Raw genomic sequence first — 72,089 nt, 5'->3', positions numbered from 1 at the left:
TTCTGTCAATTGTCTCTCTTGTTTCCTGTGAGAAAGTACAGATATAATTAGCATCACCTGAATCTATTATCCAGGTTTTATCATTTTCCACTAAACATGTTTCAATAACAAGTAAATCATATTTATCTTGTTGTTTGAATTTTGCATTCTGATCTATATCGTTCAAAACTTTAGATGAATTGGGAGATAGAGGACAATCCTCTGTTAAAACTCCTTTAGAACCATCAACTGCTAGTAATTTGTACGTTGATTCGATTTTACTGTTAATTAATTTAGAAACGAGTATTCTAGAAGAATTCGACATGCTGAAAAATTTAAACAAATTCTAATTTAGTAAACTTGCATCTAAATCTAAAATCAAGTTTTAGTGAAACAAGTAATACTGTATCCATAACCATTATTTATTTGCAACGATACTATAATGAGTCAGAATAAGTGCAATCGAGGGGTAGCAAATATTTCTTCACTAAAGCAAAACAATTTTGACCAAACACTATCTCTAGAATAACTCTTATTCCTATAGTCGTTTAGTTACTGTTTTTGGTCATAAATTACTAACACTTTAATAATTCTGTAAGTGTAACCCTCCATTTTTAGACCTCAGAGGTCGACCCTAAGGATGCTACTGAAATGGAGAGTCAAGGTTAGGAATGGACCTAAGAAATCCTATCCATTTTTGGAGTTTGAGTTGTTCCAAATCCCATGTTACAACCCTCTAAGGGGATAGCCGTCGTTAAACGACTAGCAAGGGACGCCTAAAACAAACCAGCAGGCGCAACATAGGAATCTCACGGTCCAAACTAATGGAACAGACTATAGGACACGTTGACTCATATCCTCCCCCCATTCACCTTGCTCTTGACTTATACAAACACTTTCCGAATGGAGGTCACTCCCAGGGTGACACAAAGCGTCATATGAATCTCATGGTATGAACTATGTGGGGACATGAAAGTTGAAATCTATGTATCATATATTTGATTTTTGTTTAAACGACTTCTCTTTATTCACCAGAATCTCAATTTATGAAAATACTTTTTGAATGGAGGTCACTCCCAGGGTGACACGAAGTACCGCTTAAATCTCCATTGTGAATTTTTAAGGACATGAGAGCTAAAAATAATGTATCGTATATGTTATTAATCTTCCACTAAAGTGTTCTAATAACTTTATCATATAAGTTATTAAACTCTCACTGAAATGTTCTACTATTAATTTGGGTATATTTATACTTAAGTTCATTTCGGCTAATTAAACAACCCTAAGTCTATATGGTTTATCCAAGTATAACGCTTATAAATGGATTTTAACCTACGATGTCTAGGTGATAAACCTTTTTATTACCTCACACCGCTCACGTATTGCTCATAAAACTGGTTAACAATGCTCAATTATTCAGCCATAATCCTCATATAAGAGGTATTCCGTAGACCGTCAACTTAAGTACCTCCAGCCTTAGATAGGATTATATACCGGTTAAGTTTTTCACCACGTTTTACAAGATATCAACCTATTTTAACTTATTAAAACAGGTGGTTAACCTACATGAGCATGCAGCTTATCTTTGTTATGGATTTTAATGTCTAATTCAATTTTATAACTACTTATAAAAAATAGGCATGCTTTTACATCCATAACACACATAAAAGGCATTCAAATTTAATATAACAGTTATATTAAATAACAGAAACCCTAAACATGCATTCTATACATTATAAAAATTTATAACATATATCATGAATGTAACATCCTTCCTATGGTAAGATTTTAAATCGGCATACTATATGCACAAACATGTTTATATTTAAATATGACATACATCACATGCATAATTATTTAAATAATACTGATATGGTTCAACTTTGGCCTCCTAAGCAAGTAGAAATAACTAGTTTATTACAAAACAGGTCTAAAAACAGCTTCAAGTTGGTGTAAAACCGTCCAAACTAGACTCGAATCGCTCGAACCAGACCTCCAAAGCATCAAAATGGGTTGAACTGGTCCAAGAATTGTTGAACTGGACTGGATAGGGGCTGAACCAGTCGAACCAGAACTCTTCCGTGCGAATTGGCTCGAACAGTGCATTGCTCAGCTGGGATGAGCAGCATTGCAACGCTCATCCTAACGTTGCAACGCTGCGGGTAATGTCAAGCATAGTGTTGCAACGCCCAAGGGTAGTGTTGCAATGCTGCCTAGGCAGAAGGTTGTCCTCCAGAAGTAGCTCCATGATCTTGTTTGCTTCAATCTCCAAATTACACCATAATTAGACTCTAATGGCTCCAAATAAATTACAAACTCTTGAACACACATATAAGCTCATCAATCAAGAGCCAATTATAAATTTAACTTGGAAATCAAAGACAAATCTAATGCCAAAGTTGAAAAACATCCATATCAGTCCATAAACATGCAATCTCATAAATTCACCCACCAAAACTCAAATTAACGTCAATTGAGTGTTTAAATCATGCTCTGATACCAATTGATAGGATATACAAGCATGCAACATAAGCAAACAGAATCAATAAGCACTCTAATTACATTTAATTTAAGTTCTAAAGCATGCTTTTACAAAAAAAATGAAGAAGGTTTCAATTTCAATATACCTTTGATGAATTTTCCCAAATTCAAGCTGCTCTTCACGTTAATTTAGTTCCTAATTGACAGTGAACCACCAAGAGATCTTCTCTACTAATCTCAACCTTAAATTTGAGTGGTGAAACTCGAATTTGAGTGAATTTGTGAAGTTAGAAATGTGGGTTTTGTGAGGAAGAAGATGAGTTGTAGAAAATCATATTTTCAGCTTCAGCCCCTCACAATCATAGTCAATTGAAAAGGTTTTTATCCTTCTTCAATATGCAAGCAGTTCAGATCAACCACCATGCCAGAACCTACTTAAAGTTTTAATGGGATTTGTGTGTTCACCAAGGAGGAACACCTCCTACTAAGTTCAATTATGGGAAAAACCCACTTAGAATTTTTTTTTTAATTTTCAAATTAATTTCTTTTAATTAATTCTATAATGAATCAAAATTTGATTTAATTAATTCTCAATTAATCAAATCTAAAATTAAGAAATCCAATTTTTTAATTTGAATTTAAAATTGGAAATTAATTTGATTTTTAATTAATTAAACATATTTAATTAATTAATTAATTTAATATCAAATATTAAATTAACCATATACCTAATTTTAAAACATGAATCTAATTCATGTAATTAATATTTAAATCAATATTTAAATATTATAAACTCTCTAATTTTGTTTAATTTCAACAAATTAAACGTTTAATTATATCGAATATAATTATACAAACTCTAATTTGAATTAGAACTTATTCAAATTCAAACCCTAATTCCAATTTGAACAATTCAAATTGATATCATTCCAAATTCACTCAATTTATTAATTCAAGGTGTTCATGTTTTACGAGCTAGTAGAGAGACCTTATGGACCTACAAATCATGAGCTCCAACGATTTAAGATTAATTTGCTAAAACTCTTTAGACCAAATTAATCAGTATTCGTTAACTATCAAGTCACACCACTATAGCTCGATAGTTGCACTCTTCTCACTGTAGATATATTTATGTCCAATGATTTAACCATAACTAGTAAGTCGACCCTTCACAGGTTGTTCGTAATAACGGCTAGGTCAATATGTTGTTTTACCCCCGATATTACGTCTTGCTTCTTAAGTTCCTACTGATCCTCTAATGAACAATTTGTTTATGATCCAATCACTAAACTGGATCCCTCTCGAGCCAAAGAGAGGGTGGGGCCCCTTGTTCAAGACCTGGATTCAATACTTAAGAGAACAACCTTTCTCCTATCCCTAAATCGGGTAGGCGTGAATTCTATCTTGCATTCTATGTCCCCAGCTATCTTCCCGGTCTTACTGCTGAAATGTGAGGCTTATTGAGTTGACGTTGTTGAGCCAACCCTCACCCATGCAAATATAAGGATAATCCTGAATAAACATGAGTTTATAGTTAGCTCAGGATCAAGATCGAGTTACATTGGTCATCTAAGCGAAATAGTCTAGTAAACAACGTTAAAAAATAATAACTTATTTCATGGTTCGATCTTATGCAAACTCATTGCCTAGGATGTCCCTACTTCTCATGTCAATACATGAACGAATCAGGATCACTTCATTTGTAGCACCTTTACAACAACTTGTAACCGCTACAGAGTAGGCCGCATCCAATAGTGTTACCAGAATAAGGCACCCAACCTTATTCGTATACTATAGACCATTTTGGCTATATACTCGAAATTGATCTATATTTATGTCTCTATATAAAGTTCAAGTATTCATGTAATAGGCATGGATCTTAGTTTACAGATCGACACTAGAGCTAAGCCTTGTACAGGTGATGAGGATGTGATGGCAGGAATGTGACGTCGGAGCTGAATGACTGGATCTGGGGCTTGTAGGGATGGGACGATAAAGACTTAACCCTAAATTTGAGAATTTGGGCTTTGATACCAAATTAACCTTTTTTGTATTTATATATTTCTTAATTAATGAGAAAATACGAGTGTATAAATACACATGAGAATACCTTAAAATAGATACTAAATTCTAACAAAATTTAGCCTAAAATAACCCAAATACATCAAATTACATAATTACTCTAACATTACCATTTCAATAAAATGTTAGTTAGGTGTTCGAATCTTCCAATCCTACTTATCGTTGGCATTGTTCAACTTAAAAGTCTTCCTCTCAACTCAAGACACAACATTATACTTTTTCTTCTAATTATTATGAGAATTCTCAAATGAAAGTCTTCTTTTGTAATATCCATATAGAAGTGTGTTTTTCTATTGTATCTAGCTAATTTGCACTCCATTAGTGGCCCCCTACTTGATCCACTATAGTTGCTTTTAAAAAGTACTATATAAGTGCAAGTTAAAAGACGTTGGCATGTGAGTCATATAACTTTTTCTTATAAAAAATATTTGTTAAAATAATTACTATTTATCATATGACAATTTATTTTTGTTAACTATTATTCACTTTTGTTTGTTGTGGGATTAGAATGAGTTGCACAATAAATATATAACATACGTCTAAGTAGTGTTGTTTCTTCAATTTCTCTCTTTTTTTTCTTTTTCTATAATTTGCATAACACTTGTACACTCAAATTTTCATTTTTATTTATTTTTCCAATTTTTCAGTTTCAACTTTTTGTTGTATTAATTTCCATCGGCAGCAAAACAATTTTTGAAATTTAAACTAAAATCGAATTGAAATAATCCTAGTAATAAGTATTAAAATTATATTTTAATTACATATGAAAAGGATTTCCTAGTACAACTTAATTTAGTAATAATTAGCACTTCTTTTCTTGGAATTCCTTTCAATGTATGCAATTATTTTTTAATTTCGAAAAGAAGGAAGAAATATAGGTCTTTTGGCGTAGAATTTAGAAACGAAGTTGAGAGAATAGCATGCCCATATGACTTTTTTAATTAATTTTTTTTTGACTAATAATTATGTGGCTGAAGAGATTTCAAAATACAGCATCATTGGTCTTCTGTGCTTTAATGATGCTGGTGGTCTCTATTGCTTATAAATTAAAAATTCCCTAAATTGAAGGCGTAGGATATATTAATATATAAAGAAAAATCCATTGGAATTGTCAATATCTTTTTTTTTTTTTTTCCTATGAGAGTTATTCTTTAAAACTTCATTAAATCAAATAAATGGAAAAACTAGAAGAAAAAAAAAAGGAAATCAAACCCTAATTAAGCAAAATTATAATTCGTGATTAGAAGATAAGATGTGGGTTGGGGAAAAAATCTCTCACTTCTATAATAGGAATAAGCAGAAAAATATAACAGAGAAATTTAAAGAAAATAATAAAATTAGAAACACAATAATGGGAGTAAAACTACAACTCACTTTATGTGAAATCACAACAATTCTCTCTCGACCTCAATTACAAGAACACTATCTCAAAGTTTTTATACTACATACACCTCTTTTCACACTCAAGTTTAAATTGTTTTTAACTAAGACGACTTAAAATTAGAGGCACAGGCTCCTTTTATAGGTTTGGAATCCATCCTATTTTTTAATTTAATAAATGTGGGACAAACTGCACTTATAATATTTTATCAAAATCTAATAAATAGACATTGGAGTCGAGAAAATAGATTGTATAACCCACAAAAAGAATGCATGCATAACCCAGTTATTTATAAAAGAAAGAAATTATAATAACGCCATGAGGCAACATAAAAACAAGGTAAAATGAAAATCTTTATAGTGGTAGGATGGCAATGGCTTAAAATGTTCTAATTTTGAATAAAATATACCACATCAAAAAGTCAATAGATACTCCAACTAGTACAATACTTGCATAGGAAGTATATATAATTTTAAGGTGTGTATACTAAGAGTAATTAAGAGATTGTATATTTTCTCAAAAAAAAAAAAAAAAGTAAGATATTGTATATGAAGTCCAAGTTCTCTTTAATTACTAAAGAAAAATAATAGTAATTTGGTTGACGAGAGAAAGAAGAAGACAAAAAAAAAAAAGAAAAAAAGAAAAAAAGAAAAAGAAAAAAAAAAGAAAAAGAAAAGAAAAGATGGGATTTGCAAAACTTGACCAAAGATCAATCAACCAAAGAGTTAAAACACTTGGGTTTTTTAAGTATAAAATTAGATACTTTAGTTCATATTTGGAGAAAACTAATAGTGATTTTTGGGTTAGTTTTATTGAAAAAATAAGTCAAAACAGAACCAAATTGAGGGTATATATATATAAAAATTTATCTCTAATCCTAAATTCCTTTCAGTATTTTAATTATTATGATGCATATATATTTGTTGTTTAGGAAAATGACCAATTATTATAGTACATATATGTTTGTCATTTAAGGGTCGTTTGGTTGGAAGGTTTTCTGCATGAGAATTGACATAAATATCCAATTCCAATATTTATTTCACAGTTTTCAATACTTTGCCTTATTTCGAGACACCCTCATTTCCCACATATAAGAGTTTTCTACTCTCTTTCAAAAAGGTGAGTTTTCTCTTTTCCCTTCTTTATCTGTTTTCCATTTTACATATAATTTTACTTTGAATGGTTAGTTAATTAATTAATTAATATTAATTTAAGAGAAATAATATAAATATTTATTTTAATAAATTGATAATGTTCCATTAAAATATTCACTTAACTTATTTTTATAATAAAAATTTATTAAATGAATGGATTTTTTTTTTTACATAAACTATTAATTGATTAGTAACACTTGCTTAAATATATTTAATTAGTAAACCAAGATTAGTTAAATTTAGTTACTATTAAACTTCATTTTTCAATAATAATAATTTTTTATTTTTTTATTTTTTTAATAATCAAGTAATTATTTATTGAGATTAATTTTAATTTAATCATTCATTATGTATATATAATCATCACTGATTATTTATAAGAAATTAATTATTTATTGTGATTAATTTTTTAATACTTCATTCATTATTAACATATCATATTTATCAAATACTTTTTAGTATTCTTTATTAATATATCATATTTTTATCTCATTTTTTTCCTTTTTTATATAATATATTGTCCATTAAAATATATTTTCTTATATTATTTAATTAAAATTAAAATTACTAATGTTGAACTTAATTAATAATAAAAATATTTAAGTATTAGATTATAATTAATATGACGTTCATTAAATATATTAATTGGTTAATTTTAATTATAAATTACTTAGTCTTCAAATATTTATAATTAAAATTATTATTAATTCGTAATTAACTTTTTATTGATATATTTAATATTGTTTATTCTTTAAATTATTAATCTACAAATACAATTTTTGTTTATAAATATAATCATTTTTTATTTCCAGATATCTTATTCCAGCATAAAACTTTAAATCAAACGGTCCCTTAGAAAAAGACCAAGAGAAAAATGTTAAATTTCAATCTATATATAAAAAAAATACCTAATTTTAATTTGAAAATAACAAAAAGACCTAAGGAAAATTGGAAGGAAAAAAAAAGTAAAGAATTAATAACTGAATCAACAATAAACTGAATCAAATAAAAACTAATCCCGCTGTTTTATTCTCTAATGAAAACATTAGTTTATTTCCGACAAAATCCTCTCACTTCATTAAGAATTGATTTCATATATATATGTGTGGATATTGTGAGGGATTTGTGATGGTAAAAGAGAGAAGGTTGAAAGGAAAGGAACAATATTGAATAATAATGAGAGTAAGCGAAAGATCATATCCTTTTGTAGAAGAAAGGTTTGGGGTTGAGGATGATTACAGCAAAGACGGAAGCGTGGATTTGAAAGGCAATCCCGTCCGTCGATCCCACAGAGGTCGTTGGTCAGCCTGTTTCTTCATCGTCGTCTACGAAGTGTTCGAGCGGACGGCGTACTACGGCGTCTCCTCCAATCTTATTACTTATTTGACGGATAAGCTTCATCAAGGAACTGTCACTGCCTCTAACAACGTCACCAACTGGACTGCAACTGTTTGGATCACTCCCATCTTTGGCGCCTACATCGCCGATGCCCATCTCGGTCGTTACCGCACCTTCATCGTTGCCTCCTTCATCTGCCTTGTTGTATGTATTCAACTACGTTACCTTATGAGCATCTCATTCAATCATTTTTTTTTTCAATATATTTATAAAAGGTTAATAATTATTTTACCATTTTTTGAAAAAATAGGAATATTTTTTAAATAAATGACAAAATTTAGACATAACATCCATATTCCAATTTGATCAAAAGAAAAAGAAAAAAAAAATCATTACCAAAATTCAACTAATCTCCCAACAAAATGTTTTTCTTTTATTAACATATATATTTTTGACTTGTCAAAAATTTTTGGTTAACTAAAAAGCTAATTTTCTCACAAATTCGAATTAGTATTATTGGGTTACTATTAATAGCGTTTTTAAATACTCTTAAGATTTTAAAAAATAATAATGAAAAAATTATATAAACTAGAACTAAATCTATGGTAAAGACCACAAGCTTTTAATTCTTATAGTTTTTAGTTTTTAAAAATTGAGTTATAAATAGTAATTGCTTTTGTTATCACTCAATCTTTTCTAAAAAATCGTTTTTAGAATTTGATTAAAAATTATAATTTTTTTTTTCAAGAAAAACAGCATAGTATGAAATTTAGGAGATAATAAATATAGATTTTAAAAATAAAAAATTTAAAACAAAATTGTTATCAATCCCTTGCATTTGTATAATTATAAACAGGATCATAGGTAATTCAATTATGACTTTTGTCTATTAGGCTTCGTGTGTGACATGTGCATGAAGAATTAGCCAATGTGAAATTAAGAAGTTTCTCACGTTGAAGATAAAGAGAGAGAAAAAATTGAAATATAAGTGAGAGAGGAAGGTAGAGAAGAGACATAAGTGTCCAAAAGAAAATGGTGAGAAAAATGAAAGAAGTTTCATGGCATTGAGGAAGGAAAAGAATGTGATGATGTATGTTTCATTAGAAGATTTGAACTAGTATTTATTTTTCCAAGGTTAGTATTTTCTGATCAGAAATGATAACTAATACAGAGAAATAATTAAATTCACAGCACTATAAATTTAAAATTTAAAATTAGTGGGTGATTTAACCTGATATCAGAATAGATATTGTGTTTAAACTTCCGTAATATCATTTTCTTTGAAATTAATATTGATTTCTACTCGTTAGATCTCCTATACCGTTGCTAACATACACTTTTTAGGTAATGGCAAAAACAGAGTTGATGAGCAATTTGCCCAAAAATCATTCGCCAATTTTTTCTTCAAAAACTAATCACAGTTTCATTTGATAACAAAACTGCTCTGAACTCTAATAGGAGAAAACACATCATTCATTTCACAGGGAATGTCTCTTCTAACACTGGCAGTGTCCATGCCAAGCCTAAAGCCCCATCCATGTTTGGATGCAAACGCAGAACATTGCAAGCAGACCTCCAGGCTACAACTCGCTGTCTTCTTCACTGCACTCTACATATTGGCTCTTGGCACGGGTGGAACCAAACCAAACATCTCGACAATCGGAGCCGACCAGTTCGACGACTTCCATCCCGAAGAGAAGGCCCAGAAGTTATCCTTCTTCAATTGGTGGATGTTCAGCATTTTCTTTGGCACTCTCTTTGCCACCACCACTCTTGTTTACATACAAGAGAATGTAGGATGGAGCTTGGGATATGGCATTCCCACTGTAGGCCTTGCAATAGCCATTCTCATATTTGCTGCAGGCACACCTTTTTACAGGCACAAGCTCCCCACTGGAAGCCCTTTCATCAGGATGGCTAAGGTCATTGTAGCTACTGCTTGGAATTGGAGGCAGCCTCTTCCTTATGACCCTAGGCAACTCCATGAGCTTCAGCTTGAGGAGTACACTAAGCAAGGAACTTTCAGGATTGATTCCACTCCATCCTTGAGGTTACTATCTCTAAAATTAGAATCACTTGCATTAGCTGCTAAATTATTGTTGTTACATACCTGTTAACATCACCGTGTTCGTTTGTGTTCAGATCCAAACATAGTCACACAATGATCAAAAGTAGGAAAGATACATTGACACGAGCTATTTTAGGTGAAATCAAAAGAAAAGTACAGAGATTTATATGCAAAGTGAATAAAAAGCCCAATTTGTATAAATCAGAGTAGTTTTATTTAGTTAGAACTTGGTTCTGAAGTGTTTATGGATGTAGAACATCTTGGGATTACTGAATTGGCATAGGTGCAATATGGGGGGTTCAATGAGATTGTATTTCTTCACTGCATATGCAGGTTCCTCAACAAGGCTGCCATAAGAACAGGCTCAACTCATCCATGGAAGCTATGTTCAGTGACTCAAGTGGAGGAGACAAAACAGATGTTGAGAATGATCCCAATTCTGATATGCACATTCATTCCAAGCACAATGTTGTCACAGGCACAGACCCTTTTCATCAAGCAAGGCAGGACCCTCGACCGAAGCGTCGGTAGCCACTTTCAAATCCCTCCTGCAAGTTTAACTGCTTTTGTTACCATCTCCATGCTAGTCAGTGTCATCATCTACGACAGGTTTGCTAAAAAAATTATTGCCAATGCTACAAGTCATACGACTTCTTGTGTTACCATTAACCTGGTGTCTTCTTTCTTGAAGGTTCTTCGTCAAGATAATGCAGAGATTAACTAACAATCCAAGAGGAATCACAATGTTACAAAGATTGGGAATTGGGATGATTCTCCATATCTTGATAATGACAATTGCATCTTTGGTTGAAAGGCATAGACTCCATGTTGCTAGAAAAAATGGGTTGGAAAAAAATGAAGAACAACTCCCCCTGACCATTTTCACTCTCCTTCCTCAGTTCATGCTTGTGGGAGTTGCTGATGCATTTTCAGAAGTAGCAAAGATTGAATTCTTTTATGATCAAGCACCAGAAAGCATGAAGAGTTTAGGCACTTCGTATTCGATGACTTCGCTTGGAATTGGAAACTTCCTAAGTAGTTTTCTTCTTTCAACAGTTTCTCATCTTACAAAGAAACATGGCAATGGATGGATCAACAACAACTTGAATGCTTCTCATCTTGACTACTACTATGGGTTTTTGGCAGTGCTTAGTACCATCAACTTCTTCCTCTTCTTGCTCATGTCCAAAATGTACGTGTACAAAGCAGAAGTATCTGATTCAATAAAGGTGCTGACTGATAAACTCAAGGCATCCAACCTAAACGAAAAATCAGCTATGACGAGGGGCAGAGCCGATGAAGGAAGGGGGCCCTTGCCACCCTTCAATTTGTTTTAGATTACAAATTTTAGCTGGAAACATTGAGATTAAGGTATATCCACAGCTTGGCCCTTTCAAATTTGGGAATGCATAGAATTTTTGACAATGTAAAGGTTTGATGTTTAATTACTACTTTTGTCCATTTTATTATGGATTTTGGTTCATTTTGGTCCCTATACTTTTAATTTAGTTTATTTTGGTTCATGTATTTTTTTTTATTTTTTTTATAATATGCATGAGTGTTTGGGCCAACTTATATGCACCTCCACTAATTTTATTGAACAACCCTCTTGACCCTACAACATTTGGGTGCTGAAAAAATTCATAGGATATTAAATCTTAGGTAGATGACCACCATATATTGAACTCATACTCTCTAAGTCATTTATTAAATCTATGACACTTATCGACCACTAAGCCAACCTGTGACGATATATTGGTTCTTTGTACTTTTAAAAATTGATCATTTCAATCTCTAAAACTAGAAGAAAAATGAAACTGGAGGATCATTATTGTTTATTAAATGTACAGAAACTATGGATATTTTGAAAGTATAAGGACAACGAAAACAAAAGCATACAGTGATGATAAGCCTTTTCAATCTATCAAAATTCTTCTCAAATCGTCTAATGGAAAACCCTAGAGCATTCTCCGACAAGAAGAACCATTAAACAAGCCGCAAAAGAGGCTTTCATCAGTTGTTTCATCGTCGTGCCTTGAGCTCTTGACTATGATAATTGTACTCAACAAGGTAAGTAAGAAATTCAAATTTGAACAAGATCCTAAGAATTCAACCTTTCAATTACTTGAGAAAGGAAACTCAAATCAATCGTCAAAGTTCTTGAAATGATTATTACTCGCATGCTTCAAAATACTAGCTAGGTTTCCTCCAAACTAGAACCAATTTGTAATGAGAAAATTGGAGAAAATGGCCCATTGAAAGTTTGTCATTGTATTTTTTACCCCTCTTTGAAAAACAAGTTTTTTTTTAACCACTTGATGATGTAAATGATGTAAGCATGATAAATATTGGTTGTACAATTAGTCTTAATTTCAATCACCAAACTACCAAATTAATTCACATTCTCCACCTTAATTTATTTACAAAAAATTAATTTATCCAAAAATTATTCACACAAAAAATTCCAATTACTCTTATCCCTTATTAAATTCTCACTTCCAATTTCAACAACCAACCTACCAAATTAATTCACCAAAAATTATCCACCTAAATTTATTTACAAAAAATTTAATTTATCAAAAAACCACTAATAAAAAAATATTCACACAAAAATATCTTCACCACCAAATTTGATTTGTTTATAACTCCACAAAAAGTTCTCTTCACCAAATTATTCCAGAACGAAATCGTCAAATCTAAAACTTATATTTCATGAAGTTGTAATTTTGTACACTCCGTACGAATGTATGTATTTCAATAGTTTGATTTATTCATTTCGTATGTATTCAATAGTTCGATAATTTCTGAAAAAATTGACAAAAATAAACGACCTTTTTGGAGTGTGATTTATTCTTGCTTTGTTGATTGTTTCTTTTCCTTTTATAATGCATATTTAAAATTTAAAAAAAAAACACAAAAAAATAGCAAAATTTTTTTTAAATAGATGTTCATACTCTTACCCGAAAGTCAGATATCTATTCATAGTTGGATTTTTTGTTTCTGTATTCTAGATTTATCCACTAGGTCAGTCTGATTGGTTCTTTGCGCCTAGTTGGTCGGGCTTCACCAGGTAGGAAGCAAATGAGTTGAAATTACCGGCCGGACTTCACCAGGTACAAAATAATTGTTGGAATAAGTTTGATTCCGAGTCAGGCTTCACCGAGACGTCACCGGGTAGAAAGCAAATGAGTTGAAATTACCCAACTGGGCTTCATCGGGTACAAAACAATTGTTGGAATAAGTTTGATTCCTGGCCGGGCTTCACCGGGTATGAAATTAATTGTTTGACCTGGTCTTCCTGGGTATGGGATAGGAATCGAGTTGGGACTGGTCCGAGGCCCGATAGAGTTAAATCTGGCCCGACCGGGCATACAAAAAACCAAGCATTTTGTTTTTTTTGGCTCGATGTTGTACTCGACATGGTGGACCACCGGGCCAATTTTTTTTTAATTTTACTTTTTTCTTTAACTACATTACATTAATACATTTTTATTATAAATTGTAGGAAAATGCCTCATGTTTGGATTTGTTTCGGTGGCATTTGGAATGAAAGGGAAAAGGATTACGATGGAGGAGAGTTGCAGGGGTGTGACATTGAGGTTGGCACGACCTATAATGAATTCCTGGCCAAAGTTTATAGGATAAGTGGTACAATGTCAGATGAGTATAATCTTATTATAAGATGTATATTTCAATTGAGATCCAAAGCTCCTGCATTTGTAATTCGAAATGATGAAGATCTACACACATTCCTCACATAGGAAAAGGTCTCAGTAATACCTCTTTACATATCCACGCTTCCAAAGTGTTCAAGTAACCAAGGATTTCATCCAAAAAATTTACATATTCGACGAACTGAAGAAATCCCTTCAACATCTAGGTCAGCACATTGCAAGATGGAGTCAAATAGTCCATTTCCCCTCATATATTTTAATCCATCACTTACTTCGTCGCCTAGTAATTTGGTGACTCATAACTTAGGGGATGATGTAGATCAAGGTCAATATTTCAATGGTTGGTCTTGGAGGGAGAAGGATGATGGAGAGGAACCTAAGATTAATACCCACCATACAATGCATGGAGAAGACGAACGATTAAAGACTATGGAGGCTCGTCACATGCAACGGGTCGTAACTTGTCACATCCATCTAGTAACACAATCGTCATGCTAGGTCAGTCTTATTCTTCTAAAGATGTGCAAGTTGATGACATATTTCTATCTAAGAAGGATTTAAAGATGTGGTTATCTATATTAGTAATTAGAGGCTTTCAGTTTAGGGTGAAAAAGTCGAACACAACATTATACAAAGTTGTATGCTTAGTTGAAGAATGCAAATGGAAACTTCATCCGTTAAATTGAAAAAATTTGAAATATTTAAGATTTCTAAGTATGACAATCTCGACACATGTAGAAATGAAATATTGACTAACGATCATAGACAATCTTCTAGTTGGATTTTCGGACATTTAATTTCGTCAAGGTTTGAAGACGTTAGTCATTCATACCGAAGGACATTGTGAAGGATATAAAACAAGAGTTTGGTGTGAGTTTAAGTTATGACAAGGCATAGAAGGTAAAGGAAGAAGCGTTAGTGCTTACTTGGGGGTCACCAAAAGAATCCTACAAGAAGTTACCTAAATTTGGTGAAGCCTTACAAATTGAAAATCCTGGTTCAACATTTAAATATGAAGTGCAAGAAGATAAATATTTCAAGCATGTCTTCATGGCTCTTAGTGTTTCCATTAGAGGGTTTCTGAACTACATTTGCCCTGTTTTAGGGTAAGTACAGTGGTAAACTCCTGCTTGCGACTAAGGTCGATGGAAATAATCAAATATACCCAGTCGTTTTGGTATATCTGGTGGAGAAACTAATGAATCTTGGGTGTGGTTTTTTCAGCAACTAAGATGTGTAATCACGGTCTTCCCAGAGGCATTTCATGGTATCTGCATCCATCACTTGAAAGCTAATTTATAGCTAATTTTAAGAATAAAGGTATTTTGGATATTTTCGACAAAGCAGCCAAGCCAAGTCATGAGTCAGTATTCAACTACCATCGGAGTCAATTTGCAAGGTATCCAGGTCCACTCAAATACCTAGAAGATATTGATCTTGAACGGTGGGCTAGGATGTACCAATGTAACAGAAGGTACAATCAAATGACGAAAAACCTCGCAGAGTGCATAAACAGAGTGTTAAAAGATGAACGACAGCTATCAATCATGTCATTTCTAGACCATATTAGAGGTTGGTTACAGGACTTGTATCACAAACGTCGAACGGATGCATCAAACAGTACGTTAAGACTGTCGAACTATGCAATGGCAATAATTCATGATGCGGCAGACAAAACAAGCAAACATGAAGTTAGGCCAATTGACCAACATGAGTTCGAGGTGATAATGGAGGTTTAGGAGGCCATGTAAATATTCACGCAAGAACATGCACTTGTCGCAAGTTTGATGATTATGAAATCCTTTGTTCGTACGCGATTGCTGCATGGGGGTCAAAAAAACATTGTTTTTAAAACTGGGCATGTTTTCCAAAATAAAACCCCCAATGGGCTATTTTCCAATAAAATTTACAAGCTTTAGAGAAAGTTAACGACGAACAATTAAGTGGTGACACACTCATAAATTGCGAGTTTTTGGTTCAAACAAAGAATTCCACAGCATTTCATCGGCAACCTAGGGAGAAAATAGTATGGTTTACCCATTTTGGAGGCCCAATATAAAAAATGCACCACTTTTTTAGAAAATATTTTTTTTTAACCTCTTGCTTACATCATCTTCAACCAATTTTACAAAATTACATCAATTTTCTCTCTCTCTTCCGCCCTCATCGTTCTACATTTTTTTTTCTTTCTTCTTCTTCTCCTCTAGAGTGCGAGATCCTTCTTCGACGAGTGAGATAGTGCTAGATCCGGTGAAAGAGCGAGATCGTGAGGAGAGAATGATTATGAGAAAAAGGGAGAGAGGAGTTAGGAGACGATTTGTGTGAGAGCGAAAGTGCGAAGGGCGAGATTGGGTCGTTCGGCGTGCACAAGTATTTCATTTTGGTAATTTCACCCGGTATTGACATCAATAAAGAGTAAAAGACCCTCATTTTCAAAAAGTGAGACAAATCTCATTTTTCCTCTCAATTTAATTCATCTATACACCGCCCTCCCTTCAAGCTCGGATAAGGAAATAATGAAAGAGTTAAAATGTTGATGGAAGCATCGGAGGTATTAATTTTGTGGAAATGTTGATCAAAATATTGATAAGATATGAACGTGGATAAATTTCTATAAATATTATAAAAAAAATTAAGAAAAAATTTAAATTTATAAATAAATATATTATGATTTTTAAGCGAGTTAACGTCTTTATTGTTTATATTATACTTCAAGTAGTAATATCTTGTTGTTTACTTTATAATTAGATGATTTTTTTAGGATATAATGAAAATGTCAATTCCTCATGTGGATGTCTACGTGGAAATGAAATTTAATATCATTGTTGTAACAAAACAATATTTATGGCTTCCATAACAATATTGTTTTTCTTTTTTTTTTATTTTTGTTTTTTAAATTTTACGTTTCTTTCATCTCAATTTTTAAATTATGGTTTTCCAATTTTACGTAAGTTTGTTTCTTCTCAATTTGTTAAAAGAATAATTAAGGGTTGTTTAAGGCACTAAGTAGAGATATGATATTTGGAGTTCATATTATTGGGGTTGATGCCCTAAATATCATGGATCTTGTAGTTGTAGTTGTAATGTACAAACAGTTTATTTATCTAATAAAATAAAGGGTATAGCATTTTTAAGAATAATAACCAAGTGTATAACATCATTTAAAAAAAATTGCAAATATAGACAAGTCTATCAGCGATAGACTTCCATCATTGATAGACTCTTACTAGTGATATGGTCTATCACTGATAAACTTCTACCAATAGTATGGTCTATCATTGATAGACTATTTAAATTTGGCCATATTTATAATTTTTTTTTACATTATATTATATTTGTTAATACTTTGGGTCTAATGTCTATATTTGCAACTGTCCCTAAAATAAAAAGCTATTTTATTTATCATTTAGTTGCATTTATCTACAAAATCAATAAACTAAGATCCAGGATTATCTTCTGAAATTTAAATATGTATATAGAGACATACAGACGGATCATGTTTAAGTGATAACCTAAACGATTTGTAGTAGATGGATAACGTTGGGTACCTTTGTTGGGTTTTATGCCTTAAAACTCGTAGATAGTAAATGTTATTAATTGATTGTCATCAATAAAGAGTTATGAATGTTAATTCAATAAATGTTATTGTTTGTGTTGTTTGTCTATTTTGTCTTAATATCCCTAAATCCAAAGCTGCCTTATGAGTCTTGAACTGTATGTGCAAACATATAAGAATTAATGTTCAAGATGCAACCTGAAGGGTTTATAGTATAGAGATAAGGTTGGGTACCTTATCTTGGTAACATTATGGATACGGCTTACTTTGTATTTGATACAAACGCAATGATCCAAAGCATTCATGTAGTTGACATACAAGTGGAGGTTTCCTATGCAATGAGTTTGCATAAAACTGGACAACGAAATAGTAACCACTAGATGTAACACCACTAACTAGTTAGGTTCCTATTTTAATAGGATGACCTAGGCAACTTAGTCTTAATCCTGAGTATATTATGAACTCTTGTTCACGAAGGATTATCCTTTGATTTGTATGGGTGAGGGTGGTCAGTTTGTCAACCAAATATACCTACCATTTTGGGGACAGGACTGAGTGGGAAGCTGGGAACATAATAATACAAGATGGAATTCACTCTTCCTGCCTTAAGGGTAAATAGATGAGTGTCCCCTTAAGTGGTGTGTTCGAGACTTGAACAAAGGACCCTACTCTCTCATTGGCCCGAAAGAGGTTTCTGTTTATTGGTTGGACCACAAATAGATTGTTCATTCTTAAGGAATCAGAGGTAACCCAAGGGTAAAACGATAATTTGACTCAATTGGAGTTACGGATACTCATGAAGAACTAATTTGCTATTATTGGTTTATATCCGTGGACACAGAAATATACATGTAGTGAGAAGAGTGTAGTTGTGGGTCTTTAGTGGAGTGTACCCACAGTTAACGAATATTGATTAACTTGGTTAATGAGTTTAGCTAATTAATATCATATTGTTGGAGCTTCTGATCTACGATCTACCAGGTCCCCTGTTAGCTCATTAGCGGATATTTAAGAGGGATGATTTGAATTGTTCAAATTAATTTAAAGAAACCATAAATTAATGTAATTAATATATAATTAATTGTGGATATGATCTATAATTTAAATTGAATTAGAAAGTAATATTTGAATAAGTTTCAATTAATTAATTCAAGTGAATTAGATTCACAAAGAATTAATTAATAGAGATATATTGCACATATAATGTTTATGATAATTAAATATATATACATTAAATTAGATTTAACAGTTATTTAATTAATGTGAAAATTAAAGTAAATAAGTATTATTTAATTGTATTAATCAATTAAATAAGTGTTATTGAATTAATTGAGCTAAATTAATTAAATAAGTATTATTTAACTAATTAATCGTGAAAAATGGAAATAGGAAAAAGATTAGGAAAAATGTTTGACTCATCTCTATATAAAGACCTCTCTATGGCCCTTTTAGGAGACACTGACACAGTCACTGACAATACATAACACACAAGTGTTATTGTGCAAAATTTTGCCTAAGCCACAAAAAGAATCATCTCTACTCTCCAAAATTCTTTTCTCCCCCCTCCCTCCCAATAGTTAGATACCACTTATCCCTCTATTAGAATCCTAGAGAATAACGAGGTTACTTTCCTAGTAGTGTTCGAGATTGTTCAAGAAATCGTTCGTGATCAAGATCGTTGGAGGAGCCATTTGTTGGAACTTAAAGAGAATTGTTCGTGAAGCTTAGGAATCTACAAAGGTAAGAGTTTTTCTAATCTTTTTCCCTAAAGCATGCTATATTACATGTTTATATTCTATTTTAGTATACTAAATTTGTTTATGTAAAAATTAAATTGCGGGATGCAAGACTTTCACAATGCTTCCGCTACGGGATTCAATCCTTTCAATCTTATCCTGTTGACGCTATGAATACGACCTGCTTTGTAGTTGTTACAATTGTTGTAAAGTACTATAAATGATCGGATCCTGATAATTCATGTGTAGACATATGAGTAGAGGTGTTCTATGCAAAGGTTTTGTATAAGACTGGACTACGAAATGTATAGTCACTACAAGAATTTTAGGCTTTAATGTTGGTTGAAAAAAGTGAAATCGGATGTATAATGTCGTTTTTTTAAAAAAGTGAATCTTTAATGTCGGTTTTAAACCGACATTGTAGGGGTACCTTTAATGTCAGTTTTAAACCGACATTAAAGACCCGCTTAATTTTTCCCTCTTCACTCTCCCCTTATTTTCTATTTTACCCCCATTTTTTTTTTCCATTTTTCCCTCTTCACTCTCCCCATATTTTCTTTTTCCTCTCATTCTCACACTTCACTCTTTAGACCCTTTTCTTTCTCACTTTTCTCTTCCAAACCTTAGCATTCGTCCGTCGATCGTGGGTAAAGAGTCTGTCGTGGTGTAGATCTGGCTTCCATGCAGGTCTGTTCATCGTGCAACTCGCACCGTCGCACCCAGTCGTCGTGCAACCCGCACTCGTTCGTCGCTTGATCTGAAGTTCAGATCTGAAGATTTGAAGTTAGCCGTTCGTTGTTCGTCCAGATCAATATGCTCTTCTTCTCTTTCCTCTCTTAAACTCATAGCAATTTTTGTTCTTATGTTACGACTTTCAACTGTTTATGTAAATGTCTCAATGAAAGCCAGTTGGGGTTTCACTTCAATATGTCTCTCTACTCCTAGATTTGGGCCTTTTTATGTGTCTATGGCCTTTGAAATTCGATTTGATTAATGGTTTTGTTGTATATGATACATTTGTTGAAGTATTGGCAAGAGGCATTGCAGAGTTGCTCCTGCGTTGGATATGCGTGAGCAAGAGTAGTGAAAGCGAAATGTTGAGCGTAAGGCGTTGGGTAGATGAACATGTAGCAAATGGGTAGCACTATACGATGAAGTAGACGATCGTGTAGGCGGGCGCTGGACGATCGTGTAGCAATGCAGGGAGCTAAACAATAAGGTACGTGATCATGTAGACGGGTGTTGGACAATCGTGTAGTAATGTGGGGAGCTAAACGATGAGGTAGACGATCGTATAGTAAATGTGTGGAGCTAAGCGATGCGCTAGACGATCGTGTAGATATGCGCGGGCGCTGGACGATCGTGTAGACGAGCGTTGGACGATCGTCGATTGTGTAGGCGAGCGCTAGACGATCATATAGCATATACGCGAGCGCTAAGCGATAGACTACACGATGGCGCTACGGGATGGGCATGAGCCCTAGACGATGAGTAGATGCGCTACACGATAGGTGGAATGCTAAGCGATAGGTGATGACGTTAAGCGATAGGCGAATGCGTTAGATGATAAGGCATCAGCGCTAAACGATGGAGGTAAATGATGGGCGCGGTAGCTAAACGATAGCCTATGCGCAAGGTCGTTTACTAAACGATTGAGCTACATGATGGGCCGCTGGAACTAAGCGATAGAAGCAGGAACTAAACGATTGATTGGCTTGAGAACATATGCATTATGCTAATTAAATACACTAAAAGAATGTTTGACTGACCGTTTTAATAAGTTTTAGTTGATGACTCACAGTTTTAAAAAGAAGATTCTCTCATTTATTCAACTATTGAGTTTTCTTGTTTTGCAGGTGCAACAAAGAAGTAAAGATTTGGTATCGCAACCTTTTTATGCTTTTTCTTGGAGAACTCTAGTAAAGAATTTTTCCTTGAATGTACCATTTATACACATTCCCAATAAACACGGTTAGTTGAATATGAATTCTGATCACATTTTCACTTTCAATACTTTATCTTAAACCTTTTTTGTTTGTGATCCTTTGAACAACAGTGGTCAGACAAAGATGCCTATAACCAGACACTGCTGAAGCTAGGGGGGTTTGTTCAAGAATTATTAAGGATCCATACTTACCAAGTGGAGAGGGACAGTAAACTCATAATGTTTGTATTACTTGTAATTTGTGTTTTCAAGGGCTGAATTATTGTACGACCTTTTAAATTATAATTTTATAGCAGAATTTGTGGATTAAATGTAATAGATTTTCAATCCATACATAAATAATATGTCATAGCCATAGTGTTCGATGATGATGTGTCATGTTATACTTTTTAACCAAAAAATAGATTCGACAATGGAATTTAAAAAAATAAACAATAATTGATAAAACGGACAGATTCTGGGCTTTAATATTGGTTGAAACCGACATTAAATGGATTTAATGTCAGTTACAAATTTCACTAAAGGGCTTTAATGTCGGTTGCAACCGACATTAAATATAGTGTTATTAAAGCCCTTTAATGTCGGTTTAAAACCGACATTAAAGACAACTGACATTAAAGGGATTTAATAACACTATCTTTAATTTCGGTTGTCAACCAACATTAAAGCCCGAAATTCTTCTAGTGAGTCTCTCTATATAATACTGTTGATACATGAGACTTGCATTTCATCAGGATGACCATAGGTGACTTGACCTGAATCCTGAATGAGTTGTGAAATTCTGCCTATCAAGGTGGCCCTTTGATTTGTATAGGTGAGAGTGGTTAGTTTCACCGACTCAATATGTCTACATTTTGGGGATTCATCTAATTAGGGAGCTGGGAACACAACTACGCAAGAAGAAAATAACTTATTCTTTATAGTTAGAGACTGTAGATAAATTATTCCCTTAAGAGCTAATTCCGAGGCTTGAACAATGTGGCACCACATCCTCCCTGGCCTGAGAGGGGTTTAGTCATAGTTGGACTATGACTTATTATTCATTAGAGGGATCAGTGGTACTTAAGGAGTTAGATGTAATGATAGGGGCAGAATGGTAATTTTGGTCCAACTATACTTACGAGCAATTTGTGAAGGGTTAACGTACCGTTGATTGGTTGTATCTGATGGACATAGAAATATATATGTAGTGCAAAGAGTGCAGCTGTCGGTCTTTAGTAGAGTGACTAACAATTAATGAAAGTTGATTAATTTAATCAAAGAGTTTGATTAATTAATCGAGTACCATTGGAGCTTCAAACTATAGGTCTATAAGGTCCCCTGAATAGTTGAATTGGGATAAAATGAGAATTGAATTAATTTAGATTAATTTGAATTGTTCAAATTAATAAAGGAAATTATTTATATAAAATTATATGAAATATTGTTTGAGAGAAAATATCAAACTTAATATGAATTTGATTCATATTAGATAATTGTGAGATTTTTTTTTATAATATCAAATTAAAGTATATATATAAAGTATAAAAATTAGTTTTATTTAATTACATGTATGTTTTTTAATTACATAAAATAGGTTGTTAATTAAAGTACATATCAATTAAATGAAAATTAGTTTTATATAATTATATGTATTTTTTAATTACATAAACGTTTCATTTTCTTCATATAACTTATAAACCTTTCATTTTCTTCAATCAATTCTCTTATTATTATTTGGAAGATGAAAAGAAAGGTTCTTTCATCTTCCACGTGCACTATTATAAATACTCAAAAATGTGTTAGAGTTGTAAGGTGTTGAAAATATTGAAGTTGTTGAAGGTTTTAGAAAAGTATTTTTTTCTCTAAAAAGAAAACCATTCCCTCTCCAAATTATTCAAAGAAGCTCATAAACTCTCTATGGCTCTCTACCTCGAGAATACCGATGTCTCCACATGGTGGTGTCTGTTGTTTTTGAACACTTGTTGTTGTGTTTTTTATTGTTCATGTTTGATGTTTTTGGAGAGAAAATCGTGTTTTTGAACACTAGTCTTCAAACGTACATTTTTCGAATCTTTTCTTCTTCTTAATTTCTATATATATTTGTATGCTTAATTGATCATGTGTATTCTGTTTCCGTCACATATATTCTTTGCCTATTATGTAAAATTAAAATTAGAATACAATCTTTTCCCCAATGGGTACTCGCATATCCTTTCTGTTGAAATGCCTTGAATCTGTTTGTCGGTGCTTTGAACAACCAAGTACGGGAGTCTCGCATATTTATTCAGATTTCATATTCATCATATTTATTTATTTGTAGTTATTTACGATTTTGACCCTAGGGTTTAGAATAGTGCACTATATAAACTCTCTAACCCTAGAGGCACCGTTTTTTTTTAATGTAATTTTTGAAAAGATTCTCTCAAATAATATTGTTCTCCCTCTGCCCGTGGACGTAGTTAACACACTATTAGTGAACCATGTATATCTGTGTGTTGATCTTCTCTATCTCTACGTTCCTTTTTTGTGTTCTTTAATTGTCGATTTCACAACAAACTGGTATCAGAGCCTTGTTAAGGTTTTTTCGAAATTCCGCATTTGTTCGAAAATTGAAGATGTCTAGCGTGAACGTAAAAATCGACAAATTTACCGGGAGGAACAGTTTTGGTTTATGGTAGATCAAGATGCGATCCTTGCTAAAGCAGAAGGGGCTATAGGCGCCGCTGATGGGTAATTCAAAGAAGGTTGTCGTGGATGACGAAGAGTGGTAGGCTTTTGAGGAGAAGGCTCATTCGACAATCATGCTATGTTTGGCTAATGACGTCATCATCGAGGTCGCACATGAAAAAACTGCCGCTGGTCTTTGGTTGAAGTTGAAAAGTCTTTACATGACGAAATCTTTAACCAAGAAGTTGTTTCTGAAGAAATGTTTGTATCATCTACGTATGCAAGAAGGTACGTCTCTACAAGACCATCTTGATCAATTAAATAAAATTTTATTAGATCTGCGTAATGTAGAGGTTAAGGTTGATGATGAAGATGTTGCCCTAATTCTGTTGACATCTTTGTCGCTGTCTTATGAGACTTTCATTGACTCGTATATTGAAGGAAAAGAAACTCTGACCTTAGAAGATACAAAGTCCACGTTGCATATGAGAGAGGACCATCAGAATGCAGGAAGTTCAGTTACAGAAAGTCAGGCATCTGGGTTAGCTGCTACAGAAAGCAAAAGACGTAAGAATTTTGGTAAGTAGAATTCGAACCAGAATAAAAGGTCTTCGAAGTCAAAGGGTTCTAGATCAGATGATATTTGTAACTACTGTAAAGAAAATGGGCATTAAAAAACCAAATGTCCAAAGATAAAAAGGAATCAAGAAAAGAAGGAAAAAAGTGACAAAAGGGAAGCATCCGCCTCTGTTGCACAAGTTGAGATTGATTCTAAAGAAGTCGAGATCGATTCTGAAGGAGATTTAGCTTTAGTTGTGAATGAACAGTCACATTCTAATGATGTGTGGGTTCTTGATTCTGGGGCATCTTATCATATGTGCTCAAATAAAGAGTGGTTCTCAACCTATCAACAAATAGATGGAAGGAATGTTAGCATGGCTAATGGTGTTGTGTGCAAGATAGTTGGAATCAGCTCAGTCAAGATACGGATACATAATGGTGCCTTCTACACTTTAAAAGAGGTTAGGCATGTTCCACTAATGAAGAAGAGTTTGATATCCTTTAGTGTACTCGATAGCAAGGGTTACAGTTTTGAAGGTAAAGGTGGAGCAATGTATCAATAAGGCTTCTAAGGTAGTTCTGAAAGGCATCAACTCTCCATGTAAGAAAGTTTTCTTCACATCTAGTTGTTCAAGTTCCAAATTCTGATGTGCTACTATAGCTAATAACACCCTGATAGAAGTATGTCTGACTATTGGTGAGAAGATCTCATTATAATCAACTCCTTCCCTTTATGTGAACCTTCTAGCAACAATTCGAGCTTTATATTAATGCCCTCTGACAGTGATATTCCCTCCTTTTTCTTGAAGAGCCATTTACAAGTGATAATTTTTCTCTCCTTAAGTCGTTTAACTAATTCCCAAGTTTGATTTTTGTCAGGAGATTCCATCCCATCCCCCATAGCAGCAAGTCATTTAGCAGACTCACCACATGACACAGCTTGTCTATAGGGGATGGCTTATGAGGATCCACCTCTTCAGTAACCTGCAACATAAAAGTAATCTTATCTTTAAAACCATACCTCACAAGAGGTCCAACACCAACTCTTCTAGCTCTATCACGTGCTATGCTCGGTTGATCTACTCGTGATCTAGAGTTCTCAGGCAAAGCAACTTCTGACGTTCTAGGCACATTAATTTTTGGTTGCACATCAGTTTCTATAGTAACGTGTCGATCTTCTCCATCTTAATGTTGTAATTCATTCATAGCTGAAGTGAATTGCATCTCCATTTGTTTATCAACACTACTACTTTCTCCCACATCAGTAGACGTCACAAAAGGCTTTACAGTTGAGTTAAACATGGAATTTTCATCAAATATCATAGTCCTACTAAGTATGACTCTATTCTCAGAAGGTGACCAGACTTTATATCTCCCTTAACTCCATCCCCACAACCCACAAATATACCCTTTTTAGCTCTTGGTTCTAATTTATCCTCATTAACATGATTGTAGACAGTACAACCAAAAACTTTTAATAAAGAATAATCTGCAGGCTTATCAGACCACACCTCGTAAGGTGTTTTATAATCAATAGCTGTGTGAGATTCACGATTGATCAGATAACATGATGTATTTATTGCTTCTGCCCAAAACCTTTCTAGTCAGCCCTGCATTAAAGAGTATGCATCTTGCTCTCTCCAACAACATCTGATTCATACATTCTGCAACCCCATTTTGCTGTGGAGTATTCCTAACAGTGTGATGGTGAACAATTCTCTCAGCTTTACAGAACTCATTAAATTCAGATCCACAGAATTCTAGACCATTATCAGTTCGCAGCCTTTTGATCTTCTTCCCAGTTTGATTTTCAATCAATATCTTCCACTGCTTGAAATTCTTGAAGGCTTCACTTTTATATTTCATCATAAAAACCCAAGTCATTCTTGAGTAATCATCAATTATAGACAAAAATACCTACTGCCTCCAATAGATTCAACTTTGGAAGGTCCCCAACAGTCTGAATGAATATAATCAAGTGTCCCTTTTGTACGATGAACACCTCTTGGAAACTTGCTGCGATGAAGCTTCCCAAATAACAATATTCATAAAATTTAAAATCCTGCACCATGTGCCCACAAAGATCTCTTTTTAATAGAACTTGCATCCTTTTTTTCACTCATATGACCAAGTCTCATATGTCATAACTTAGTCATATCATCTTTGTGAACGACCGACGATGCAACAACAGCACCACGGGAAGATCTGAATTCTTTTACTGATGAAGATTGCATACAGTTTTATTATTTTACAGAAAACTAAAGAAAATGATAATAACTCTCTGTTGAATTTAAAATCAGAGGTATTTATAGAGTATACCAGCTAACCAGTTACAAAGTTAGTTATAAACAATAAAAAAAACTAAGGTATTTGAGTCAAAGATTCTTCAGCAACCTTTGGAACAAAACTCATAGGACCATCTGTTATTTAAAATTTAAATAGTCAAATCTTTAGATATTCGAAAATATTAATATTACAAGAAAAGGAAATCTTCTGACGCCCAAAACAATCATTGAGATGAATAGTTGGGAGATAGGATCTCTCTCGATTCTGTAAAGTGAGCATCGAGAGTATTCACTGACTCCCGACGTCGTATAGTTCTTGTCGGGAGTTATGTACAACTCCCGATGGATAGCAAATAGGTGTGGGAGATGAGACCAAACTCCCGATGCATTAATTAGATCGTCGGGAGTTTGACATAACTCCCGAGGGGTCTCGATGGCCCGTCGGGAGATGGGTTTAAAAAACCCCTTAATCTCATATCTGCAATTAGTTTTGCAGATTTGAGAACCTAGGGCAACAACCGTGTGCCACTCCCTGCCTCTTTTTCAATCTCGTCTCTGTTCTTTCTGTCTCCGGTCGTCACGTCTCCCTATCCTTCTTCGCCTCTTCGTTTCAGCCAAATCGTCGTCTAAAGGTAAGTTTCTTTTCATTTGAATTTTTCGTATGATTTAGGTTAAGTTCATATGATTTCGTATAGGGTTTTCTATTTTTCGTATGTTCAAGTTTGTTGAGCTGTGATTCTTGGATTTAGAAAGTGATAAATCTACCTTGATTTAGTAATTGAAAATCTAAGAGTGGTTCATGGAAGTTGCTTTCAAAAAGTTGATACTTGCAAATGAATCTTATCTAATTATTTCAAAAAGTTACTTAAAATTGTTCTCCAAAAGCACTTTTGGCTTTTCTAATTGTCTTATCATGCAGTGATTGAAGAAAAAAATGCAAGTCCTTGATTACAGGAATAGACAAATTGTATGCTCAAATGAACTTTTTTAACCATGTATTTAGAGAAAAACTTATTAAAGGGCTAAAATAGAAATACTTTGAAGAGTTTAGTTTAAAATTGTTTCACTTATATAAATTTGAGGTGCAATTTGATGAAATTTAATTACAATTTAGCGTTAAAATTGATTAAACTTGACAAATTTATGGTCATTAAAATTTAATAAAATTTCTTACATATATATAGATCAATAAGCAAACTAGGGGTCCAAATATATTTAGAAATTACACAAACTAAATCATTACATGCATAAAAATTGCATACTTAAATTTTTCAAAATAGGGATTAATGAAGGAAGTATAAAGACTAATTGCTATCGATTAAAGTTCAGAGTTTGTTTTGTTTGGAGAGAAATGGAAGGATGAATTCATGGTATATTTTTATAACTTTTTATGTTAATTGGCATTTTTACTATTATGGAATGTCTCTATAAATATCTTTTTAAATATAAAAAATTTTGGGGACCAATAAAAAGAATCAAGAGGCTTTACCATTTGATCATGTAGGTGGGTCGAAGACGTTCTTATGCATTCAATCTAAGTTGCAAAAAAAACAAGGCCGACTTGTGGAACCTATTGACCTGTTCAAAGAAACACACTCTAAAAGTAGGGAGTTTGTAAATCAAGTTGCTGAGGATGCACATATATTCAACTTTATTTTTTCATTTAAAAAAATAGTTTAGTCAATTGTATTTACACAATTTAATTATATGTGCAGCATTAAATGTTAGAATTACAAGCAAACCTCATTCCAGAAGGGACCCAACCACTAATAATAGACGAAATTTATGAGACAGATTTGGGTAGACGACCCAGTCATGTAAAAGGTCTTGGTTGGAGCCCCAAACCTAAGTCAAAGAGAGGTAGCAGCTCATCAAGTTCATCTACCGTAGGAATGCATGATATGGAAGAAGTGAGGGAACTAAGTGCTAATTTCAAACAATCCCAATCAAAGAATAAGGAGATTGAAGAGTCTAAAAACAAATGAAAGAGGATCATGCGAGACAGATGGAAGAAATGAAAAAAAAATGATCGAACAAATGGTATAATAAAAAAAGAAGGATCATTGAATTAGGTATGATTAATTAATATTCTAATTATAGTGAACATTGTGATATTTGGTCATCATCAAATTAAGTATGATTAGTTGATAATGAATTGTTGGATATCCTGTAGTTATGGTAGTTTGGTTATTAGAATTATTTTGTAGCACACATTAAAGTGGTATGCAATTCATGAGGGTTAGATTAGCCAAGTTTTCTTCCTAAGCTTGTGGTTCTTGTGTTTATGTTGGAGAGGAAATGGAAGGGGGAGGGGTTTGAAATCATTATGGATTATAAATCAAATTTAAAACGATTGGATTGACAAAGTGTGTAGGGTGTAGGCACCTCTAATCTAACTATGTCACTGACTTCTCCCTAATTCAACATTGTTTAAAAATGATTGTAAGTTTAAGTTATATCTTCATATTTTTTTAGTAATTTTTTTGGTATTATTTTTTTAAGTTTTAATGTTGGATTGAGATTTATTCATACATTTAATCTTAATAATAATGTGCACTAAATATTTTAATTTAATTAAATTGTAGGTCAATTTGATGTTTTGGAGGAGTATTTTTTAGAGCCACGAGCTCACAACGTGGTCATCACACTTTCTCCTATATGTTTCTCAAGATATATTATTGTGGACTACTATATCTATATGTAAACATTATTATCTAGTACACTTCTCTCTCTTTTATGTAACAAATAATACTATGGACAACTTTGTTTAATTTCAATGTATGTGAAAACTTTAGATTTCCTTGATGAATTGTTGATTTTGGTTTAATTTTAGGTTATGCAAATCAAGATTAAAAAACAAATAAATAAAAGCAATGATAGGAATATTAAAAAGAAAAAAGGCCCAGTCTCTCAACGACAACGTCGGGAGTGGGATATCTATCGATGGGGTACAAAATCATTGGGAGATTGAACGAGGACATCCATTTGGTCATTCAAACTCCCCACGATGTTGAAACTATCAGGAGGGACGGGAGAACTACCGACGTATCATTGACCCTATAGGGAGATATATATTCCCGACAGCGCATATACCTCATCTGGAGTTTACACAAACTCTCAAAAAGTAGGCGTTTCGCATCAAAAAGTATGACTCTCGATGTCTCTTTCCGAATATTCTCTCGACGAGATCATGGACGTCGGGAGATCAACCTACGTTATTTAAATAACCATTTTCGTTATTATTATTTGTCTTTTAATATCCACTCACCTATTATATATATCTTAACGCATTTATGTGGCTTTTTTTACATGCTAACGTCAACATGCTAATAATAAGGATAAACAAAATAATTACTTTATTAATATTCAACAATTAACATTACATGGTGAGAGTTCAAAAGAAAAATAAAACAATGTTTAAACTCTAATATAAAGTCATTTCTAAACTTCATAGATTATAATGAAATTTAAATTCACAAGAAAAATAGTTTACCATTTGAGGTGTTTTCTTCCATTGATTTGGATCTTAGTGTCAATAAAGATGCGAGCAAAATCCTACATTTGGTTAGATTAAAAAGAAGAAGATCATTATTATGTAAATAAGGATCAGACAACACCATCTTTACTGGTAATATTTGGGATAAAATCAAAAGAATAATCCTAAAGCCTTATACTTAAAGTAGACTATATTGTACGGTATCCAGAGGGTTTGCCACCCCTAGCTAATCAATCTAATTGTTTTTCATTGATCTCTCAAAAACTAAAATTTCATTTGATAACCATTTTCGTTTTTGGTTGTTGGTTTTTGAAAATTAAGTCTATTTCTTCCACATTTCCTATAATGATTTGTGTTTTTCTTAAGTAAATGGGATTTTAAAAAAAAAAAAAAAATAATGCTTTTTAATATATAATGACAAAAATAGGGTTGGAGGGAAAGTATTCCCAAAAATAGGTTTTTAAATCGTGTACTGGGTACACGATTATACCTTAATCATGTATCGGTTACATGATTAACTCTAAATCATGTACCCGGTACACGAATCCCTATCCATCTAGCACGCGCAGTCTGTCATGGCAGTCATGTAGGGTTGACTGAGGTAATCGGTACACGATTACCTCAAGTCGTATACCCGATATATGACTTCCTCTCCATTAAATCCGCCGCGCCCGCCCCTTCTTCTTCCTCATCCAACTTTCTGCCTTATTCCAAAACCTTTCTCCGTCCATCCATTTTGCCTTCTTTTGTTGCATTTCTCCATCCAAAATTTCGAAATCTTCCTCATTTTACTTCTATCTTGTGCATCCAAACGCCTCCATTTGCTCGTCCGTCCAAAATTGTTCGAAATCGTTCGTCCGTCCAAAATCAACCGAACGCTTCTGTGGTAAAATTCTTTCTCTAGTTGTTTTTCAATATATAATCTTTCTATATATATCATTTTGTTTGCATTTGGGCTGAACTTAATGTGTAGTTTATAGATCCATGATTTATTTGTTGGGTTGAATCTAGAAATATATGTATATATTTATCTATTTGTTGGATTGATTTTGTCTAATGTAGTTTATGAACTTAGAAATTAGATTTTGTTGGGCTATTTTTCTAGATGATTATGTTTGTTTATTTGTTTGACTATTTTTTTTTATGATTAATTCATTGGATGATTATGTATTTGTTGGGTTGAATGTAGAAATATATGTATATGTTTATAAAAATGAAGATTGGTCCATATATATATATTATTATGTATTTATATTTTTCATGTAATTGTATATTTTATGTACTTGTATTCTTTATGTACTTATATTTTTCATGTAATTGTATATTTATGTATTTGTATTCTTTATGTATTTATATTTTTCATGTAATTGTATATTTTATGTACTTATATTTTTCATGTAATTGTATATTTTATGTACTTGTATTCTTTATGTACTTATAATGAATTTATGTAATGAAATTATGTAATGAATTTATTTGATGTAATTGTATCTTTTTATGTACTTTTTATGTATCTTTTATGTCATAGATTTTATTATGTAATGTAATTTGAACTTCTTAAGTAATGGAGTCTGGTCCTTCTAATCCTGTACAATTATACCAACAAAATACGCATCGTTCACAAATAGTATGGGATAGTTCTTCTACTGTAGTGTTGAGTTGTCGGAGAAGGGAGGCGACTGCACATCATACTATCCCATTTGATCACCACAATATTCTATATGTTCAGCAGGCAGTTTTCTTGGGGTTGCACAAATTGATTTTATCCAGCTTGATTGGCACCTTAATACTGCTCTAGTTAAGCGTTTGAGACCAGAAACCCACACATTTCACCTGCCTTGTGGGGAATGTACGATTACGCTGCAGGATGTTGCCATACAATTTGGGTTACGAGTGGAGGGGCAATCATTGACAGGTTCACTACAGTATGACTGGAAGAACGTTTGTGAAGAGCTCTTAGGCGTTCTACCAGAGGATCTGAAGGGATCAAGATTGAGTATCCCCTGGTTGGGGTCCTAGTTTCCAGAATTACCTCCTGATGCCGACGACATCAGTGTACGTAGGTATGCACGAGCATACATCCTACATCTTATTGGAGGATTTTTGTTTGCTGACAAGTCAAATACTCTAGTGCATCTCATGTTCCTCCCATTATTCTCTGATTTCAAGCACGATGGTACGTACTCGTGGGGAGGTGCATGTCTTGCATGGTTGTATAGAGAACTTTGTCGGGCTTTCAATGCACAAGCGTTGGAAATAGCAGGGTCACTGATACTATTACAAGTATGGGTTTATGATCAATTTCCAATTATAGCACCACAAGTCCAGCTACAGGCCCCAGATCATCGTCCACTTAGTGTCAGGTATTATTTCACTTATATATTTATTTCGTTACCATTTTATATAAGAATATAAATTAATTGTATTTTTTATAATTTTAGATGGAGTGGTGTATTAGCTGCCTCTGAACAGTCAGCAAATATGTTGCTCATGAATAGAAAAATATTCGACATGCTGATGCACAATCAGGTAGCAAATGTATATATAAATGAATATTTAAAACATTTTATATGTATACTTATTATTATTATTATTATTTTTGCTAGATTATTTGGACGTCATACACACAACAGATTTGGTCATCCTTACCTGATTATTGTCGTGATGGTGAAGACATCTGGTTGACTGTTAGCCCTCTTATATGCTTCCATATATTAGAGTGGCATCATCCAGATCGTGTGTTGAGACAGTTCGGTCTACGACAAACGATACATTCGTTGTCCTATACACTCCCAGCACTACACCAGATCAATTTGAGAGGTAAGCACGACCAAGATTGGCATCGAATCCATGCAGAATATTTATCCTACTAGCATGGACGACATGATCGTTGTGCACAAGGAGAATTAACAAATGGGCCAGCTATATCAGACGACTACTTTTCTTGGTACATCTGATCACGAGGCGATTTATTATACCTGATGACGCTTACTATTACTGCATGGTAAGAGATTTAAAATCAGACATTTTCTATATATATGATATGAATATTGTTTAATATTTATTTTTTTTATTATACAGAATAATTTTATCGGCGATATTCAACAATATTCAGTGTAGAACAACTTACAAGAATTAGGTTCAATGTGTCAGCAAATATTGATCAACGTAGAAGGTATTATTGAACAAATAAGACAATGTTGCTGACACCAATCGAAGACGTATTCGTCGTAGACGACAGCGACAACAGGGTGAACCTAATTTAGAGAGACACGAAGACAACCCCGAGGGCCAGGGGGTCGTTTTTAAATTTCATGTAAACTTTCATTTTCAAATTGTAAATTAAAGAATTAATTGTAAATATTCTTTAATATCATGACTTTTTTTTTAATACGAGTGCAAGATGTTTTCATTGTAGATTAAATATATAATTAAGTTTAATAATGAAGGAATTTGTGGACCAATTCCTAAAGTTTTAATATTGTTGTACATCTACAATTAAAAAAAGAATAATCAACACACTTTTAAAAAAAGGAAAAAAAAAATAAGCAAATCGTGGACCGGGTCCACGAATTTGCGTTTGACCGGTCAACCAGTCAACGACGTGGTGCTAATTGAATTAAACGGAACTGTACACGAGTTTGCCACATGGTAATTGTGTACCCAGTACACGATTTCACTACCCCAATTTTGTCAATAGTTTTCCAAAACACCTATTCTTAGAAAAAGTTTCCCTCCAACCCTATTTTTTGTCATTATATTTTAAAAAATATTATTTTTAAAAAAAATCATATAATGGTTGAATTCTTAGCCAAATTTCAAATTCCAAAAATAAGTTTTTAAAAGTGACATTTTTTTTTTTAGTTTTCAAATTTTGGCTTGTTTTTTAAAACCATTGATAAAAAGAAGATAACAAATGAAGAAATTTGGAGGTATAGTAGAAGTACTGTTTATAGGTTTAATTTTCAAAAACTAAAAACTAAAAACTAAATTAGTTATCAGACACGATCTAAAACTATGGTTTTAATAACCATCCAATTGCCAACATAGGTTTTTAAAAACGTTTCCAAACATTTTGTTAAACAAACTCGAAAAGCGACAACGGTTTCAGTAATGATTATTATACAATGATTAAAGATATGTTTGCTTTAACTTTTTAAATGTTTAATTTTGAAAATAAGACATTTTAGAAAAAATTAAAGTGTATGACAACCCTTTAAAATAGCTTTTGAAACACTTTCAAAATATATTTTAAACAATTTTTTATCAAAAGAGTTTAAATAAAAATGACTTTTAGTCGATCTAAACATATCCTAAATATAAATGAATTTTGCTTAATTAAATCGTGTTTGTGATACTACCTAAGTTCCTATATTAGCTAGATTAAAAAAAAAAAAAAAAACCTTTTAACACTTATAGCCTTAATAAATAAGCCTAATTACATAATTCTCTAAACTTATCTATTTTTTACATACATAATAGACTATTATTTTACACAAAAAATTAGTTTAATTTACCTTTTTTTAACCCTCTTTACCATTCAATATTTCTTTTTATATAAAAATATATAATAATATCAAATATCAAAAGATGCATATAACGAGTATGAGTATATAAGCCGTGAGAGACAATATATTTACTGATATAATACCTTTTAGACAAAATCAAAGCAAATTCATACAATATTCTCAAGTTTTTGTCAACATCGTCCCATTAGTTATACTAGCTCCCTCTCGTTTTTCTTCTCAACCATTAAATTTTTTTTATTAAGCATTTAAATCTCCTCAAAAAAAAAAAAAAAAATCTAAAAAGTTGGTCAACATGGAACTTTAATATATTTAACAATTAGCAAAAGCCAAAAATTCATTATCAATCTCACTCTCTCTTGTTGGCATTGTAGAAATTATTGGTCAAAATATAAGAAAATTTCATTTTCTTTATAATATATGAAGATAAATTTCTACATATAAGACGTGACATGGAAGGACAAATATTCAATGGGTTTTTTCTTTTTGTTCAAATTCTATGAAAGATGAATTTTTTTTTTTTAAAACAACAATTTAGGTTGGGTTAAACTTTTTGTCGGTATTTTATGCAAATTGAGCTTGTTACAATCAAATAATCTTTATTAATCATGTTTTTCACTTTGTTCTGAAAAGCCAAAATAAGAATAGTTAAACTGATATAATAATTGTATCAACTTTGAAGTCAGTGTTTTAATTATTCTTCAACTCTACCTATTCTAAAATAAAAAAAAAATATATGTTTCAAAAAAATATTGTTAAATAAATAAATTTAATTTTCATTAATCTAAAGTCCAACTCAACTGGTTAATCATGACACATGTCTTTGAGTCTCGATTAAGATGTCAATATTTAAAATCCTTTCACTCATATGATATCGTTGAAATATGAATGGAGAAAAAAAAACTTTCGATTCATTTAATAATCATTTACTTTTCTATTTTGAAAAATTGTGTTTATTTTATATAGTTTTCATTTTTCTTAACAAAATCTTTAATCTTTAGTGAAATTTTAAAAATAAAATTACTTTTTTTAATTAAAACATGCATAAAAAATAGATTAACAAAACAAATAAACAAACGTTTATGAATTTAATTTTCAAAAATCAAATAATTAATTAGAAAAACCCGAAAATGTTAAAAAAAATGCTCTATCAAATCTATGAAAATAAAATTTTAAAAAAAAACATAATATATATCATGTAATTATGTAAATGTATTATATAAAAGTTGTCCATAGTACAATTATAACCCTCACGAAGCTACCTCGAAAATATATATTTTCAAGCTTCAAAACTACGATAAATAACAGTCTAACTTAGCTTAGGGAGACTTTCTTTTAGTCCTTTTTTTCATAGCTTTGAGACTTGTCCAGCACTTTTTTAGTCAACCCAGCTAAAAATGCCAAAAGAAAAAGGAAAATAAGAATATGGAAATCAATTTTTTGTATGAATTATTAAAGCATATGGTTTTCTCTTCACATAAAGTAAACTATAGTTTAAGATATTTTGCCATTATTCAAGGCTGCAAATTGCATAGATTTGATAGGTGTATAATTCTTACGTTTATGTAATGACTTTTATACTAACTTAGGGGTACAAAAAGTCTAAATCTTTTTAGAGCTTTAGCCAATTGGATCATAGAGTCTCAATTCCTAATGATTTTAAATATCAAATAGCCTATCACATGACTTAGACGGGATATCATATAACGTGTACATCTTCCTTAACTGTCGATATCTTTGAATTTTAAAATATGATAACTGTTAAATCATTTTAATGAACCAAAAGCTTAAGCTACTGAGTTACAATAAATTCAATTATCTCAATATTTCAATACTTCTCTCAACTTGTGGACCTGAAAAGCGTTGGAAAAGGTTTTAAAAAATGGTGATAAATGTTAATTTTTTATGCAATAAATTTACCATAGAGTTTCATTGGTAGAAAACCCTAATTTCTGTACTGCATGTGTTACCAAACGTAGGTTTTGTCAATGCACTCCATGTAAGGACCAACCATACCTGCTTTTGCCGACATTAACACAAATGTTAACAATGTTGTTTCTTCCAACGACTTTTTTAGTGTCCGGAGAAAAACGTTTAAAATAGATCTTAACGTAGTAGAAAGCCCAAAAATATATGGTTTGACATCATAACAAAGTAGGAATCAACTTGAAAACTTAAACAGATGAGTTAGAATTAGGGTTTCGTGTTTTCTCAGACTAGCTATAGTCTAAGGCTAGAAAGCACAGATACTTCTAATTGTGCAAAGAATCAATATCAGATACGGATAAGTTCAGATACGTGGCAGATACGTATCTGATACATGGGTCAATTTTATGTTTCAAATTTAAGCCCAACCATTTGAAAACCCAACCTACAACCCATTTTATTTTAGTGCATGTTTAGGAGTGATTTTAAAATCATTAAAAATCACTTTTTTCATTTTTAAAATCACTCAAAAACACAATTTTAATTACTCAAAATTAATTTAATTTTCAATTTTACACTTTTAAATGCAATTTTCATATCATCAAAATTAGTTTGAAATAATTAAATATGTTTCACGGTGATTTTGAAAATGACAAAAGTGATTTCAACCATTTTAAATTTACTTCCAAACATAAAAATCTACTTAAATTGAGAAATCCAAACAAAATAAATTAAAAATGAAAACATAATTTTTTTAAAAAAAGCCTGAAACGTAATTAAATCTTCGTTCTTCCCTTCTCTCTCACTATTTAAATCATGATTCACACCTCCTTCATCCTCAACTTCATTATTCAATCTTCATCTTCTACTTCTTTCCTACCGTCCACTCTAGTCACCAACAATCACTTGACGTTATTGGATATTTTTTTAAGTTTTCACTCTCTTCTTGAATTTATTCTAATCTAACTTAAAATATGTATTATAGCAATTAATTAATTAATTAATTTTATTTATATATATATATATATATTCAACGTATCCATATCTTAATTTTTTAGAAATTAATGTATCATCGTATCGTATCGTATTTATATCATATATTCATATCTCTATCTATGTTTCTTAGGTCTAAGGACTCCGTTCATCACAATAAGAATTTATCGATCACTTTTAGGCGCATGATATTTTGCCTTTTGTGTAAAAATTCTTAGCTCGTTTCTCAATGAGGTCTCTAATGTCAAAGGAAGAAAAATTTGTCTTATATAAAATTTGGAAGAATTTTCTTGGATGTATGGAAAAAAGTAAGTCATTTTTTTTTTTTACGACTGTTAAAGAACTTGACCGTTGTTCTCGTGTATGAGAAAGATATAAAATTTTGGTTAAATTAAATGTAGTTTAAAGTTTATTCAATTTTTGTTTTTATATTTTTAATTGTTTAATTTTAATCTATATATTTTTAATAAATCTTAAATTTAATTTCTCAAAATTAATTTTTATAGAAATTAGTTAAATAATAATAATTTTTAGACAATGAAATATATGAATATGTTTTTAAATTTTATAATAAAAATATTTATGGATAATAAAATGTTTTTTAAAAGAATCGACAATAAATTAGCCACCACTAGAACTAATTTTAAGATTAATGAAAATATATGTATTAATATTGGACAATTGAAAATACTTAGATTAAAATTCAACAAAATTCAACGTATAGAAACAAAAATTGAATTTCAACCAAATTTTTCTATAAGGTGCTAGATGTCGTGGTGACTGCAATTTGCAAAAATAGGGTTATTTTTCAATTTCGTAGTTTTTTTTTCAAAAAAAATAATAAAATCTGTTTTGGGAATTTTGGATAAACATAAAATTTAATGGAAGTTATATTAGAATCATTTAAATCAAGAATAATTTCAAAGTTAAAAAGGATGAAAGTAAAAATTAAATGAATTTTAGAAAAATCAAAAATTAAAAAACTAAAAATCAAATTTTCTAAAATTTTAATCATTAAAATAAATGATTTAGACATTTTTAAAAATCATTTGGTTTTTCAAAATCAAACTTATGAATAATACTTCTATCCTATAAATTTGTTAATTTGTTATTTTGATATTTACAAAAATATTTTGAAAATTAAAAAAAAAACAAAAATATTTTGAAAATTTTAAAAAAAAAAAAAAGTTTTTTTTTAATTTTTTTTTAAAGAACTCAGCTGAAAATTTAAATGTTTTCAAGAGAGGTAAAAGCTATTATTAAATTGTCAAATGGACGTTAATATCTATGATTTATGCTTAATTTTAGTTTAGATTTTTTTTTTTTTTTTTTGACAACATGTGGGTTGGGGCGAGATACGGGAATTAGATCCTCTAACTTCAAATCTATGGTAAAAACATTATGTCAATTGAATTAGGCTCATTTTAATTGTCATATTATAATTTTAAAAGTTTTAATTGAGTCATTATGGTTTATTAATTTAAGTGTTGCAATTCATTATTTATTTTGTTCGTCAATCACTCATGTTGTAAATTATATTTACATTTTTTTTATCAATTACCCATGCTGTAAATTATGATCATCCATGTTTTAATTGAGTAAAAAACAGAGAGGGAGTATGAGGGTAATTTTAAAACTAACATTTTCCCTTTGGTAATGTAAATTTGGATCAAACAACTATAAATGGAGTTCCTCACGTTTTATCAAAATTAATCCAGGTAAGTTCTAAAAGGCCTCTCTATTTTTATTAAGATTAATATCTTAACTAATTGAGTTATATTTATATTGACTAATTATTACTTCATTCTAGTTATAACCTCTCCTTTCAATATTGTACGTATATAAAGCCCTTCTATTTTAATTTTATTAATTTGACACTCATATTATCAAACACTTTCAGCTATTTAAGACCAGCGTATTATGTAATATTTAAAAATAAATAGTTAAGAACATAAATAGTTATTTTTTTCATTGTTTATTTCAAGTTATTGGATTGCAATATTTAAAAATACGGGTTGGACGATCTGCAGAAAATATTCATGGGCTAAATTGATAATTTAACCTTAAAATAGGAGTGTGAGCCAACAATAGCACGTGTTATTGTGAATAATTATAGGTATTGGAAGATAGCAATATCAAGCAATCAATAATTCGACTTGTCGTTCTACCTACTCGTAGACTGTTTGAAATTAGTTGTGGGGTTACCATTCCGACACAGACGGAAAACAGATAAGGTGGCCACCACATAAATGTCTACGAGTAGGTGAAAAAATTAATAATTTATGGTTCTAAACTTTAGAAATTCTTACCAATAATTATTATATCTATTAAAACCTTAAATTTAAATTAATTTAAGTGTCTTCATTAATATGGATACTTTTTCATTTTTTCAAGAAGAATTACTATGATTTTATGAAAGAATAATTGTATTTAAGTAATTTGAGTTGGAATATTTTAAATGCGATAAAAGTGAAATAGATAAATCATCCACGGAGATTCTAAATTGATTCAAATATGTAAGTTTGAGCTCCATTTAATATTTTAGTTTTTTATTTATAAAATTTATGTTTGTTTCCTCCCTATTTCTACACTATAATTTTCACACGCCTTAAAAACATCTTGTATTTTTAATCAAATGCTAGAAACAAAATCAAGTTTTTGAAAGGCATTTTTTTTTTTAAATTTTTGGAACTTACCTTGGTTTTTTTAAATATTGGATAGAAAATGTATAACAAAATAAAGAAACATATAGATAGAAAGTGAAAAAAATCGAATAATTATCAAATGAGGTTTTAATATTTCCATCGATATAATTACCGACTTGAAGATTTAACTACTACAAATAAAAAAAAAATGGAGGATGAATAAATTAAAAATAATGTTAAAGTGAACTTAATATAATGATAAATTACGATGTGTACTTCCTCGAGGACGAAAGTTTAATCCCCATTTGCATTAAAGTACTAAAAAAAGACTATAAAGAGTAATAAATTCAATGGGGGGTGTGAAATGGAAATTGGGTAGAATTCTAGATGGAGGACTATTAGTATATGACTTATGAGTAATAATTAGGCAGGTTTGGACCTTCAAAAAAGCAGCAGAAAATTGCCAATAGGTCTTATTCATTGACCAGTCTTACAATGCTTTTAATAGTCAACGTTCTTATCTAAGTGACAAACGAATCTTCTTCTCCTTTTACTACTCAAATTTCTATTATCATTGTTGAAAAAAAATACAAATTAATGAAAATTATGTCTAAAATGAATAATATCATATCAAAATATGTTAAAATTTTCGTTGTCCATAATAATTATGGATATATATTCTTTAAGATTGTAGAGTGTTTTTATTATTAATATTAAAGAAACACGTCTTTTCCATTAATAACACCCATGCCTTTCCTTTTTCTTCTTAATATTAAATATTTTTGTTGTCTTAACAAAAAAATATGATTTCTTAAAAAAAAAAAAAAAAAAAAAACCATTACAATGTATGAGAAATAAATGATAAAATATTTCCTTTGTGGATTACACATTTAAATTGCAGTGAGAGTATATATACTTTGGAATAAATATCCATTTTGATAATAGATTAACAATATATATTTTTTAATTATTCATTTTAAAATTATTCTTATAAAGGTTGTCCAATATTATTTAGTTGGGAAGTTTTTTATCCTTCGAAACTAAGAAAAATACTTACGTGCATTTCGAGCATCACCTATCTTTGTGCATCCTATTAAATTATCCAATCATAACTTTTCATGTAGCAAATTTTGCTTTTTCCTTTTTTTTGAAATATTTTAATTTTTTTTAGATGTGAGTAGTGAAAAGTGATATACAAAGATAGGTGATGCCTCAAATGTACTCAAATATTTCGTTGAAACTAATTAAGTCTATGAATAATATGAGAAACCATTTAAATTTGTGCTTGATTGGATATGGATTTAGAAAATTATTATGGATTAATAATACATAATAAATTTATTGATGGTATATCATGTAATTAATATTTTTTTTAAAAAAATAAAGAACATTAAGAATTTGTTAACACAATGAGCAATATTTTCTTTTATTAATTTTTTTTTTTTATGGATACAGTGGTGTACCAATAAGTGAAATAAAAATATTCCCTAAAAAATGTGAATAAAAATATATTAACTTCAGAGTAGCTCAACCAACCCAAACCTTATAGATTTAATGACTTTAACATGGTATATGAAATTAGGAGATCCAAACTTTAATTCTTGCCAAATTATTTTGACCTATTTATAAGTCAAAACTAAAATTGAAATCCATATAAAAATTAAAGAGTATGGGTTTGAACATTCTCACTCTTACGTTGGAAACTATAAAAAATTAAAAATTAAAGGTTTCATTCTCACTTTTATGATGAAAACTAAAAAGAAAAAAAGATAAATTAAACAATATTTTTTTTTATCAATGTAGAACATATTTGTAGAATATATCGAGTGGTTGAAAAGTTATTTAATAAAGTGGTTGTAATGTGGTAGACATGATTGTTCGTTTTTCACCGTTGGATATAAAGAAAGAAGTACCTCATATTTATATTGAACAGTAACATTATGTAGATTATTAAAATCACTATGAGAACCATCTCATTAATTATTAAATAATATTTGACTATACTCACTTTTATTTATATCTCCAATAACAAAGAAAAATGATATATATTTAAAAAAAAAAAAAGTTTACCAAGTAGATAATTATGATTTGGCATTTAAGTAGCCTAAAAAGAAAAAATTGAGCATAACTCGAGACTTTGTCAATAAGAGTTTAGTTCAACTGGCACTTGTATGTATTGAGAACTAAGAGATTCATGTGGTTCAAATTCTCCCACTCTAAATTTTATATCAAAAAATTTAAGCATAGCCGGAGATGCACCAAATTTTTTCTCTCTCTCTAAAATATTAACTTTTCCATATTTGAATTGCAATTCTTCTTAGAAAGTTTTGGGTTGACTAACAAGAGAAGGAGGATGTGTGTAGTATATAAAAGGGTGAAGTGGGGAGTTGGGTCTTTAGTCATAGAGTTTGAGTCGTAAAGATGAACTAAAGCTAAGCCTTGAAATTATTCAACGTTCCTAAACCCAAAGAAGTAGTAGATGGCTGCTTCTGCTGCCGAAGAAACTGGCCTTGACGACTACACCAAAGATGGAACCGTTGATCTCAAAGGCAACCCCATCCTCCGCTCCCGACGAGGTCGTTGGAAAGCCTGCTCCTTCATCGTCGGTAAGTGTCACACTCTGCTCAAGATTACTTTCCTGAACTTAGGGCGAACAGGTAACTCAACTATTGTCGTCACAGTTCGTCCCAAGTTCAGTAGGTTAAATCTAAGGTATGGTGTGACAGTAAGTATATAGTTTGGAAAATTATTCTTCTATGTAAAGGAATGAATATGAATTATTTACAGTGTACGAAATGTTTGAACGGATGGCGTATTATGGGATATCGACAAATCTAATAATATACTTAACGAAGAAGCTGAATCAAGGCACTGTCACATCCGCCAACAATGTCACCAACTGGTCTGGGACCGTTTGGATTATGCCAATCTTGGGGGCATACGTCGCCGATGCTCATCTCGGTCGCTACTGGACGTTTCTCGTCGCCTCTGCCATCTGCCTTACGGTATGTTTCCGGACCAACTTATCACTTTCACGCACCCCCAAAGTATTGAGTCTCATAAATAATAAATTCATGGGCTTTATCCCTTTCAATTCTTTATTAGCTATCTACTTGATTCATTGTTTCTCTTCTTTAATGGAACAACAAGGACAGCAAAATTAATTTCTTACCCAACTTGCATGTTCACACTTCAAAGATGCTTATGAATTAATTATTGAATTCGATTTATAAAAATTTGATTCTTTCATCTTTTAATCGAGAGTATATATATGTTTTAATCAATTGAATTATATTGTAATAAACCGTTCAATTAAATATTTGGTTTGATTTGTCATTCTATCACGTATAGCATAACAATGACAAATAAATTTATATCGATAGATTTAATTGCACATAAAATTATTAGATATACTCAAATGAAGGTTTATGGAAATGATAAAAGGTTTTAAAAGAATATAAATTATATAAACACATATTTGAAATTTCTATTTTTATTTTAAGTACAAAACCAACGAGATAAACATAATCTACACAATAGAAATATAAGAATATGTAGTATTATAAAAGTTTAAATTAATATAGGAACCAAATAAATACAATTTTGAAACCATTGAGATTGGTGAGCAAAAAATTAATAAACATGACATTAAACCAACGTAATTAAATAAATACAAATTTGAAAATTTAGAAATATTTTTTAAAAAATTTAAAAATCTACGAACACAATAGATACGCCTTTGAAAAATCTAATGATTGATTTCTAACATTATAAAGTATAAGAAGCCTTAAAAACTACTACTTTAAAATGTCTATCTCAAATCCAAACAAACTTGAATTAACCCTAATATTAAGATCTTATTTCTTGTCTTTTTCTTTCACGATATCGTGTTTCCTGGAGAGGGACACAGTTATCTAAAAATATTATATTATCTACTCTTTTTTTTTTTTAATATAACGAAACGTAAAACTTGATGTGTGTATTTATAGGAAAGATAAATACATAATTACTCATAATTAAATCCCACTATTCTAAATTAGATTGAAGATAAATATTTTGAGATTAGAGTTCAACACGAGTTATGCAACTATATGAATAAACATATCCCTTATTAAATTTCATTACCATTAGAATCTTTCAAATCTATTCAATAATGTTGCTCATTTATATTTAACATTTGTAATATAAAAAAAAAAACACATAATTTACATTAAAAAAAATAAATACCATGTGGAGTATTCATTTTGTTAGTATTATTTGTCTTTGAGAAGGGAATCATAGATATTTGTTTAATTAAGTGGGAGTATCTTCTAACATATTCCTTAAAATTAATGAAAACGAGGATTAATTGCTCCGATGAATTTTGGGTTTCACGCGGGGGAATATCGAGACATTATTTTTTAAAATAAATGAGTCGGTTCTAGTGTTAGACTTCTAGTAACTCTTTTTTTCTTCTTAACTTTCTGTGGTCTCTAATTTTTATTTGTAATATACTCACTTTTAATTTTAATGAGAATCTCTATTAGTTAATTTAAAATAATATTAAAAATTATGATTAATAAAAGTTCGTTATTTTTCAGATTAATATAATTAAGTGGGTATTTAATAAAATATTAAAGTTAAAATATAAATCTATCCAACTCCAACTTCATAAGAAAAATTGTAACATTTTAAAATATAAATATTAAATTAAAAAAATTAAAATATAACATTTTAAAACTAAAAGTAGAGAGAGGTATTTTTTTTCCCTGTAATGGTCCAGCACAAGTAGTAGTCCGACGTCTTAAATTCTGCGGCTTCAAAGTCAACAAATGGCGATCCATTTCTTGGGGTTGGGACAGCCGAATTATTTAGTCCATTATTAAAAGTATGCAATGCAACTTGGTCTTCCCATGTTTGTCGTAACAAAGGACAAATTGTTTTTTTTTTTTAAAGAAAAAAACGTAGATATTTAGAATGTATAGAATAATTATGGTTTAAAATGCGTCCATTTTACAAAAAAGAAAAAATAAACGATGAATATCTCTAAAAAAATATATTATTTTAACAAAATTTTAGAAAATATATGGAAGAAATACATTTTTGTCTATAGTTTTGGATCTGGTTTCTATTTAGGTCTTAAATTTCAAAATGTTTAGTTTGGTTTCAATTTAATTCATATGTTTCTAAATGTTACAATTTTACCCTTTTTTCGATAATATTAATGTATGTTAATAAATTTAAAATAATTAATATAATTATAATTAATTAAGTTCCACTATTTTTCATTATGTTTAAAATTTGACTTTGTAATTATTTAAAATTAATTAAGAGACATTAACGTCAACGATTGGAAGTGAGTATTTAATGAAAATTTGGAGTTAAATGTAAAGTCTTGAAATGTAGGGACCAAATTGAAATGAAACTCAAATCTTAAGGGTAAAATTGTAATATTTTGGAACCAATGGACTAAATTGAAACAAAACTGAAAACTTTAGTTCTAAATGTGCAGTATTTTGAAATCTAAGGACTAAATAGAAACTAGATCTAAACTCTAGGGATCAAAAATGTAATTTTTCTAAAGTATATTTATATTAATAAATAAACATTCTACACATTTTAAACATGTTAAAATGTTTATTATTTACATAATATTTATGTTAATGACATTTTATTGCTTATTTTTTATGTTTAATGAATTAAGATATAATAAAAATATTTATTCACTCATTTCAATATCGAATCCATGAAAACCTCGAGGAAATGTCTACATGTCACGGAAATATTTTTTTGATTAATATTGATTTGGTTGCTAACCTGAGTATAATTCAACGACAATTAACATGTACTATACGTGAATTTTTGGATTTCGGTTGTATTGAAGGGTTTGTTTAAATCGTAGATATGTCTTGAATTGTTTTACCAAACTTGTAAAAGAAATCCAAATTAAATAATTATGTATAAAATATTAATATTTATATTTATATTAGTAATTTTTATCGCATGGAACATTATTATTAATTTTTAAAGATAAATGGTTCTTACCAATTTAAAAATAAAAGTGAATAAGACATCAATTACTATCTTAAAGATCTATGATTTGATCTTCTACTCTTCTAAGTTGTTAAATATATATAAGCCCATATTAAAAAACTTGATCGAAGGTTGGTCAATGTTAATAAAATAACAATTTAATTACTGAAGTTTAGTATCATGGGATGATTGATGTTTTTCACAGGGAATGGGAATTCTAACACTAGCAGTCTCATTGCCAAGCCTAAAACCACCAACATGTTTGGACGTGAACAAAGAGAAGTGCAAGCAAGCCTCGACGTTACAGCTCGCGGTATTCTTCGGTGCGCTCTACATGCTAGCATTCGGGACCGGGGGGACGAAGCCGAACATTTCAACGATGGGAGCGGACCAGTTCGACGAGTTTCATCCAAAGGAGAAGGCTCAGAAGTTGTCCTTCTTCAACTGGTGGATGTTCAGCATTTTCTTTGGGACTCTGTTTGCCACCACAATTTTGGTTTACATTCAAGACAATGTGGGATGGAGCTTGGGTTATGGGCTTCCAACAATTGGGCTTGCCATTTCAATTCTAATATTTCTTGCTGGGACACCTTTTTATAGGCACAAGATCCCCAATGGAAGCCCTTTCACTACAATGGTTAGTGTTATTGTTGCTGCTCTTAGGAATTGGAGGATTCCTCTTCCTAATGATCCTAAACAACTACATGAACTTGACTTTGAAGAGTATACAAAACAAGGAACTTTTAGGATTGATTCCACTTCATCCTTGAGGTATCTCTCATTTTTGCATTTGCTCTTTCAACTACTATGATCTAGATTATCCGACTCTTTAGTTCATTTTTGTTTCCCTTTCTAAAAAACTAATGCCCGGTTGTGTGATATTGTATACTCTAGACATTGAGTCTCTATAATTACACTTTTAGTTTCATTTAGTGTCTTATAACGATAGAGATGATTGTTCTAGTTTATTTTCAAGTCTAGAAGTGAGAGAGGTTGAATTAATGATTGAATTTCTGAATGCATTGTATATATGTAGGTTCTTGAATAAGGCTGCCATAAGAAGAGGTTCAAGTGATCGTTCATGGAAGTTATGCACAGTAACCCAAGTGGAAGAGACAAAACAAATACTGAGAATGATACCAATTCTAATATGCACATTCATTCCAAGCACAATGTTGGCTCAAACACACACTCTTTTCATAAAGCAAGGCACCACTTTGGACAGAAGTGTTGGCAGCCACTTCCAAATCCCACCAGCAAGTTTAGCTTCTTTTGTCACCATCTCCATGCTCTTCAGTGTTGTCATCTATGACAGGTACCTTTAATAATTACCTCAACTTCATCCACAATTATGTTACCCAATTTCTATACTTTACAAAGTTTTTGATATATAGATTGTGTCTATTTTGTGTTTATCTCCTGTCTAAATTTTCAATTTCCATGTAACCCCATTTTTTTGTTACTGTTAATTCGAAGGGCCGCTCATAGAAATGGCAAAATTGAGGTGAAAATTTTTAAAAAATACATATAATATGTGAGAATGTTGGAATTGTCTTAGCATTTGTTGTTTGTACAGAAAAATAAGTTTATATAACGTTGACTTTATTAATTGAATATATACTTAGTGTTATTATTATTATTTTTTTAAAAAAGATTAATAGTATAGGTTAGTAGGTATACCAGAATATATATCTCAACTAAGTTAGAATATTCTTAACATCCTCATCATATGCTTGTCTTTTAAAAATTAAAGGGGTGAACTACTTATTCTAGGAAAGTTTAGGTTTTGATGGTTTAATCTGTTATGCTGAGATGGAGTAAATAACGAAGGCTAAGATGATACAAAGTTGAAAGTGTTGGATGATAAACTTATTAGAAAATAGAGACTAAATAAATATAATCCCAAAGTAAATCAACTAATTAAGTAGTTATCGTCTCTTTATAAATTTGGAGACGGTTGTTAGTTATCATCTTGAGGCCTTCTATTTTAGCTTTCAATTTGTTCAAATTCCTCAATAACTCCGTTTTGTTAAAAATGCTCGATTTCTACGAAATAAGCAAATGTGTATATAAAATAATTATTCCATTAGAGAAATAGCTTATAAAGTAGTAGTTAAAAAACTCTTATGTGCAGCATTGTTTGATGGTTTTTCATTTGAGTACACAGGTTGTTTGTGAAGATAATGCAGAGAATAACCAAAAACCCAAGAGGAATCACATTACTACAAAGAATGGGAATTGGAATGATTCTCCACATCTTAATAATGACAATTGCATCAAGAGTTGAAAGCCACAGACTTAAAGTAGCTAGAGAAAATGGATCACCACAAGTACTTCCCTTAACCATTTTCACTCTCCTCCCTCAATTCATGTTGATGGGAACTGCTGATGCCTTCATGGAAGTAGCAAAGATTGAATTTTTCTATGACCAAGCTCCTGAAACCATGAAAAGTTTAGGCACTTCATATTCAATGACTTCCCTTGGCATTGGAAATTTCCTTAGTTCTTTCCTTCTTTCAACAGTTTCTCACATCACTATAAAAAATGGGAATGGTTGGATTCTCAACAACCTCAATTCTTCTCATCTTGATTACTACTATGCCTTAATTGCTGTTCTTAGTACCATCAATTTCTTTGTCTTCTTGTTCATCTCCAAATTCTATGTCTACAAAGCTGAAGTTTCTACTTCCATAAAAGTGCTTGCTGATGAACTCAAGGACAAGAAAACCAAGGGCTGAATCCTTGTGGCTGCTTCCTACTCACTACCATTATGTTTTTTACCATCGAATAGATGTCAAATTTTTAATGGTGGTCAGTAAGAAGATACTTGCCACTAAGGAAATGAATTAGGTGAGTATTTTTTAGTATCTAGGATAGATACACTATATATTTCTTGGTTTTGCTTTTATTTTGACATACATGTAGAAATTGTCCTTTCATTAAATGTCCAAGGGGGTTGTAACATTATTGCTTTAGGATATAAGGAGAAAGGGAAGGAATAAGATTTGGAATTGGATATATATGTTTTATGAGGAAACTTTATCCTCTAGCTATTTACATTTTTTTGAATAAGATGACTTCGTTGCAAACTTTGAAAGTATATGAGATTCGAAGAATTATTCGAGAAGACTATTATAATATAATTAACAATTTTTCCTTGTAGGTATGAGATAGAAATTGTAAAAGTACATTAAATATTTGTATCTAATGGTTATTAGATCAGAATATACAAATTTATGAATCTACAGTTATTAATAGACTAGAATAAATTATTACGTTATCATTTTTTTTTTCTTTCTTTTAATCTTTTTTATATATGTGAAGAGACAAATTATAAAAGGGAAATTTTCAAAAATAAAAAAAATAAGAAAAATTGTTTACATAAAATAACAAAATTTAATCTTCTTTGATAGAGACTGATTAAAGGCTGAAAATATAAATAATTTGACATTTTTTCTATGTGTGAAAATTTTCTACTATAAAAAGTAAATTTCCTCCATTTTATTGAACAGAAAAACTCTAATTATTGAAAGGGAGATTGATTTTAGATATTTTGATCTGCTACTTTTTATTGTATTAATTTCACGTCAAATAATTTAAGAGTAAATAAAAATAAAATTATAATCACAATTATAGTTATAGTTATAATTATAATATATTTTTTGAAATATATAATTATTAACTAATTGGGAATCTGGTACGGATGATCCCTATTTAAAGGTCATCTCAAAATTTGGTGTCACTTTACAATTTGCTTGATTTTTTGCTCTGCTAATGTCATCACCCTATGATTTACCACTTTAACCCTTCTTCCTTCTTCCTTCTTCATTCTTCATTCTTCCTTCTCTTTGGCAGAATTTTTTCTTTTTTTCCTTTTTTTTTCCATTTTTTCTGTGATTTATGTTTATGTCATCTTTTTTTTTCTGTTTTTCCGACGAGATTTCCTTCCCACCCTCTTTTCTTTCAATTGTCGTCCTTTTTCGGTGATTTCTTTTGTTTATGTCAACGTTTTCTTCTTCTTGAATCAAAGACGTGAGTTGGAACATGAATTAGAATGAGAGAAAGAAGCGAAAGTGAAACCAAAAAACAAAAGGAAGAAGCGAGAGTGAGAATTCAAATGAAGGAAAAAACTCATTAGAAAAAAATTACAAAATTGACGAGGAAGAAGCTCAGGGAAGAAACGAGAGGAAGAAGCGAGAGGAAGAAGAGAGAGAAAGAATTTAAAATAAGGAAAAAAATCAAGGAAAAAATGAAGGAGAGCAACATGAATTGGGGAACAAAATGAAGGAACGAGAGGAATGAGATGGAGTGAGAAATCTTGGTTGCATCTAGACTCACACGCATTTTGCAGTTAAAATAATATTCTCACACATAGTTGATATAAGAATTTTCCAAACTAATTTAAGTACGTTGTTTGCTGTGACGAAGTTGGGAGATCGAGAATCTTCCACTCTTCCTTAATTAAGTCGATGGTGAACGATTTTTACCGATGAAATGTGTGACCAAAACAAAAATTTCAATATAATATTCTATAAAAAAAAATTCGATAATAATACTTAAAATTTAGAATAATTAAAGTGTTTGCTAGGCAATTTAAAAATAAATTGTTAATGAAAATACAATTGTATTTGTATAAATATGTATTTGAAAGCAAATTATATCATAAAATTTATAATACAAATCTTAATTTTTTAAAAAGAAATTGAATTAAGTTTATAATATTAAATCTTATATTTATAGGCTATTTTCAAATATAAGAAAATAAACCAAACTATTTACAAATATAGCAAAATTTCACTATCCATCTATAATAAATCGTGATAAGTCATGATAAACTGCTATCTGTATCTATCTGTGCCATGACAGATAAGATAGATACAGATCGCGGTCTATCGTAGATAAAATTTGATATTTTTCTATTATTTATAAATATTTTTAGCAATTTTATCATTTAAAATAATTTCTCTATATTTATTAATATTTTATTTTTTAAATATAATTTTATATTTTAAAATTTTAAATTCAAAATAATCTTGATACACAAAAACCATAAAAATGTTAGCTTTCATAATTTGTACTAAATAGATTGATATCCCAACATTTGAATATAGTTTTTCATAAAATAATTCAGATTGCCTATGAAATATGGATCTGAAAATATAAAATACACCCATCCAAATGACGTACCAAATAAATCCTAATATGTTTATTTAATTAAAGTATCGATATATTTTTTATTGAACAACTTGTAAATATCTATTAAGTACATTGGCCTAGATGTTATAAATGACACTATATATATAACATCATCATTCATCCTTACATGCACTAATATAAGATATGAGTTTTAAATTAATACTTTTTTTATTTGAAATTAATAAGTCAGTCAAACTTATGTTTACATTGAAATCTATATATATATATATAATAAGTTTATATAAACTAATTAATTTTAAATCATCCAATAATGTTCTTAATTTTTTTCAAAAACAACTATGATTATAGATTAAAATTAGAAGTATAAGTGTATAAGATTGTTTAATTAAAAAATTAACTTATTTTATTATTAGTTAATTGATTAATATTTTTTAAAGATCGATTAATAATTTTAATAAATAATTTATGATGTTAATATTGATAAGCAAATATAATTATGTCATTCATATTTTTTAAAAAGATTATGGTCTTTTATATTAATTCATAATAATAGAATAAATTATTATATTAGTATTATTATTAATAATAAAATTAATTATATATATCAATTATAAATTTAAATTTAAATATATTTATAAAAATTAACTATATTAACATCAATAAAGAAGAAAATAAATGAAATGAAAAGATAAAAAGTAAAAGAGCGAGAAAAAAAACTATTGGAAATGGAGAAAATCCATCTATTTGGATGGTTATGAAAAATTTGCATGGATATAAATATCAAATGCCTTAAAATAAGATATTCTCATTCCCAAGATTAAAAACTTGTACAAAATATGGTGATAGAATATAATTTTCTATTCTCACCTCTTATTCTCGTGAACCAAACGGACTATTAGGGATCTATTATAGATAAATAATTGAACCTTTAGGCTCAAATTTGACATAAAAATTTAAGTTTATATTTGATTGATAGATGAATTTCTAATAATTTTAAATATGTCATAAATTTATTGAAGACAAAAGTGAAAGGTGAAGAACTCGATTAAACACAAAATTAAAATTAATGAACTAGCTAGATATACACTATTTTAAAGTCCAAGACCAATTAAGTACAAAACTTAATTACAAATTCAAGATTAACTCAACCGAACTCATCAAATATGAAATAACATAACTTCACTCAATTATTATTATTATTTATATTAAGAATGGACAACAAAAAATAACAAACACATCAAGCAAAAGAGACGACATAAAGATTCATATGACTCACTAATAGCGTATTAGCTATGTCCACGGAGGGAAATTAATTTATTATTGTAGAGAATAATTGAGATTACAGAAGAGAGATACCTCTAGGGTTTGAGAATTTATATAACACACTTTTCTAAACTGTATAGTAAAAAAGTAAATAACGTAGATAGACAAATAGAAAATAACTTAGGTTTACTGAGACTGATACTTAGTCATTCGAAGCATTGAATAACAGATTTAAGACCTTCCAATATTTATTTTAAGATTAACAAATCGAGGTAAGTCTACCCTCAAGAGAAGTATAAGGTAGATCACTTGCCCGACTTCACTCCATGGTTAATAAAGGAAAAAATACTTATGTACATTTTACGAAAACATCGAGGTATTAATTTTACGAAAATATTGAAATCAGTAACATATCAAAATTATAAAAACAAAAATTCAAAAAATAAATTTAAGTTGTTAAATAAACACTTCATGATTTTAAACAAGTTAACATGTATATTATTTATACTATATATATATTTGTGACATTTTGTTACAATTTTTTTTATGTTTCGTGCAATGTTTTTTAATATCATGAAAATATCGATTGATTCTTGATTAATGTTGAATAACATTGAGTTTTTAAATTATTTTTAGAAATTCATGGGCATTTTTTAAAATTTTTTTCTTTAATTTGGAAATTCATGGGCATTTTATAGGATAACTTGGCGTAAATATAAAAGTATAAAAGGGCAGTGGTCTGGTCTTGGTCTCACATTTCATAAACATACACTCTCTGTGTTTGGAGCTGCTTCATAGAACAAATAAAAAGAAAGAATACTAGGGAAAACAAATATCATAATAATAATAGTACTTCCTCCGCCATCAATGGCGGGTGCTGCAGCAGATCAAGAAACTGGCCTCCAGCTTGACAATTACACGAAAGATGGAACCGTCGATCGCAAAGGCAACCCTGTTCTCCGCTCCAAAACCGGCCGCTGGAAAGCCTGTTCTTTCATCATCGGTACAATATTTTTTCGAATAATTTCTCTCTTTTTTTATCCGACCAACCGTCGTTGACCTCTCATGAGTGTTTTTTTCAGTGTATGAACTGATTGATAGAATGATGTTCAATGGGATTGCTGCAAATCTCATTATATATTTGACTACCAAACTAAATCAAGGCACTCTTACTGCCTCCAACAATGTCACCAATTGGACTGGAACCGTTTGGATTACTCCCATCCTCGGCGCTTACGTCGCCGATGCTCATCTCGGTCGCTATCGCACTTTCTTCATCTCCTCCCTCCTCTGCCTTATAGTATGTCTCACTCTCAATTTGTTTGGTTTAGAATCAATTAATTGTAGGTTTCAGATTTTTTTTTTTTTTAGTGAAATATATTACTGAATTGTTTTTAGTTTACATGAAGATTTGAACTTCAGATTCAGAAAAAAAAATAATTATTCAGGAAGTATTTTGAATTTCGGTGTGATTTTTGTGTGTGCTTTTACTGTTAGAATGGTTTGATTATGGTTGAGTACCAAAATGAAAGAAAAAAAATATTTCTATTATTAATGTTATTTTTCATAAATATTTCTTCAATGTTAGTACTGTTTATAGGGGAAAATTAGCTTTAAGTTAGTTCTTGAGTAAGTTGTTTACGTTATATAAATATTTAATTAGTATGTTTCCTGATATATTTTTCTAAAAAAAACAACTGGGTTTGTTGTAATGTAAGTGTAAGTATGTAAGATATTCTTTTATTGCAAAAATAACATTATTGATGAAAAAAAATTTAGGTGCAATCAAAATGTAACTTTTTTTTTTTATTTGTATCACCCATATGGTTGAATCAATTTAATAACTCCTTTCAAAGCACACATGAAAAAATATATTCAAAAATATATTTTTTGACAAAAATAAGTTTGTCACGCAAGTAACTATAATTAAATTATAGGCTGAATTGTACAAAGATAAGTAGAATCTAAAATATATTCGAGTATTTTTTTTTTTAAAAAAAAAAAACTTTATTATTGGAGAAAAGTCAAGATGTACAGGATGTCCCATTGAGATCCAAGTCCAACTAGGATAAAAATAAACCATGGGTGTCACTGTTGACTGTTAAGGTAACAATGGACATGTGCCTCCACCTCTTTAATTTTTATTTGTTTTCCAAAATTTTTCATATATATATATATATATATATATATACTTAACTGTTAAGGTAACAATTGCATTTGTCCCTACATCTTTATATTTTGTATAAAAAAATACTTCTAAACTTTTAAAAGTTTCAAAAATAATTTTAAACTTTCAAAAAATGTTCTAAAATACTCTTACCATTAGTTTTGGAGAGAAACCGTTGACATTTTGTTTCAAAAACATCTTTAAACTTTAAAAAAGAAAATCCCCTTATTGTTAGTGTATGGACAAAATCGTTAATACCTCGTTACAAAAATAACTATAAAATTATTTAGAAAAAAAAATAAATTGCTCATACCATTTTTTAGTGCAATAAGGGGTGGGAGGATTCAAACCACAGAGCTCTTGATTGCTAACATTTAAGTTATACTCACTTTGGCGATCCTGTCGTTAGTACAATGATCGATTTGTTTGAAGTTTTTGCAAGTTTGAAAAAAAAATCAATTTTAAAATAAATTATATCGATATTCTTATTCTTTTATATAGGTACTCTCAACTACTAATGTACATCCTTGTTAAAACATTTATATACCCTAACTCAATTAGACAATTTTATTTAAAATTTAATTTTAGATAGACAAATGTCAAGCAATTAATAAGGGGAGTAAGAGAGCATGAAGGAAAAGAAGGGAGAAAAAATAGGAAAAATAAAGAAGTAAAAGGGTACTAACGGTGGCTTGTTCGTATATTGATCATAAGAGCATCTGTGAATGCTTTTTAAAGTTTAAGGGTATATTTGAAATTTTTTAAGCTTCAAATGTATTTAACATAAAACACTGACAATTTTCTTCGAAAACTAATGATAAAGTATTTTTTTTTTAACTCTTTTTGGATGTTTAAGGATATTCTTGTATCACAATTCAAAATTGTTTGGTATAATTTAGCCTTAAAATATTTGATGCAGATAGATTTTATATAAAAATATTTTAAATTTCAAAGTATGCTATTTTACATATACATATTAAACAAACATTTGCCTCCGTACAATGCAATTTGACCATATTATAGCTACTTGTTAAATAAAGAAAAATGATCTCATCTTATTAATTTCTTGTTAAAGTTGCACAACTTTTCTTACTATATATACAATATTATAATTGTACACAAAGGAATCAAACCTTTCTTTTCACTTATTAAAAAAGTTAGTACAGATTATTCTCTATCTTATTAAACTCTTGTTAAAATTGCACACAAGTTTCTCTTAATCAGATTATATGATATTCAGCTATATAATGTTAGGAGCATAAGATAAAAGGTAAATTTAAACATAGATTTTGACTTAATTACAGGCAATGTCTCTTCTAACACTAGCAGTGTCAGTGCCAAGCCTAAAACCACCACCATGTTTAGAAGCCATTAGTAAAGAAAATTGCAAACAAGCCTCCAAATTACAGCTTGCAGTGTTCTTTGGCTCCCTCTATTTGTTGGCGCTTGCCTCGGGCGGGACCAAACCGAACATCTCGACGATGGGAGCCGACCAATTCGACGATTTTGATCCGAAAGAGAAGGCCCAAAAGCTGTCCTTCTTTAACTGGTGGTTGTTTAGTGTCTTCTCTGGCATTCTCTTTGCTTCTACTATTCTGGTTTACATTCAGGACAATGTTGGATGGAGCTTGGGATATGGCATTCCTCCTATTGGACTGGGAGTTGCCATTCTTATATTTGTTGTTGGCACACCCTTTTATAGGCATAGGCTCCCCAATGGAAGCCCCTTCACTACAATGGCTAATGTCATTATTGCTGCAATTTGGAATTGGAGATTTCCTCTTCCTAATGACCCAAATGAACTATATGAGCTTGAGATTCAACACTACTCAAAGCATGGAACTTTCAAGATTGATTCCACTCCATCTTTGAGGTGAGCTCACATTAATCACTACTTTTAGTCTCTATATCAATTGACGTTTTAAATGCTTAAAAGTATACTTATAACGATGAATCTAGTTGTCCCTTTGGTCTTCATTTTTGTTAAGGATCTCACATATTAGAAATATGAGGAGACCTCACAATCTTTATAAGATATACATGTTTGCATTACTAAATCTTATGTTTTTTTTTTCTAATATGGTATTGGTTGGGAATGCAACCAAAGTCTCACATTGACCGGGTAAGGGAATCATCATGGGTATATAAATAAGGATAACTATCTCCAATGATATGAAAGACTATGTCCAAAATGAACATCATACTATCATGAAGATATTTGGAGGGTTCATGTCCCCAACCGTATCAAAGCCCACGAAATCCAAAGAGGTATTTGAGGGCATGTTGAGGATCTAACATTAGAAAGATAGTGAGACTTCACAATCTAATCTATAAGATACATAGATTACTCTTGTCATTGTTAATTGGTTTTAAGATGGAACTTCATGTTTATACAATTTTTGAAAAAGATTTTAATACATTAAAAATGGTATTATATGTAGGTTTCTGAATAAGGCAGCTATAAGAAGAGATTCAAGTGATCCATGGAGGATGTGCACAGTAACAGAAGTGGAGGAGACAAAACAAATGGTGAGAATGATACCAATTATGATATGCACATTCATACCAAACACAATGGTGGCACAGTCACACACTCTTTTCATCAAGCAAGGCACCACTTTGGATAGAAGCATTGGCAGCCACTTCAAAGTCCCTCCTGCCAGTTTATATTCTTTTGTCACCATCTCCATGCTTCTCTCCATTCTCATCTATGACAGGTAATTCACTATTTTCTAAACTAAAAGCTCAAAATAAGATCCTGTTCCTTAAGTTTAATATATTTATGTTACCTTCACCTATCCGCTTAAATTTTTAGGTCAATCTTAGATTTAACATAGTGTCAAAGCAGATGGTCTAGGAGATCCTATCTTCACCTTCACCCACCAACTTAAGTTTTTGGGTAAACTAGTGATTTAACAGTTAATTTCTATTTCTTGGTATAGAGTCTTTGTGAAGATAATGCAAAGAGTGACCAAAAATCCAAGGGGAATCACAATGTTACAAAGAATGGGAATTGGAATGATTTGTCATGTTTTGATAATGACAGTCGCTTCTCAAGTGGAAAAGCATAGACTTCATATTGCTGAAGAAAATGGATTATCAGCAGCACAAGAACAAAAAGTGCTTCCCTTAACCATTTTCATTCTCCTCCCTCAGTTCATCCTCACTGGAATTGCTGATGCATTCCTTCAAATAGCCAGTAATGAGTTCTTTTATGATCAAGCACCAGAAAACATGAAGAGTTTAGGCAATTCATATTTTATGACTTCTCATGGAATTGGGAACTTCCTCAGTACTTTTATTCTTTCAAAAGTTTCTAAGATTACCAAAAGACAAGGCAAAGGCTGGATTTTAAACAACTTGAATGCTTCTCATCTTGATTACTTCTATGCTTTACTTGCAGTTATGAGTGCTGTTAACTTCGGCCTCTTTTTGCTTATTTCCAAATTTTATGTCTACAAAGCTGAAGTCTCTGATTCCATACAAGTGCTTACTGATGAACTCAAGAAGAAGAAATCAAAGGGCCTCCAACAAACAGGTTGAAATATGAAGCTAAGTTTTTAGTTGGACTTGCATGCTTCCATTTGTTGAGTTGTGTTATGCTGTTGTTACGTATGTAGTTTTTTCCTTGTATGGATGTGTATTGTGTAGTATTGTTTTCATGTATACAATGAAAAAGGAAGCTAAAATTTGGATATGTTTTAAGAACGTTAAGTTTTTTCTATCTTAAATCACTGGTTGATCCAAAAGCTTAAGTTGATGAGAATGTTGTAGGGGTTTGAACATAGGACATCTTGAACCAACCTACTCTAATACCATCTTAAATCATCGATTGACCTAAAAGCTTAAACTTGACCCAAAAGCTTAAGTTGATAGGTGAAGATAAATTTAATTATATCATCTAACACTCTATGGTATGATTAATTTGAAATTCGACGATTTTCATCCAAAAGAGAGAGGTCCTCAAGTTGTCCTTCAAACGGTAGTTCTTCTGTTCCTCTCAATATTTCTCTTTACTGTCTCAATCAACTAAATAGGGTGGAAGCTGGCTACTTTTTGGATCCAATCTTTAATAAATCACCTCTTTTCCTCTGAAAAAACATATAATTAAAATTAAAATTGTCAAATTGAATATAACTCCACAGGCATCGACATATACTCTTGTTCATTCGATTAGAGAGGTTCGAATCTTCGTATTTTTTATAAAATTGAGGTGGAATTTTTACAAATTACAAGGACTAGATTAAAAAGAATATCTAGACAACTAAAATATACCCTTGACAAAATAAATAAATAAATCTGGATAAAATATATCCTAATTAAAAGTCACAGTGAATACTGAATAAAGTAGAAATTTTATTTCATATATGCAATGAAAGGCAAGCTTTATTATTTATTTGTAGTAATCTTATTTCTACTCTTATTGCTCTAATTAAAATTGAAGCATCATTTTTCTAAAGACTATGAAATAGTGCGATAAAAAAAATACTTATAATTTTTTAAGTTTGAGTTTGGTTGCAAGGTCCCTGAATTTCTAAACTAAATATTTTAACTACTATTTGAAAAAAATGTGTTTTTTTATTTTTGCTGTTAATTTTTCATTACTGTAATTAATTGGACTTGACAATGTTTTTTTTCATATATGTATCATTTTCTTAATCTGACATGGCATATAATATTAACCTTATTGTATAAAAGGATGAGATATTTTGGATAGATGATTAAGTGTGCAAATGGGTGGGACAGACTCATGAAATTACTTTTAACATTGAGCTATATTCGTTTTGATATTATTGTCTTTTTTGGTTAAGCTATGTTCTCAAACTTGAGAAGTACCACTAATATTATTATTGTTGATTTGAAGATAATAATATTTAATAGAAATATTCTCTTTACATTGATCATTTATTTTGTTGTCTACTTTTTACAAGTGTTATCAAAATATCTAAGTTTGTCGAGTTTTAAAAACTAAATAAAAGAACGTTATGGCTATCAAATCGAGCTTTCGTTGCTCAATATTAAATTTTATTTATTTATTTTGACCCCATTTGGTTATAATGACTTCGTTTTTTTTTTTAATTTTATGTTTTTTAAGTGTATGCTTCAATTCTTTCAATTTTTCTTTTATGGTTTTCACCCTTGTTAAAGAAAAACATGAATTACTAATCAAATTCTAAAAATAATAACAAATTTTTAAAATCTTCTCTTTTTTTAATGTTTTACTTGATTTTTTAAAGGAGAATTTTCACAGATAGAAAAAATGTCAAACTATTTACAGAAACAATAAAAAAAAATACGGATAAACTCTGATAAACTTTTATCAACATCTATTAGTGATAGAAACTAATAAAAGTCTAAAAATGATTAAATTTTGTTATTTTGCATAAATAATTTCCCTTATTTTTCTATTTTTGAAAATTTCCTTTTTTAAAAACATGAATATAGAAACTTACCAATAAAAATAGTATTCATAAGTCAAATTTAAAAAAAAAAAAAAAAAAATTGAAACAAAAAATCAAATTGTCCTCAAACGAAAAAATTTCCCAGTTATTGACTACATGAGAGATAGAGACAGAGGAATCGTATACATTATTCTCATTGGAGCTTTATAAGAACTAACAAAAAAAAAAAAAAAAAGCTTTAAACTTGAAAGGGTATAATGTCCGTCCTCAAAAGTTTTAGAGGAAGAGAGTAGGGAAGGCAGTAATAATTAATAACACACATGCATACTCCATTAATGACGGTTACTACAATAGATCAACAAAGTATCCTCGACGATTATACGAAAGATGGAACCGTCGATCTAAAAGGCAGACCTCTTCTTAGATCCAAAACTGGTGCTTGGAAAGCCTTCCTTCATCAATGGTATAATATCTAATTCAAAAATATCAATTTGTCAAAAAAAAAAATGTCAACATAGCTCAGCAATAATTGACATGTAAAGTGTACGAACTAATGGAAAAAATTATGTTCTATAGAATTGCTGATAATTTGATTATATATTTGATGACCAAGCTCCATCAAGGTACTATCACTGCCTCTAACAATGTCACAAATTGGAATGAAACCATTTGGATTATACCAATCTTTGGGGCTTACATCGCCAACGTTCATCTCGGCCGCTAACGGACCTTCTTGTTCTCCTTCATTTGGTTTACGGTATTTTCGTGTGAATTTGTGTGATATAATTCTTAGAGGATGAAGATTTAAATTTTTTACTTCGATCGGAAACGAAAATATGACACTTTAATTGTTGAGTTAAGCTTATTTTGAAATTGACGCCTCTTTTAAAATCAACTAAATTTTTAGAAAAACGTAATCTATAATAAATTTTCATTCTAAACTTGAAAAAGCAAATTATAGTGTTGGTAAAATAATAATAAGTTGATATGATTTAGCTATTAAAGTAGACATGTTGTTTTTAATTAGATTGGTAATTAAATTGTTTGAGTTGATAAAAGTTTAAGAAAAACCATTATGATTAAAAAAAATCTAATTAAATTTTCATTTAAATAGGATTAAATAGATATGGAAAAAAGTAAGAATGTATGGAAGGATATAATGGAAATTTTGAAAAACATTGTTAGCTAGAGAATTTGATTGATTTTTAGGAAAGTTGTTTTAAAAAGCTGCTAGCCATATGTGCTTTTGTACCTAAGAAGAAATTAAAAAGCAAATTTTAATGGAGTATACAATGTTATAATTGTACACTAAAATCAAACCTTTGGACTTTATTTAACAACTTAGTAAGGATTTCATTATATTTCAATCTTGTTAAAATTACACACAAGGAATTAATCAAACCCAGATTTGTATATCTATGATATGGTTTCCTTTATGGGAATATGTTGATTTGAGAAATGAATTACCACAGGCAATGTCTCTTCTAACACTAGCAGTGTCAATCCCAAGCCTAAAGCCCCCACTATGTTTAGAAACCATTAGTAAAGAAAACTGCAAACAAGCCTCCAAATTACAGCTTGCAGTGTTCTTTGGCTCCCTCTACTTGTTGGCACTTGCCACCGGCAGGTCCAAACTGAACATCTCGACAATTTCGATCCGAAAGAGAAGGCCCAAAAGATGTCCTTCTTCAACTAGTGGTTGTTTAGTGTATTCTCTTTGCCTCTACTGTTCTTGTTTACATTCAGGACAATGTTGGATGGAGCTTGGGATATGGCATTCCCACTATTGGCATTGCAGTTGCTATTATCATATTTATTGCTGGTACTCCCTTTTATGCGCATAGGCTCCCTCATGGAAGCCCCTTCACTACAATGGCTAATGCCATTGTTGCTGCAGCTTGGAATTGGAGGTTTCCTCTTCCTAATAACCCAGATCAACTACATGAGCTTGATCTTCGACACTACTCCAAGCCCGGAACTTTCAAGATATTCAAATCCATCTTTGAGGTGACATTTAATCACTATTTTGGATTGACTTTTTTATGTTATTTATGATTTTGACCCTAGGATTTAGATGAATGCGCTATATAAACTCTCTAACTCTATTGCCGTCTCTGACTCTGTAATCTGATATTTTCTCTCTATGTTGATTTTCTACTGTTTACGTTTTTTGTTTGTCCTTGATTATCAAATTTCTTAACATAAAATGTGAATCTAAATAGGCTTTTAGTTTTCGTTTTGTTTGGAAACTTTTAAATTGATGTGTGCGTATTTATATTTTTATAAAAGCTTTTTTTGACAGGTTTTTATATTTTTAAATTTGTATAGTATGTAGGTTTCTGAATAAAGCTGCTATAAGAAGAGATTCAAGTGGCATATGGAGGTTATGCACAGTGACAGAAGTGGAAGAGACAAAACAAATTCTGAGAATGATACCAATTTTGATATGCACATTCATTCCAAACACAATAATGGAACAAACACACGTCCTTTTCATCAAACAAGGCACCACTTTGGATAGAAGCATTGGCAGCCACTTCAAAATTCCTCCTGCAAGTTTAAATGTTTTTGTCACCATCTCCATGCTTGTCTCTATTCTCTTCTATGACAGGTTCCCTCTATTTCCTCGATTTTAAAGCTTTCTTGTGTGCTTTCAAAAAGTGTTTGTAATCTCTCCCCACACGTGTGTTACCATTGGGTGGGTTTAGATAACTGTGCTCGTGTGTAAAAAATATATTTTTTATTTCTTTCTCATATTGTTTCCTTTTCACGCATGAGAAGGATGTTATATTATTCTTGGAGAACAACCAATGTGAGACGATTGGTACCGAGGTCATATCAAAATTGTTTTCAAGGCAGTGGTCCTTTCACAACGTAACAATCCATTTGCTTAACATTCGATTCTTACATATTTTTTGTCCATTTTTATCTTTTACAATCATTTTGATTGTTGGGACATGATATTTGTGAAGATAATGCAAAGAGTGACCAAAAATCCAAGGAGAATCACAATATTACAAAGAATAAGAATTGGAAGATTTATCATGTTTTGATAATGACAGTCGCTTCTCAAGTGGAAAAGCATAGACTTGATATTGCTGAAGAAAATGGATCGTCAGCGGCACAAGAAGAGTACTTTCCTTAACCATTTTCATTCTCCTCCCTCAGTTCATCCTCACAGGAGTTGCTGATGCATTCCTTCAAATGGCCAATAATGAGTTCTTTTATAATCAAGCACCAGAAAACATGAAGAGTTTTGGCAGTTCATATTTTATGACTTCACTTGGAATTGGGAACTTCCTCAATAGTCTTTTCTTTCAAAAGTGTCGAAGATTACCAAAGACAAGGCAAAGGCTGGATTTTAAACAACTTAAATGCTTCTCATCTTGATTACTTCTATGCCTTACTTGCAGTTATGAGTGTTGTTAACTTCTTCCTCTTTCTGCTCATTTCCAAATTGTATCTGTACAAAATTGAAATCTCTGATTCTATCAAACTGCTTATAAATTCTCCGAGGTTTCTAAATGATCTTTGGACCGTTAGTTGACTAATCGAGAATGACGTGGAGGTATTAAGTTGTTGATTATGTATTGATAGTGAGCAAATATGTTAATTTAGTATTAAGTTTTAACCAAATGAAAATTACAACATGAAGCTATATATAATCTTTTATGATCAGGTAGTAGGAAGCATGAGAATTTAGGCACTTTAAATTAGGTACTGGACAAAAAAAATGAAGCTAAGAGCCTAAGACAAAGTTATAAGATATAAATATATTTGTTTTGGTTCATTGATGTCATTTGTATTGGTGTTTTTGTTCTAGTAGTAGTTACATTTGCAGATTTTGCTTTTCATTTCACTAAATATATGAATATTGTTTTTCACCTAAACATTAAACAATGAAAAAGGAAAGGAATATGTGGATATGTTTTAAAGAATGTTGGCTCTATTCTTTTCTCTCTTTGGAAGAGGTGGTTTTGTTAATTGAGATATGAAACAGGAGGAAATGCAATCAATTGTTCTCTCCCCAACCACCATATCAATCACTTTGTATTCTTTGATTTGTAAAATGTATGCAATGTGTCTCCCTCAATTTCTCCCCAACTTCATTCAAATTTGGTATTATACACACAAATATATTCTGTCTCTCTCTCTGTCTCTCCCTCTGTTTTATCTCTGCTTTGTACAACTGAAGATTTGCTTCATCTTCTTTTTGCTAATTGGAATGTTCTCTTTAAGAATTGATTGGCGGCTCGATCATTCCGGTGGCATAAAACCCGTAAGATGGTGTTCGGATCGGCTCTGTTCCATCGTCCTGTCGTTGGAGGCATAGGTAGCTTTTGTCCAGAACCCATAACTCCTATTCCACTTGTTTCACAAGTCACAATGCTGAAATCTTCTACTAGTTGTTCAGTGCATTGGCTCATCAATGATATCACTCCTTCGACTGCCTCGGCTTCTCGCTCGACAATATTCTCTGCAATCAATCCCTCTCCACATGCACAGAATACCTTTTTCAAGCTTTCAAAATCCTCCTCAATCATCTCGTGATCCGAACGATAATATACCCTAGATGATCCTCCGGCTAGAAGAACCATTAAAAATGCTTCAAAAGCGGCTCTCATCACTTCTTTCATGGCTAAGGCCTGAGCTCTGTCAGTTACAATTGCACACAATAATGTAAGATTTTGTTTTAAAACTCGCAATGCTGGTCGAATCCGTGCATTCGTAACATCACAAGCGTACAAGCAATCATAAAAGACAGAAGCTGAATCAAGGAATATCAGACGGTAAGCAGCTACTTCTGATACATGTTGACAAGCTGATTCAATGCCTGAGTTAGCATGCTCAAAGTAAGAAGATGAGTTGCTATAAGTTCTAGAGCTGTTAAAACGGTTGTTGGTTGGTGGAGTGACTCTAGGAGAAAGGGAAAGGACTTTGTCAAGTGAATGTAGGTGGGAAAATATATAATGCAATGTGTTTAGACGAATGTATAGGCGTTGGGTTCCACGGCTGGTCGACGGTCGTGGGTGATGACCTTCAAGAGTACCAATATGATGTATATCTTCTCCAACAACACTACAAGGAGTGGCTCTCTTCCATAACTTGGCAAACTTCGAATCTCGATTACATCGGGTTAGAGGAGGAAGCTGTGGGAGGTAACTCTGTTTGGAACCTGAAAACAAAAGAGTTTTAAGAAGATGAAGCATGTTTTAAAGTTGATTTTGTTGAATTAAGACAAACATAAGCATTGAGGATAAACAAGAAAATATACAAGGGTAACAATAATAGATGTAATTGTTACCACATGATGCCACAAATGTGATATAGTCTTGGAAGATATGCTCTAAACCAGCAGCTAGGTCTTGAACCAAATCTTCAGTAACTCCAATAGGAATTTCAAAAAACTCCTCCACAGTTTCCTTAGCTTGCTTCATCAACTCCACAGCTGATTGCGCGTATGGTTCCGTTTTGGACCTTGGATTCCAAGTCTACAACAAAAAAAAAAGGTTGAAAAAGATCACTTGCCGATACCAACTACAATTCAAAGATGAAGCTTTGTTACAAGTTGAAGAACACTGTTGTTTCTCACTCACTTCTGATTCTTTTGCTCTGCTAAGACACTCTCTTTGTTTCTTTAACCTCTCATCAACCCATTTTTTCAAGAGGTTCATTATAATGGAATCAACTTCAAAAGGAACCATCTCTCTGACAATAGCCTTGCCACCGTCGTCACAGTCGGCAGAATCCTCAACCACCATTTGAACTAGCACCTTCTCTAATTTTCCAGCTCTATGCAAAACACCTATCGTCTCGCTTGTTAACGTAGAAACCCCACCTAAATATTGCTTCAACATGGTACCATAGCAATTATGCAAAGTAACTGCCGCAACTCCAACTGCAGTTGGATGCCATTTCTTTAGTATAGGACTGAAGCTTTCCCTCTCTTTTAATGCCAAATCCTCTGTTTCTTTCGCCAACTGAAGTAGAGCCTTACTTGCCTCACCTTTTACTTCCTTGATGTTCCCGTTCTCAAGTACCTAAATTGCAATGGGTGATTATAATCAATGTCTTAATGATTAAACAAATATGATTCGTAAAGCTAATAATGGATGAGATGAGAACCTTGGCAAACGCATTCCTTACTGAACACCGGATGTAGTAATCGACACGATCACCAGACGAATCCACCACCAATATATCTCCCTGGTCTTGCCCTGCCCCTTCTGTGATAGTAACATCTTCACCTAGAATCTTTGATGCAGATAAGGCTAAGGGAAGAAGGTTTTCTACTTGACCAACCGTCCCCCTCTGGAAATAATCATGGTAATGAAGTAACCTCTTCTCTGCCCAACCCTGCATCGAAGACAACACCGACGACAAAAGCTTAACATATACTGCCTCACGATCCGGCTTCTTGGCGTCGTTGGCCACCTCTGCCAACATAGCATGAGCAGCACAAAGAAGGTCTGGCTCAAGCTGTGCTGTCACAACATATTGTTGGAACAATGCCCATGTGAAACATACATTATGAACTGGCCTAGTGATTCCCAATGTCGACCATGTCTTCTTCATTAACTCGAGAAGTTCGTCAACCTCATCGAGCACTAGTGTCTCATCCCTGACGTCGAAGATGGCTTGAAGAAGAGCAACATAGATGTGAATGTTAAGAGGGAAACCATCAGCCCAATGGCACACGTCGGTTGGAGTTCCATTAGCACTGCGCCAAGACAATGACACAACAGAATTGCAAAGCGTTCTCATGGTGTCAGAGTTCTTCCCTGTGTCAATCGGTTTCGTTTCACACCCACGAATGATCTCCCTAAGACGCATTGCAAACGTGTTTGATTTATCAAGTGCAATGGAAGGGTGAAGAAGAAGCCCTGCCTCAAGAATCTTCAACTGTCGTTTTTGCCATAAATGGTATTCGTTTGCGTCATTGAATTCGGATGGCTTTAGATGTCGTAAAAGCTCCAATGGAAGAATTATGGTCTCTGCTCGTCTTCCCATCTGTTCAAATCAAAAATTACAATTAGAGCCAGAACCTTTCAAGCACAAGCACAAAGATTATACATTCAAGAACAAATTAGAAATGAAATAAGAAATGTACTTGGCCAACAAGAGTCCTCATGAGAGTTTTCCTAAGCCTATTATCACTCTGCTCTGTAACCTTCATCTGCTGCCTCATAATCTCAGCCGACGTCATTGGCCGACGCGGTCTTGGTGACGGTAGAGTATACGACAAAGAAGGGCTCGACCCACTGGAACTATGAGAGCTAGGAGAGGACGGATTCGAACCGCTATTCCCGCCGGACGACATTCTCCTAGATGGCGATCGCTTCAACATCTTCAACCCAAGTGCTCGCTTGATCCGACTGGTGGGTGTCATCACAACGCCATTAGGCTTTGGGCCCGAGGCACCATCGGCATTGTCATTATTAGAAGAGGAGTAAAATGCGAGAGCGTTCCGACCTCCGAAGCCCGGCGAGGAGCGGCAAGCCGTGAAGAAGATCTCGTAGGCGGTCTCACGGATGTCGTCACGGTCAATTCCGTCGAGCTTATTGAAGGGCCACACCAGATCGTTCTCGAAAACGTCGACGTGGTAGTCCGGTCGGGCCACAGACAAGTGCCCTGACAAGGACTCACGGCGGACGTTGTGGCTGTGCCCCATTTAGGAGGACTGGAACGATCTCAATTTCACTTCTGCCTCTGTTTTTTTTTTTTTTTTTTTTCCCTTTTCCCCTTTCCTTCTCTTAGATATTCAGCGGGAGAGAACTGAAAGATGAGGCGCGCATATCTCTTTAAACAGAGACCTTTTAGGAGATTTGATGGTGACAGAGGCTGAATGGTGATTCTTCTTTCTTATTTTCTTTTGTTAGTTATTTGACAGAGGACAACAACAGAGAGAGATATGGCTGATCCAGCCTTTTCCATCACAAATATACGAAAAACAAGGACATGGGGATAAAACAGCCATTAATTTCTGCAACTCAGAAAAGTTGTCTTTTTTTCCTTCTCTTTTTATTTTCCCCCCCTCGTATACTTGATTGATCCATAAAAGTGTTTTTCTAAAAATAATCATAGGTTTAAGAATGACAGCAATTGATGCTCTGTTCGTCCCTGTCTTGTCTCTGTTTTCTTGTTCATGTTATTTAAGATCAGTTACATTACATTACAATTTACAACCCTTTTTATATTTATGTATGAATTGAATTACATTAACTGATCAATCTATCATAAAAGAGGACAAAGTAGAGTGACCATCCATAAAAAGGTGACAAAATAAAGCTAGATGTCAGGTTACATATGTTGTTTTGTTTTGTTCAATAGCTGCTCATTAGTTAATATTTATCTGATCTTCATCCCACTTCATTATGGAAAAACAGTTGCAACAATTCCGTGCAGTCCAAGTTATATCCAATTGAAAACTGCCGTGTGGTAATTTTATTTTATTTTGTAAATATTTTTTTTGTGGTAGAAAGGGACCACGTTAGTTAGGGGCAACCTAGACTATTGGATTACTCTTTCATTAATTAGGAAACCAGAGAGGGAGTAGGCATAATTTTTTTTCCATTGACTAAATGGGGATGGTCCCATCCCGGCCCTAACCCCATCCCGATGAATTATATATATATACACTTTACAAAAATCGTGGTATAAAAAATTAATCATTTTCTAATTTTCATTTCAATTTTGTCTTACTTTAATACATTTTTAAGTTGTTTTAACATCGAAGACTTCTTTCTTAAGACCATAAATGTTATAGTATTTAAATAGAATGTTAGATTATGATATTGTTTAAATTTTAGAAATTATAGGATTAAATTATATTTTTACACATATAATTTTTTTTTTTGTTAGAAAATTTTATAATATTTTCTCTGAATTAAAATGTATTGGAAATAACCTATTTAATAATAGGTTAAAATTAAACTTAAAAATTGCTAAAAATAAATATATTCCAAAAAAAAATTGGAAAATTTGTCCGGGAAGAAACTCGATCTCGCAAGTGGGGATTGAAATAGGAGAGCAGGGATGTGGATGGGAAATCGTCGCCCAGCTCCTTGGACATCTCCAAGTATAACCATTTTAAGTGTGCAATTTAATCAACACGACAAAATCAAAGTGGCTTAAATTGAGGTTAGATTTTGTGTCACTTTGATCAATAAGGTAGAACAATATATGCTAAATCTTGCAGCTTCAACTTAAAAGAACATATCTACTTCATTTCCCATTTGATAGTCTTTCTGCACTTTTAAAGGAAAGTTTGGGGGAAAAAAAACATGATAAATGAAGTTCTTGAGTTTCTGAATATATTACAACACCACTGCACTGTTAATTTGGGATGAAAACGAGAACATTCATGAAATCTCGATATCGGGAGCGATAAACCACAGACAGAAAAGGTAGAGTAGAGAAGCTCTGGAATTCATGAAAAATTCCAAGTGTTGGCATTGCACAATGTATGATTTGCACTGTCAAAAGCTCAATTAATCTGAATGTTTGATTTAATAACATCATCAATATCAGCATCATCCATATAGTATATCACTTGGAAGGTCATCTTACATATTCAAAAAAACCGAAACAGTACAAGATGTCACTGGGACACATCGCCAGAAACCGCTAGGTCGAACGACATATTAATCACCGATCTTAGAACTTTTCTGCCAGTTGTCATAGTAGCAAAGCAATCCGGTATACAGTCAGAAACATCTCCAATTATTATCAGTTTAGTCGTAAAGTAACCACATTGTTCTCGTCATTATATACTAATATTTGATGTAATAATCTACATAATTATACAGCTGCAAGAATCAGTCTCCTCGTCCCCGGAGTCGCTCACATCACTGCAAAATGGGCGACAGAGAGACCAGACCAGATTACAAATCTAAGAATCTAAGAGCAAAGAAATACTCAATCCACAACAACATCCATCATGTTCAAAACAAATTTCATCTGCTTAGAAACAAACTCTTAACTTCAGTCTAAGAAAACAACCACTTATGTCTAAAGCACCACCAAAATGAAGCTGAAGTACAAAAGATTCAAACATGATATCCCTCAATACAAGCCACTTCAAGTAGATACTAAAGAAAACTTATGCAACCTCCGATATGGAAATAAGAGAAGTTCTTAATTTTTTTTATTTTTTTTTTTGTGTTCAACAATAACAGAGAGGGGAATTGAATCATCAAAGAGAAGGTAATTAGTGCCTTTCTAACTAAGCTATGCTCAGGTTAGCATTGTTCTAACAATCAAATATCATCAATGAACTAGAAAAACCAAAAGAAGAGGCCAACTCAATTCATGAGGCAGCATTACAAGTAGTCTTTCTAAAAGAAGACGGTGAAAAGAATTAGACCCAAGTTTCAAATCCAATGTGTCAGTTCCCAAATATGGAAACTTTCAGGTGCTTCAACATCGCAAGTTCAATTAACAACAGCAACTAAGTGTCCCCTTTTAGATTCTAATAATGCACAAAATGTAAAAAATCAGAATAAGAAAAGAGAACCCATCTTCCCCAAATAACAGAAAAACATACCAAAAAAACCATCAAAATGCACCCAAAAAGGAGAGAAAAGACAATTTAGTAGCTACCTCGGTTGAAACTCCAAAATCTCCGCTAGGTTATTACCATTACTATCATTCCACCGAACTTTCATCCTCGGCTTATTTGATTTCCTCGACATTCCCCCACGCCGTGGCGGCAATAGGGCATTCGATTCACTGTATTCTTCGCCGTTACTGTGGTCCCCAACTTCTCCGGTGGCCGCAGAGTCCATAATCTTCTCTTTACAGCCATTAACATCCTTAGAATCGCCATCCATAGTTCTGAAACTCTCACTAACTACAAATCCAATCGGAAATTTTACCGTATCAACTACACCAAAAATCAGACCCAGATTTCGGATTTCTGAATCGAATCATCTCAGAAATCCACTCCATCTAAACCCCAAGAAAAAGAAAATGAAAATTTCTCACAATTCAGCCACTTGAAACTCCGATTCTGCAACTGGGTCAACGCTCACGGGTTCAAAATTTATGAACTCAACAACCCCATCAAAAAACCCCTCTTCGAAAAATAAAACCCTCCGATCTGAAATTTTAAGCAAACAAAGCTATGAACAAAAAAGAAGGGATTAGAAAAGATAGATTCCCGAGAAAGTGACAGAAAATCAAATCCTCTCCAAAACCCAAATTGAGAAGATATTTAAGAATAAAAACAAAAATAAAAAAGTGGGGGTTTCATAATTTAACATAACGGAACGAAAATTAACTCAAAATTGTGAAATCGGCGATGCGTTGTACAGATCGCGAGAAAAAGGCAATTAAAAGAAAGAGAGACGAAGGCGTTTACTTTGCTGTGATTGGTCAATAGTGATGTCGAATAAGACGGTTAGGATTGGATAGAATGGAGAATGGATGAGTCATATGTGGGTCCCATTGGCGGGTGTTCGTTAAATTCGTTGCTCATAAACTGTCGGTTCTCACATCTTGGTTTTGCTTCTGTTTCATTTATGTTATTTTAACATTAATTTGATGTCGTCAATTAAAGTTGTTTTTGGACCATAATTAGTAATTTAGTACTTTGGAATTAATTATTGGGTT

At 31.6% G+C, this 72,089-nt stretch overlaps 5 protein-coding genes and 1 pseudogene across 5 annotated transcripts; 4 read left to right on the top strand and 2 right to left on the bottom strand.

Annotated features, from left to right (window-relative positions):
- Nucleotides 1-8,004: 8,004 nt before the first annotated feature.
- Nucleotides 8,005-11,966, top strand: LOC120089562 (protein NRT1/ PTR FAMILY 5.2-like). The gene is made up of 4 exons (XM_039047030.2): nt 8,005-8,619; nt 9,900-10,465; nt 10,817-11,092; nt 11,175-11,966. The coding sequence occupies exons 1-4, from the start codon at nt 8,254-8,256 to the stop codon at nt 11,818-11,820; spliced, it is 1,854 nt and encodes a 617-aa protein (XP_038902958.1). The 5' UTR covers nt 8,005-8,253; the 3' UTR covers nt 11,821-11,966.
- Nucleotides 11,967-42,726: 30,760 nt separating this feature from the next.
- On the top strand, nt 42,727-49,587 carry LOC120068117 (protein NRT1/ PTR FAMILY 5.2-like). Its single transcript, XM_039019817.2, has 5 exons — nt 42,727-43,081; nt 43,263-43,480; nt 46,693-47,258; nt 47,524-47,802; nt 48,655-49,587. Exons 1-5 carry the CDS (start codon nt 42,955-42,957, stop codon nt 49,223-49,225), a joined length of 1,761 nt encoding a protein of 586 aa, XP_038875745.1. The 5' UTR covers nt 42,727-42,954; the 3' UTR covers nt 49,226-49,587.
- Nucleotides 49,588-53,660: 4,073 nt separating this feature from the next.
- Nucleotides 53,661-58,771, top strand: LOC120067352 (protein NRT1/ PTR FAMILY 5.2-like). The gene is made up of 5 exons (XM_039018928.2): nt 53,661-53,910; nt 53,990-54,207; nt 56,379-56,947; nt 57,516-57,791; nt 58,017-58,771. Exons 1-5 carry the CDS (start codon nt 53,775-53,777, stop codon nt 58,615-58,617), a joined length of 1,800 nt encoding a protein of 599 aa, XP_038874856.1. The 5' UTR covers nt 53,661-53,774; the 3' UTR covers nt 58,618-58,771.
- A 2,040-nt stretch (nt 58,772-60,811) lies between these two features.
- LOC120075960 (protein NRT1/ PTR FAMILY 5.2-like) lies at nt 60,812-64,023 on the top strand (annotated as a pseudogene).
- A 655-nt stretch (nt 64,024-64,678) lies between these two features.
- On the bottom strand, nt 64,679-68,148 carry LOC120093041 (protein unc-13 homolog). The gene is made up of 5 exons (XM_039018312.2): nt 67,588-68,148; nt 66,603-67,487; nt 66,074-66,517; nt 65,782-65,968; nt 64,679-65,652 (listed from the first exon to the last, which is right to left on the bottom strand). The coding sequence occupies exons 1-5, from the start codon at nt 68,146-68,148 to the stop codon at nt 64,679-64,681; spliced, it is 3,051 nt and encodes a 1,016-aa protein (XP_038874240.1).
- A 1,757-nt stretch (nt 68,149-69,905) lies between these two features.
- On the bottom strand, nt 69,906-71,852 carry LOC120085750 (uncharacterized). Its single transcript, XM_039041933.2, has 2 exons — nt 71,079-71,852; nt 69,906-70,327 (listed from the first exon to the last, which is right to left on the bottom strand). Exons 1-2 carry the CDS (start codon nt 71,306-71,308, stop codon nt 70,270-70,272), a joined length of 288 nt encoding a protein of 95 aa, XP_038897861.1. The 5' UTR covers nt 71,309-71,852; the 3' UTR covers nt 69,906-70,269.
- Nucleotides 71,853-72,089: the final 237 nt, after the last annotated feature.

Source organism: Benincasa hispida, chromosome 1 (assembly GCF_027475165.1).
Source record: "Benincasa hispida cultivar pf3 chromosome 1, pf3_genome.v1.1, whole genome shotgun sequence".
In the NCBI taxonomy this organism is placed as follows: Eukaryota; Viridiplantae; Streptophyta; class Magnoliopsida; order Cucurbitales; family Cucurbitaceae; genus Benincasa; species Benincasa hispida.
Note: the sequence above shows the minus strand (reverse complement) of the source record. Positions and strands in the feature narration are given on the sequence as shown.

Bases quoted from the DNA above. Each gene is read 5' to 3' on its own strand.
- LOC120067352 (XM_039018928.2), top strand. From the start codon at position 53,775: ATGGCGGGTGCTGCAGCAGATCAAGAAACTGGCCTCCAGCTTGACAAT. The intron at 53,911-53,989 runs GTACAATATTTT...TGTTTTTTTCAG, and splicing joins AGCCTGTTCTTTCATCATCG to TGTATGAACTGATTGATAGA. The intron at 57,792-58,016 runs GTAATTCACTAT...TTCTTGGTATAG, and splicing joins TCCATTCTCATCTATGACAG to AGTCTTTGTGAAGATAATGC.
- LOC120089562 (XM_039047030.2), top strand. From the start codon at position 8,254: ATGAGAGTAAGCGAAAGATCATATCCTTTTGTAGAAGAAAGGTTTGGG. The intron at 8,620-9,899 runs GTATGTATTCAA...TTCATTTCACAG, and splicing joins CCTCCTTCATCTGCCTTGTT to GGAATGTCTCTTCTAACACT. The intron at 11,093-11,174 runs GTTTGCTAAAAA...TCTTTCTTGAAG, and splicing joins AGTGTCATCATCTACGACAG to GTTCTTCGTCAAGATAATGC.
- LOC120093041 (XM_039018312.2), bottom strand. From the start codon at position 68,148: ATGGGGCACAGCCACAACGTCCGCCGTGAGTCCTTGTCAGGGCACTTG. The intron at 65,969-66,073 runs GTGAGTGAGAAA...TTTTTGTTGTAG, and splicing joins GCAGAGCAAAAGAATCAGAA to ACTTGGAATCCAAGGTCCAA. The intron at 65,653-65,781 runs GTAACAATTACA...TTTTGTTTTCAG, and splicing joins CACATTTGTGGCATCATGTG to GTTCCAAACAGAGTTACCTC.
- LOC120085750 (XM_039041933.2), bottom strand. From the start codon at position 71,308: ATGGATGGCGATTCTAAGGATGTTAATGGCTGTAAAGAGAAGATTATG. The intron at 70,328-71,078 runs GTAGCTACTAAA...CCCATTTTGCAG, and splicing joins ATTTTGGAGTTTCAACCGAG to TGATGTGAGCGACTCCGGGG.
- LOC120068117 (XM_039019817.2), top strand. From the start codon at position 42,955: ATGGCTGCTTCTGCTGCCGAAGAAACTGGCCTTGACGACTACACCAAA. The intron at 47,259-47,523 runs GTATCTCTCATT...GTATATATGTAG, and splicing joins GATTCCACTTCATCCTTGAG to GTTCTTGAATAAGGCTGCCA. The intron at 47,803-48,654 runs GTACCTTTAATA...TTGAGTACACAG, and splicing joins AGTGTTGTCATCTATGACAG to GTTGTTTGTGAAGATAATGC.